At 42.4% G+C, this 60,948-nt stretch overlaps 5 protein-coding genes and 1 non-coding gene across 6 annotated transcripts in view; 3 read left to right on the top strand and 3 right to left on the bottom strand.

The window, feature by feature from the left end:
* Positions 1–1,412: 1,412 nt before the first annotated feature.
* Positions 1,413–20,197, bottom strand: nwd1 (NACHT and WD repeat domain containing 1). Its single transcript, XM_070447711.1, has 20 exons — positions 20,089–20,197; positions 14,663–14,748; positions 14,411–14,527; positions 13,652–14,000; positions 13,016–13,393; positions 12,065–12,949; positions 11,375–11,594; positions 10,970–11,129; positions 9,973–10,090; positions 9,633–9,797; positions 9,108–9,305; positions 8,795–8,917; positions 8,450–8,655; positions 7,760–7,877; positions 6,052–6,200; positions 5,255–5,534; positions 4,613–4,989; positions 4,314–4,490; positions 4,104–4,209; positions 1,413–3,939 (listed from the first exon to the last, which is right to left on the bottom strand). The coding sequence occupies exons 1-20, from the start codon at positions 20,195–20,197 to the stop codon at positions 3,632–3,634; spliced, it is 4,629 nt and encodes a 1,542-aa protein (XP_070303812.1). The 3' UTR covers positions 1,413–3,631.
* A 2,842-nt stretch (positions 20,198–23,039) lies between these two features.
* On the bottom strand, positions 23,040–45,618 carry thop1 (thimet oligopeptidase 1). The gene is made up of 14 exons (XM_024004622.2): positions 45,459–45,618; positions 38,905–39,111; positions 38,103–38,251; positions 37,644–37,751; positions 35,164–35,266; positions 34,423–34,580; positions 34,013–34,148; positions 29,170–29,312; positions 25,233–25,459; positions 24,757–24,958; positions 24,149–24,335; positions 23,842–23,970; positions 23,550–23,686; positions 23,040–23,302 (listed from the first exon to the last, which is right to left on the bottom strand). The coding sequence occupies exons 1-14, from the start codon at positions 45,469–45,471 to the stop codon at positions 23,141–23,143; spliced, it is 2,061 nt and encodes a 686-aa protein (XP_023860390.1). The 5' UTR covers positions 45,472–45,618; the 3' UTR covers positions 23,040–23,140.
* On the bottom strand, positions 34,749–34,884 carry LOC111976183 (small nucleolar RNA SNORA16B/SNORA16A family). The gene has a single exon (XR_002878899.1). It is a non-coding gene; the product is annotated as a small nucleolar RNA SNORA16B/SNORA16A family (small nucleolar RNA).
* Positions 45,579–50,254, top strand: LOC111975951 (small glutamine-rich tetratricopeptide repeat-containing protein alpha-like). The gene is given in 12 exon segments (XM_024004624.2): positions 45,579–45,700; positions 46,313–46,461; positions 46,587–46,690; positions 46,772–46,862; positions 47,000–47,099; positions 47,276–47,380; positions 47,491–47,626; positions 47,729–47,791; positions 48,703–48,740; positions 48,892–49,077; positions 49,308–49,430; positions 49,553–50,254. Coding segments are annotated over 10 exon segments (1,035 nt in total). The 5' UTR covers positions 45,579–45,700; positions 46,313–46,361; the 3' UTR covers positions 49,420–49,430; positions 49,553–50,254.
* Positions 50,255–51,548: 1,294 nt separating this feature from the next.
* Positions 51,549–52,977, top strand: LOC111975952 (zinc transporter ZIP3). The gene is made up of 2 exons (XM_024004625.2): positions 51,549–51,888; positions 52,103–52,977. The coding sequence occupies exons 1-2, from the start codon at positions 51,679–51,681 to the stop codon at positions 52,844–52,846; spliced, it is 954 nt and encodes a 317-aa protein (XP_023860393.1). The 5' UTR covers positions 51,549–51,678; the 3' UTR covers positions 52,847–52,977.
* Positions 52,978–59,879: 6,902 nt separating this feature from the next.
* The window catches only part of LOC111975339 (excitatory amino acid transporter 5), a 15,961-nt gene continuing 14,892 nt past the window's right edge, over positions 59,880–60,948 (top strand). The window contains exon 1 of the mRNA XM_024003565.2: positions 59,880–60,137. Within this exon, the coding sequence (XP_023859333.2) occupies positions 59,880–60,137 (258 nt within the window). The remainder of the gene's footprint in view (positions 60,138–60,948) is intronic.

Raw genomic sequence — 60,948 nt, 5'->3', positions numbered from 1 at the left:
GGGCTTGGATTCCTATTCACTGACAAGGTAATGTTAGGACCCTGAAAGCCGGTATTTTGCTGAGAATTGCATCCCCTGCAAAGCCAAACGCAGAATTGAATTCTCTGCATGGCACCATTTTAGAATAAAAGTTTCACCAAAATMAAATGAATTTTCTTGTAGGTATCAGAGATCACTGAGATGTTTTCTGATGTTCTTTCAGGTTTTGGAGAGGACTGATGATTTGGACTTGAAACATGTTATTGACTTTGTTCTGAAACAGGTTAATCACTCTGGTTCAGTTGGTTGGAGCATGGTGCTGGCCGTACAAATAGAATTACTAGAATTGTGGATTTGATTTCGTTATGGGCGTCATATACAGAGTATTTGTGTATTGGTGTGTTCGGATAAAAGAGTCTGCTAAATGAAAATATTACTATATTATAACATGATCATTAATGGGGAGAGGGGCATCACATTAATCATGAATAATGTACTAATTACTAAATAATTACAGTATATAAATGACCTTTGGGAACAACCTTTGCTATGATAATGAAATTGGAAGAAATAGACCACAACACTACGCACTGCATACTGACAGAACAATGGACAYCGGACTGCTGAAATACTTCCTGTATTAGCAGAATCCAAGAGCAATTTAGCACAACCTACTATCATAGAACAGAATGACGGAACTGCAGTGAAGCAACTCAATCTAAACCTGGAAATGTTTAAATCAAGTTTATTCACTATAATTCATGAGTTGGCTTTGTATCCGAATCAGGGGTTTTAGAGCAAGGCCGGAACAAAATCCTGCACACCCAACAGTCACGCTTACGAATGTTATATCCACTGTATTTTCACAGTGTTCAACACCATGTGTGGCTATGAGGCCCAGAGTATGGAGCGGAGTTCGGCAGGGGCGAGCGTGTACACCGCTGGCTGCCTGGATAAGGTTGTGTGGTGGGGGAGACAGAACCTCTTCCTAATGGAGGGATTACCGTGGGTCTGCTCTGCTTAGAGGTAAGACATGGCTCAGTAGTTCACATTTGAATTTGATTGGGAAAAACATGTTTAGTTTGCTTGGCTAGATATTCCAAACATAGTCGATCCCGGAGAAGTGCAGATCAGACAAGTGCAAATCCCTTTCGAGTGAAATACAATTTAGCAGTCCCAATTTAAATATATTTGTTTTTACTTGCTCTGGATGTCTTTATGCCCCAGTTAAGGCAACAAATGTCAATTTCAAGTCATTAGGAATCAACTGTATGTAGGACCAGTAAGAAGATGGCATGTACAAATATACAATGTATACAATTATATCATGTACATTTTTTGTGAATTGTCAGCTGCAGAGGGGCCATAAAAAACACAATTAGATTAGCTCTCCAATAATATATTTAATCACATTTCAAGATATACAGTATAAGTTCAGTTGAGAACAAGCAGAAACACATAGGAAGCTACACAAGTCACAGAGAACAGGAAGGCAATGCTTTACATTGGAAAAGCTCTAATGAGCTAGTGTTCACGGAGTGGATGAACATGTTGATTAAGACATTGCATGAAATCGTGTTAGCAAAGAGGCTGGAGAAAAATAATACAGACTCCAAAAAGACATGGGAACGAGTCTTGTGTTTCTTTAAGGACACTTAAAATAATCATGACCATGAAAAAGCATATCATTTAAATATGTATTTGTGTTTTGCATGTGTGTTTTTCGTGTAATATGTTGGTTATGTTAAAGATGATTTTTTGGGGTAAATTGTCGATACAAAAAAAGAAAGGCAATGCTTTCTAAATAAACAGAAAGACGGTGCTTTCAAAAGGTCTTGAAAATATGAGTGATTATAGGCATGTTTGTAGATTGACCAACCTTATTTCTCATCATGTACCAAGTTTTTGTGTCTTTTTCTTGCAAGCCGTGTATGATCACTTTGGCATCTTGCCAGGTGTCTCGCATGAAGAAGGCCCAACAGAGGGGAAAACAAGATGGTGGAAGAGAGCCTTCCTTCACTAGAGAAAGACTAGAGAGACTAATGTTTGGTACCCTGTTCCTGGGACTTCAATAACAAATGAGAGGGCCCTCCTCTTGGTCCATTGGAGTTGTTTAGCAACAACTTTGAACAGAAGTAGTCTGTACACACTGTGCATCTCTTTACTTTAATGTCAAAAGGTTGTTCAAGAGAGCACTGTGTGGTACACCTTGATTTTTGTATGTTATTGAAACTTTGATTTTAATTGTCGCTGGGTTTTTCATTGCAAGCCGGAAGGCAAAGACATAAATTATTAAATATATGATTTCCAACAACAGGAAATGTCAGATTATTTTATTTTAGCATTCTACAATATATGAACCTTTCTACACAGAGTATACAAAACATTAGGAACACCTTCCTAATATTGAGCCACACCCCCTTTTGCCCTCAGAACAGCCTCAATTTGTCGGGGAATGGACTCTACAAGGTGTCGAAAGCATTCCACAGGGATGCTGGCCCATGATGACGCCAATGCTTCCCACAGTTGTGTCAAGTTAGCTGGATGTCCTTTGGGTGGTGGACCATTCTCGATACACACAGGAAACTGTTGAGCATGAAAAAAACAGCAATTTTGCCGTTCTTGACACCCTCACACCAGTGAGCTTGGCACCTACTACCATACCCCGTTCAAAGGCAAGACAATCTTCTGTCTTGCCCATTCACCCTCAATGGCACACATACACAATCCATGTCTCAAGGCTTAAAAATCCTTATATAACCTCTCTCCTCCCCTTCATTCACACTGATTTAAGTGTGTGAAGGAACATTTTATGGTTTGTGCTTTTCTAAGAACCAATTTGACTGATTGATCGTGCCTGGGAAGAATCCTCACAATCAGTATAAGCAATCTGGCTGTATGCCCAGAACATTGCTTTGAGAACCGAAAGGGGTATCTCAGTTTCAAGGTCTTAGCTTGGCGAGAAGAAGCCTTGTGAGGTATTGGTCGGTCACATGCATGAACCAAACGTTAATGATTAATTAATTATGAATAAGCTAAATCATGCAAATATAACTATAAGAGAACTAACGGGACTGCCACGGCAGAGCTCCCGACCGACATGTACTATGGTGCATTAAGTTGGTTGGAACCTCTCCAGCTTGCTGATAATAAAGAAGGAGTAATTTAATGTTTGACTGAGTCCCTGGTGGTAATTTCCATGAGAAGTGGATTTAGCAAGTGACATCAATAAGGAATCATAGCTTTCACCTGGATTAACCTGGTCAGTCTATATCATTGAAGGAGCAGGTGTTCCTAATGTTTTGTACACTCAGTGTATATGTGTGCTTTGTACAGCAACTAGCCCTTAAATGTTCTATATATTGATGCTTTTACACATAATCACGGCATATATTTGTCATCTCTACGTGCAATGTGATGAACATGTGCTAATACAAATCCCTACATTTCACAGAATGTTTTCTAATAAGTAATGTGCATAGCTGATTTAAAGCAAGTGAATTGAGCTGACATACATAGCCCCTATTTTCATATAATTCAGTGTGGGAAACTGAACTCAACTTACTGTATACAGTAGGAGCACACCTTAGAACCTTATATGACGCTAGATCTCTACAATTGACACTATGTCTGTTATGTTATGTCAGTTTCCTTACAACAGTTGGCATGAGTGAGAGGGTTTGCTCTTGAGCATCAGGGCCATGAAGTTAAACTGAGCAGGATTGTACTCAGGGATCTTTGTGATGACGCTGTGAGGGCTGTCTGCACTCTTCTGCCGGGACGTGACCCTGTAGTGTGCGTTGACGTTCCGGAGTGGGTTGTATTCCGGACAGACGTCATCCGGACAGCGGAATCCTTCCTTGATGACGTAGCCCAGCTGGGAGATTGCCACGAAGCCATTCCTGTAGGTCAACATTTTGGTGACAGGAGCGTAGACATACTGGACAAATAACAGACTCCCTGGGACAAAAAAAGGATACACAATATTTAGTGTTCATTTGTGTATACCAATATGGGTTTGAGATATGGTTTGAAATAGTAGCGAGCAACATTTATTCCTAATAGCAGTAAACAATGTAAAATTCTCAAAAGAACTCAAATAGAGAAATGTAGTGCGCACATACCACTAGCAACATCCCAGACTTTAATAGTTCTATCCTGTGATCCAGTGAAGACGTGCTTGTCACTCTCAGAGAACGCTGCACAGAGAACCCCTTCAAACAAGAACCCCTGTATTTCAAAAGGTACAAACACATTTATGTCAATGAGTCAATCTGAGGTGTGTCTGAAAAATAGATTCTCCCTGACTAGACCGTTGACCTTTAACCTCTGACCTTGTACTCCATGGTGTGATCCAGTACCAGGGGGGTCAGCCCCCACAGCCTCTGCACGGCGTCCTCTGAGCCCACCAGGGCGTGCGTCCCCCAGTTGCTGGTCGTCACGCAGTTGACCCTGCTGCGGTGGCCATCCAGGGTGGCGGTTGAGGTGGACTTGAAGTCGTACATGGTGACCTTATATTAATAAGGAGACAGAACACAATGTTAGCTTCAGCAACATCTTTACTAAGTTAAAACCAAATATCTTGTAGGCCTACAGAGCATTATGGGTAACGTAGGCCAATCATGCTACAGACCTCCCCGCAGGCCGTCCCGTACAGCAGCCTACAGTCTGGGAGCAGGGCCATGGAGGAGACGGGCGAGTGGAGCAGGGAGAGGGCAAACCTCGCGGCGGGCCCCTCCACGCTGGGGAAACTGTCCCTGGCCGTAATCTCGAACAGACACACTGAGTCCTCGTAGGCCACGGCCATGTGCTTCTCCTGGCCGCCGATGGCCATGCAGCGCACCGTGGGCAGGGTCTCAGGAGGTGGGATGCACAGGGTCTCTTTGGGGAAGGCTAGGGGGTAGATGAGGACCGTGCCAGTCGTGAGGCCACAGAAGAGGAGTTTCTTGTGCTGGGCCAGCTCTAGGCAGCACACCTCAGCAGAGACGGCCATGGTGTCACTGGAAGAGCCTGAGACAAACAGGAGAGAGATTCTCTTTAACAGAACCCCCATTGTCAAATGCAAGCAATTATTCTCCGTGTTGCATGTGGATATTGAAAACATACAATGAGACATGTCCGTTAGCCCCTCTAGGTTCACATTATACACTCCCATTTGTAACATTATTTCTTATTCTTTCTCTATGATAAATATATCCCTATGAACTTTTGCTTGACAATTTTCACGTAGTTCATACTTTTCACCCAAACATAAGGTGCACATATGTATTTTTACCTGTGTGACAATTCCATGTAATCACTTCTTTCTGGCCTACGTTTCTAACATAGTACACCGTGTCGCCATCTTTAGTGAGGGCAACCTGAGGGCATCCGGCTGGAATACAGCCTTTGGGTCTCTGCTGAGGGTCGTTGGGTGAGGGCAGATGCCACAGCTTCAGGTAGTAGGCTGAGGAGGAGGCGGAGACGACAGTGCCCTCATACAGAGCCAGAGTGGTGACAGGGGCATCCATGCCAAGGAAAGAGTCAAGGAGGTTTCCCGTGGTTATAGACCACACCTGTAAAAAGCAGAGCGGATCAATGTTAGCCTGGTCCCAGATCTGTTTGTGCCGTCTTGCCAACTAGTAGGTGCAAGGCGCACCGGTTTGTGTCAAGAACTGCAACGCTGCTGTGTTTTTCACGCTCAACAGTTTCCCGTGTGTATCAAGAATGATCCACCACCCAAAGGACATCCAGCCAACTTGAAACAACTGTGGGAAGCGTTGGCGATGCAACTCAATACACTCAGTGTATATTTGGGGCACAATTTAGAAACGTAGGATTTCACAAGGCCACATTATCTAGGGATGTTTCATCAACGTTGCAGCTATACCAATGACCATAGAAGTTGGCAAAAACGCACAAACAGATCTGGGATCAAGATATTTGGGTCAAAGTTCGTCATTGGGAACAAGTGACTTCTTTGAATAAGCCCAGTATGTGACTTGCCATCTATATGAATAAGTACATTACAGTCTAGAAACAAGTTGTATACAAGTGCATCATTTTCATGTGTACCAATAAACCAGTACTGACCCGTATTGTCTGGTCCTCAGAGCCCGAGACGACCACTCTGCTGTCGCTCGACACACAGGCACACAACACCGTGTCCTCATGGTGCAGATCCAGGAAGCTCTGGACACAGTCGGACTCTCTATGGAAAAGGACCAGTGTCCTCTCACAGCCTGTAATGATATAAATATTACTGTACATAATAGTCATTTGCCAGACACGTTTACAGTTAAACACATTCAGTATATGTGGCCTAGCCTGGTCCCAYATCTGTTTGTGCTGTCTTGCTAATTCCCATAGTCAAAAAGTCAGCAAGACAGCATGAACTGATCTAGGACCAGGCTATACAGTGCATTCGGAAAGTATTCAGACCCCTTGACTTTTTCCACATTTTGTTACGTTACAACCTTATTCTAAAATGGATTCCTTATGTTTTTTTTCTCATCAATCTACACACAATATACCATAATGGCAAAGCGAAAATAGGTTTAGACATTTTTGCTAATTTATATTTAAAAAAAAAAGAAATACCTTATTTACATAAGTATTCAGACCCTTTGCTATGAGACTCAAAATTGAGCTCAGGTGCATCCTGTTTCATCTTTGAGACGTTTCTACAACTTGATTGGAGTCCACCTGTGGTAAATTCAATTGATTTGACATGACTTGGAAAGGCACACACCTATCTATATAAAGTCCCACAGCTGACAGTGCATGTCAGAGCAGAAACCAAGCCATGAGGTCGAAGGAATTGTCCGTAGAGCTCAGAGACAGGATTGTGTCAAGGCGCAGATCTTGGGAAGGGTACACAAATATTTCTGTAGCATTGAAGGTCCCCAAGAACAAAATGGCATCCATCATTCTTAAATGGAAGAAGCTTGGAACCACCAAGACTCTTCCTAGAGCTGGCCGCCCGGCCAAACTGAGCAATCGGGGGAGAAAGGCCTTGGTCAGTGAGATGACCAAGAACCCGTCACTCTGAAAGAGCTCCTGAGTTCCTCTGTGGAGATGGCAGAACCTTCCAGAAGGACAACCATCTCTGCAGCACTCTACCAATCTTTATGGTAAAGTGGCCAGACGGAAGCCACTCCTCAGTAAAAGGCACGTTTGCCAAAAAGCACCTAAAGGACACTGACCATGAGAAACAAGATTCTCTGGTGTGATGAAACCAAGATTGAACTTTTCGGCCTGAATGCCCAGTGTCATTTCTGGAGGAAACCTGCCACCATCCCTACAGTGAAGCATGGTGGTGGAAGCATCATGCTGTGGGGATGTTTTTCAGCAGAACGGACCGGGAGACTTGTCAGGATCAAGGGAAAGATGAATGGAGCAAAGTACAGAGAGATCCTTGATYAAAACCAGCGCCAGAGTGTTTAGGATCTCAGACTGGGGTGAAGGTTCACCTTCCAACAGGACAACGACCCTAAGCACACAGCCACACACTTGCAAACATTTCAAAAAAACTGTTTTTGTTTTGTCATTATGGTGTATTGTGTGTAGATCGATGAGGGAAAAAACGATTTAAATCCATTTTAGAATAAGGCTGTATTGTATCAAAATGTGGAAAAAGTAAAGGGGTCTGAATACTTACCGAATGCACTGTATGTGGCCCATATGGGAATGAAACTCTACTCCAACCCACTGAACCATAGAGACACAGAGGTAGGCTACATAGGAGGAACCCCATGAATGGCATTGACACTAACGTCCTCCTGTACTGTAGAACTGCTACCTGCCAAAAGTATCCTTTCGTCATCTGAGGCGGAGAGGAAGGTTGCACAGACTGGAAGCTCTGTGACTGTCTGTCTCAGAGTCCACTGTGACTGTCTGCCCTGTTCAGTGCTGGAAACCTACAAATGACAGATGGTCGAACAGAATGCGATGAGAAACCAATTATGCCATTAAAATCAGAAATACAGTCTATCTATAGGAAATTGAATCATCCTCCTACAGGACATGTTTCGACAATTTGTACCTGATATAGGAAGCCCTCCTTTGATGCTATAAGTAGTCGGCCATGTTTTTGCAGTGTAAGGGTTGCCGTCAGGGTCAACCTATGTAAAGATTTTTCCAAATGTATCTGCGCTGTCTTGTCCTCGGCGGAGGGGTGGGAAAATGTGACAAGTCCTCCGTCTGAGAGGGAGACGACCATTCCGTTCAAAAATCCAAGAATAATGGAGACACCGGTATCTTTGACTTGGAAGAGTAGTTCTGTTGTGTTAAGATGCCATACTTTCACCTGCAGGTAAAGCAGAAGCGTTACTTTGGTTAAAGGGCAGATGATAATATTTTTGGGGAGTACATACTGTAAATATAAAAAAGGTTGGAAACAGAATGATTGAAAAGATGCATTTGAAGGAAAATTCCTCAAAGAAAATGTATTTGATAGAAGACAATTAACCCCTTCACATGTATGTCATACTTGGCCTCCAGAGTGGGTGAAGACAAGCCCCCTCTCCTCAGACACATGGATGTGTGTGGTGGAAGGTAAGGAGTTAATGGACACCGCCTCCTGGGTACAGTACAGCTGCCTGCCACTCAGCAGGCTCCACTTCCTCAGACTCCCGTCAGCAGCCAATGAGAGACAGTGAGCGCCGCTGTCAATCACTCTCACGGATAGCACCTTAGCTGAAGAGCATAAATAAGTAGACACACAGAGAAAGATTTTGCAAGAATAAGCAGAATGTGGATATGCTTGACAGTGATTAATTACAAACTCAAATACCTTTCCTTAGAAATACATGCACACACACACCCTCGCCCTCACCTGTGTGTCCCACTAAGGTTTGGATGACCTCTAGATCATTGAGGTCCCAGGCAATCACCTTCCCGTCCTCTGAGCCTGCCAGCAGGATCCCTCTCTCTGGGCAAATATCCAGAGCTGTGACCCCTTCAGACAGACAGACAAGAAGCTGTCCTTAAGCACAGATGTAAGATCAGCTTACCCATGCCATATCCTAACTTTAACCATTGGAGATATGAAATACAGACTGACCTTAGATCAGCATCTGGTGGCTACTTCATCCTACTACCGGGCTCAATTGCAATGAACAGGCGAATCCTACACTACGTGTACAAACCTTTCTGGAAACCAGCGAGCGTTGTCTTTAGCGCTCCCCCTGGAGGCTGGAGGAAGGCGCACTTGGGGACAAGGATGGGGTCGGGACAGCACGAGAGCCAGTCGTGACACTGGCAGCAGAGTCGTCCTATCAGTGAAGGGTACATCTCAGCGAAGGAGTGGAGCCTGGCCAAGACCTCTGTGTAGAAGAGGGAGGGGTCTTTGGAGAGGAAACAGTATTAGAACGGAGTGAGATGGTTGGTGAGGCAGTGTGAAGAGAAGGCTCTCCTGATACAGTATCACCCAACCAAGTATAATGTCAATGTTTTTGGTTCCAAGCCAGAGGGACTAGAATCATCAATAACCTACCCTACAGTTAGCACTCATTCTCTTTTGATCTATGAATTATTTTTTTGTTGCATCGCTCATAAATATGTGAAATAGGGATCCAGCTACTTTATCTGAAACCGGACAGATTTAAACCCAACAGAACATGCATTAATTGACCATGTAACACTCGACTACGATAAACCATGACTCATCTGACCCATCTGTCCATCTAGAAAGTCCAGGGTGGGCTTGAGGAGAATGAAWGTGTCTCGGATCAGTTGAGTCTCGGGGCAGTCCATGAGCTCGGTGCAGAGGGTCAGGTCCTCAATGACACTGGCCACGCCACAGGTCAGAGTCTTACAGTACAGCCACTCACTACTGCCTGTGGGGCAAAGAGTCACAGCTTAAAGGTAGACTTCGTAATATGACATCATCATACACAGTAAGACAACTTCCTGACATCAACAATAAGAGAATTCAAATCAGCKAAGTCTGTCTGCCAGTATTGGCTCTTCCCACCATTGACTTTTGCACTCCCTTGGGGCATGTGGCCTTACCAATGACCTCCTGGCGCAGCTCCTCCCAGAGGCCTGCGTGGAGGAGGTGGTAGGGCAGCTCCTGCAGCTTTTTGACATTTGCCACTCCTTCAGCGAACCACAGGGGCTGAGGGGGCACCTTGGCAACATGCCAGGGGAGAGAGTAGACAGGTGTACGTTAATGATTCAACACGACACAACTAACCCGCGGAAACATTTTCACTATGGAAACACATCCGGTTAGCTTCAAGGCAGTATCAAAAGCGTCCATTTGATTAAGTGGAAAACATGTCCTCTTGTGCATTTCTATCAATTTTTCTTCCTTAGTTTCAGTTCTTATTTACTGTGATATTTTAATTTGTATTGTGCTCCCTCTAAAAAGGCCCTGAGGGTCAGAGACCTTTATCCAGCTCAAATGGACCACACACACACACCGCACCGAATGTTGATCTACCATTCATCTGCCGTTTGTTRGGGGAAGTCTGTTTTAGTTGACCACCCTGGTGGACGTCTGACTGCAGACATTTTCGCGCGATTCTACCTGTAAAATCAGTTTGCACTTGGTTTGCAAATCATGGCCTGCACTCTGTTGAGGTGTTACGGCCTTGTTCGCATGGCGCTACAGAGGGTGGTGCGGACAGCCCAGTACATCACTGGGGCCGAGCTCCCTGCCATCCTGGACCTCTATATCAGGCAGTGTAAAAGGAAGGCCAGGGAAATTGTTAATGATTCCAGCCACCCAAGCCATAGACTGTTCTCTCTGCTTCCGCACGGCAAGCGGTACCGGTGCATCAAGTCTGACACCAACAGGCTCCTGAACAGCTTCTATCCCCCAAGCAATAAGGCTGCTAAATAGCTAACAAAATGGCTTCAAGGACTATCTGAGTTGACCCTTGTATTTTACACTGTAATGACTAGAGGAGTACACCAATTGTTATTGAAAACACATCTAAGGGTTCTTTGAGGTGCCATTCTATGTCATCATAGGAACTGAACTGAAATCCCATCATTCTGTTACCTTGCGGTCAGCGTCCAATGTGGTCGTCAGTGGAGGTAGGAGGACAGCTTTGAACCGGCCTTGGCTCCATCTACCCAAGAAGTACTCAGCAAGGACCCTGTGTCTGTCAGCCTGCTGCTCTGACCTCTGGTACCTCTCTCGCACAGTTTCAGTCAACAGCCTATTACCATATTAAATTGCACAGACAAAGTACAGGATTGGAAGTTCTGCCATAAGCAGATCAATACAAGAAGTATTGTCCGGTTTCCCGGACATGGATTAGGCCTACTACTGAACTGGAAGCATGCTCAATGGAAAATCTACATGATTAAAATAGATTTTCAGCAAAAAGAAATTGGCTTAATCTGGGTTTGGAACACCAGCCCCTAAACCTGTTTGGCTAAGATATATAGAGAGGATCTTTACTTGTGGTGGAAGTCGAGCACCGTGACACCATTGGCCTGTCCCTCCACGAGGAGTTCTCCCAAGTCGTGCCTGAGGCGCACCCACAGTAGAGGGGGGAGGCGGATGAGGGAGTGGTTGGGGGGAAGCCAGTACTGGTAGACTTCAGCCAGGACATTGTTATCAAGGGACAAGATATCACGCAGCTCTGCCTCTGATAGACTACCCCTGGAGAACAGAATGAGTAATAATCATTTGAAAAAGAAATCATTATAAATAGAAGGATGGATTTTAATTTCTAAAAATTTCTAATTTCTAACAATGTATGAGCGTGTTATAAGGGGGGAAAATACGTCAGCTTTTGATCTGGGAATTTGTCATATGGATTGTCTGCAGGTTAAAGTATGACTCTGACTTGATATTCCAGTGGTCTATTGATTGAAATATCAATGTTGTATTGTCGGTTAATGCACCAGGTGTGTGTGGGCATGTGTATGTGCGTCACAGGTGGCTGGTGGCACATTAATTGTGGAGGACATGCTCATAATAATGGCTGGAATGGAAATAAATGGAATCAAACACATCAAAAATATGTGTTTGATACCATTCCATTCACTCCATTCCAGCTATTATGAGCCGTCCTCCCCTCACAAGCCTCCTGTGGACTGTGCATCTGTGTGTGTACACGAACACCTCACCTAGCAGAAACGATATATCCCAAAGCTGCGCCAACCAGTTGCTTCCCATGCCTCTCCTCAAGGGCCCGGAGTAGCTGTGACATCACTTCCTGTGCARTACTGCTCAGGGCCAGGTCAGTCACGGGGGTATAGGACGCCCATCGCCTGGCCATGTCCAGCAGTAGCTTCAGATGCAGAGGATTTCCACTCAGCTGAAAGCTACACAGTACCACTTCACACTGTTCTGGAGTCAGGCTTCGTTGCGCTTCCCTCATGTAGGCATCCATGATCTCTCTACCCTGGTCACATGATAGGGGTTCTACTTCAAAGAAATTTCCCGGCACCTCGACTGTTCTCCGAAGGTTAGCCAAAACTGGAGAGCCTGTATCTGCGGTGGACACCACCAAATGGACATTGGGGGGGATGTCTTTGGGTAGCCAGTGGAGTTTCTGGCCCTGGGTGGCCGAGGACAATTGGTCCAGGGAGTCTAGTATGAGAAGAAGTGTGTCTCCTCGCTCCGACACCTCAGCTAGAAGGCCATGGAAAAACCTCACCAGGTCCTCACGCGTGTGTGCTGTTATTGGGGTGGGAGGCGACAAACTGAACACAGAGCAGATCTGGAAACAGACACTCTGGAGGACACGGCCCAGGTCGGAGCTCTCTGCCGACGTCCCCAGCAACCTGACCACCACCACAGCCCTGGGGTCCAGGAGGCCTCGCATCTCCTGTGCCAGCTTGCAGAGCAGCGTTGTCTTGCCCACACCCGGTGGCCCATGCACCACCAGGGGCGCGTGGCGGGTGTTGGTGTGTTCCCACATGGCCAGGCAGATCTTCCCAAGGAGCCCCTCCCTGCCGCGAAACACGCTCGAACACTTCCCGGCACTCAAAGCCATGTGGTGAKTAAGCTCCTGGAGCAGCCAGCCTCTGTCCTCTTCCCCCTTCCTCTGACTTGCATCTCCTCCTCTTGCCCCATTCGTCATCACTGCACCAGCCTCCACTGATGAACCAGCACCAACCCTCCTGGCAATGCAGGCCTTCGTCTGGGACACAAGCTGCTCGCAGAGGCTCTCCAGGTACTGGGCATGCTCCTTGCAGCTGGGCTCGATGGCTCCCTTGCACAACTCCACACTGTGCAGGTTGACGATGCCCGGCGAGGCAGCGAAGAGACGCGACTTGAGGCCTGAGAGGAGGTCCTGAGCCTCGGTATCCAGCAGGCCATCAGCCGTCACATCCATGTACTGGGCCAGCCGCTTCGGGCCGTCCTTCTTACGCAAGTGAGGTAGCTCCCGCACGAAGAGGATGGCGGAGGGCTCGCTCTCGTCCCCATCTGGCATTCGCAGACCCTCCTCTATCTCATGCTCCGCCACTATGGAGGAGGGAGAACACCAGAAAATGGGTTGATTGGTTCTACAAAATGTGGATTTTCTACAATAAGATACAACTAATGAGCAAATAAGCTACCAAGTCATTGCGAATAAATAGTAGTTTAAGTGGAAATGTAACTAGAAAGCCACCATGACTGAATCTAGCAACACTTGTCTACACATCACAAGGCAGAACATAACAGGTTTTTAGCTCGCTCCTATTCTAACATGACTGGTCCAAGACATTGGCAAGCTCTGACCAGATTTGAAGAACTGGTGTTTTTGTTCAACAGTTATATCCCCGTCTTCTTCAGCCTGCACGGCCGCAGTGCGTAGGAGGTGCAATAATCGAGCCTCTGTGTAGCGCCAGGAAATGACACTGTCATCCTGCAGTGGCCTTTTCTCAGGCTGAAGGTCATTGTAGTGGGGCAACAGAGTTGTGATTGGCTGAAGAARGTAGACGGGCGGAACAGCATTGTTGTCTTTCCTGAACCATTGGTGGAGAAGCCCCACTTGGTCCTGTGGTAGCTTGGACAGCAGCACCTCAAATTGTTTTCCTGGGAGGACACGGGGGATAGGGCGGTGGCCATACCGGTTCCCCAGCAGAGCCTTGAGAACAAGGAGACATATCGAATCAAATCAAAACGCATAACACCCTGCTGGAATTATATATTTCAAGAACCATTGAATTCAAGGAAAAGAAGAGCCAATTAACATTTGTGCAGGGTTCTCCAACTCCTGTCCTGGCGAGCTAGTAGGTGTGCAGGTTTTTGATCCAGCACAGCAGACAGCACTTACATCCCACTGGGTACACTGGTTGAATCAACATTGTTTGCGCATCATCTCAATGGAATTACATTGAACCAACGTGGAACAAACGTTGGGATATTGGTTTCAAATGATCAGTCTTCAGTCTGGGCCACAGTTTTTTTATGTCATGGGTTATAAGAAAAGCCTGTAGCTCTCCAGGATCGGAGTTGGACCCCTGTGCTAGAGGAACAGTATTGAACAACACTTACAATGAAACTTGGTCCTACGGATACTTTCTTGCAAGCCTCGATTTCCTGAAGACACAGTTCTGTGGTCATGTGGTCCACATCAATTGCATCCTGGAGACCCCATCTCATATCCACAACCTTCAGGGATAAAGAACTAAATACAAAAGTTCCTCCAACAACACTAACATCACCGAATAATGATCTCTGAATTCATATGAAATTAGAATTAATTGACATGTGTCTGATGGCGGCCCGTAATGTACTGCTACTCACCTCAAACACTAAGCCCTGACTCTGACAAAAAGCTTGAAGTTCAGGATAGGTTTTGTCCAATAAGGCATTCCTTTCACTGCTCATATCTGCCAACGGTCACATCAGGTCAGAAAACACACTAGGTTTGCAGTGTTACCCAAAACTAAACACAAGGCTATTCACTGAAAGATGACAAATTAGCAGGGGCGCAACTGTCACTGGGGACAGGACCCCACATTCTGAAATGTCATTTTTGTCCCCCCCAGTTTACTTGGAATGTGATACAAAACGAGGCAACGGTGTGCTTCAGGACCATGCGGACACCTCTGAGCGGTCGGGTAGGTTGTTATGTCCCTCCCAACTTCTAAATCCAAAGTTGCGCCCCTACAAATTAGGGATATGATTCTTTCAAAACAGATACAATGGCTGGGCCGTTGTAGCGATGATGTAGCATCTGCTAAATAAGGAATAATCACATCTCTGATAAATTCAGTTGCGGGCAAATATATTGGCACCCTTGCACTTTTCTTAAATTATTCCCTATTTCTTTTAAAATAAGTTGCCATTGAAAAAAACGGTCTCCACATCTTGTTATTGGATTTTCAACATTGCAGAACCAATTGTATTTTTGTAAACTTAAGTTCTAATTTAGAAAATAAATGCATGGGCAAAGTTATTGGCACTCCGGAGCTTGTATTTGGTTGCACAGTCTTTGGGCTAGATAACTGCCAACCAAATGCTTTTTGGAGCTACCAATGAGTTTGCTGCACCTTTCTACTGGCATATTTGCCCACTTTCAGCAGCAAAGTGCTTTAATTCTTCAATGTTTGAGGGATACCCTTCAACTGCTGTTTTCAGCTCTCACCATAAGTTATGGATGTGATAAGTCTTCGAAATATGGGTGTGGCTATGATCCGTAAATTGAAAGCAGACCGCTACCTGAAATCTACTTCAGATAATTTAAAAAATCCATCCAAATTTTGGCAAGTAGTGAATGGTTTGGAGTGCAAAAAAGATACACAGCTTCCCAWACAATTGTTGGTAGACACACAGATTGTAATTGAGAGAACCTCCACTCTGACAGCCTTACATCAGCATTTTCTAGATGCAGGCAGTTTATTTGAGAAGGTCAAAAGGTATAATTGAGCCTCTTATGAAATTACCTGACACCCCTGTGCTCTCCGTTGCCAGGTTCTCTTTTCATCCTTCTCTGTTTCAGAAGTGCGTAAAMCCCTGAAAGATATAGAAGAAAAAATCCCCTGGCCCTGATGATCCCAGTTTCCTACACKTAGCTGTAGACATCATTGCTCCCCCTTAACATGTATTTTTAACCTCACATTTGATGTTAAGGAAATCCCCAAGTTATGGAAATCTGCTTTTGTACTGCCTCTCCTGAAAGGTGGAGATCCCTCGCTACTTGACAACTATCGACCCATATCAACATTGTCTGTACTGTCAAAGGTACTGGAGTCCTTAGTAGGCAGCTGAAGGCCTACCTCCAAGAAAACAACATCTTAAATGGAATGCAATCAAGCTTAGGTCTGGCCACAGCACTGTTTCAGCAACATTAAATGTTTTTAATGATATCCACTGTGTTCTTGACAAGAAGTTACATTGCGTGTCTTTATTAATTTGTCGAAGGCATTTGACACCGTGGACCCTGCTGTGTTAGTGCAAAGGTTAAAATGTTTTGGAATTTCTGGTCATGGTCTAGATTGGTTTATAAATTCCCTATCAAATCTTACACAATGTGTAATGGCGGATGGTTGTAAATCTGAGTCCATAGAGTTGCGTTCAGGTGTTCTGCAAGGTTCTATTTTTGGCCCACTGTTGTTCATTTTGTATATCAACAACATTGGGGATCTTATTGAAACAGCAGATGTTCATTTATATATTTTCTTTATTCAAGTGGTAGTAGTTTATCTTTAGCTTTTGAAAATGCCCAAAGAYCATTTAACATCATACAACAGAATCTGTATGATTTAAAGCTGGTTCTGAATTCAGGTAAAACAAAATGCATGTTACTAATCATGTCATTGCTACATTGGCTGGACATACTATAGAGCAAGTCAAAGTGTACAAATATTTGGGTGTGTGGGTTGATGACAATCTGAGCTTCACTGTTCATGTGGAGAACTTGATAAGGAAGCTCAAGCTAAGAATAGGTTTTTATTACCGGCATAAGGGTTGTTTTTCTCTGGAGGCCAGGAAGGAGCTGCTACTATGTACATTACTGGCGGTTTGAGATTTTAGTGATGTTATATATATATATARACAGTGGGGCAAAAAAGTATTTAGTCAGCCACCAATTGTGCAAGTTCTCCCACTTAAAAAGATGAGAGAGGCCTGTAATTTTCATCATAGGTACACTTCAACTATGACAGACAAAATGAGAAAACAAAATCCAGAAAATCACATTGTAGGATTTTTTATGAATTTATTTGCAAATTATGGTGGAAAATAAGTATTTGGTCACCTACAAACAAGCAAGATTTCTGGCTCTCACAGACCTGTAACTTCTTCTTTAAGAGGCTCCTCTGTCCTCCACTCGTTACCTGTATTAATGGCACCTGTTTGAACTTGTTATCAGTATAAAAGACACCTGTCCACAACCTCAAACAGTCACACTCCAAACTCCACTATGGCCAAGACCAAAGAGCTGTCAAAGGACACCAGAAACAAAATTGTAGACCTGCACCAGGCTGGGAAGACTGAATCTGCAATAGGTAAGCAGCTTGGTTTGAAGAAATCAACTGTGGGAGCAATTATTAGGAAATGGAAGACATACAAGACCACTGATAATCTCCCTCGATCCACGCAAGATCTCACCCCGTGGGGTCAAAATTATCACAAGAACGGTGAGCAAAAATCCCAGAACCACACGGGGGACCTAGTGAATGACCTGCAGAGAGCTGGGACCAAAGTAACAAAGCCTACCATCAGTAACACACTACGCCGCCAGGGACTCAAATCCTGCAGTGCCAGACGTGTCCCCCTGCTTAAGCCAGTACATGTCCAGGCTCGTCTGAAGTTTGCTAGAGAGCATTTGGATGATCCAGAAGAAGATTGGGAGAATGTCATATGGTCAGATGAAACCAAAATATAACTTTTTGGTAAAAACTCAACTCGTCATGTTTGGAGGACAAAGAATGCTGAGTTGCATCCAAAGAACACCATACCTACTGTGAAGCATGGGGGTGGAAACATCATGCTTTGGGGCTGTTTTTCTGCAAAGGGACCAGGACAACTGATCCGTGTAAAGGAAAGAATGAATGGGGCCATGTATCGTGAGATTTTGAGTGAAAACCTCCTTCCATCAGCAAGGGCATTGAAGATGAAACGTGGCTGGGTCTTTCAGCATGACAATGATCCCAAACACACCGCCCGGGCAACGAAGGAGTGGCTTAGTAAGAAGCATTTCAAGGTCCTGGAGTGGCCTAGCCAGTCTCCAGATCTCAACCCCATAGAAAATCTTTGGAGGGAGTTMAAAGTCCGTGTTGCCCAGCAACAGCCCCAAAACATCACTGCTCTAGAGGAGATCTGCATGGAGGAATGGGCCAAAATACCAGCAACAGTGTGTGAAAACCTTGTGAAGACTTACAGAAAACATTTGACCTCTGTCATTGCCAACAAAGGATATATAACAAAGTATTGAGATAAACTTTTGTTATTGACCAAATACTTATTTTCCACCATAATTTACAAATAAATTCATWAAAAATCCTACAATGTGATTTTCWGGATTTRTTTTCCTCATTTTGTCTGTCATAGTTGAAGTGTACCTATGATGAAAATTACAGGCCTCTCTCATCTTTTTAAGTGGGAGAACTTGCACAATTGGTGGCTGACTAAATACTTTTTTGCCCCACTGTATATATATATATATATATGCAGGCCTCAACCACTACCCTGAGAGCACTTGATTCAGTATATCATGCGGCCCTCAGGTTCATTACAAATCAAAAACGTCTTACAAATCATTGTGATCTCTACAGTACTGATGGCTCGTCGTCATTGGCCTTACGTAGGCTTAAACACTGGTATACACTGATTTATAAGGCCATATTGAGTAAAATACAATTTTCTCTGTTCTTTTTTGATCAGGTCGGTAAATAAATATAAATTACGGTCCCATTGTCATTTGCTTTTAACAGGACCAAGAATTAGAACAGGTTTTGGTAGAAATTGTTTTAGTTACTCAGGTCCTGGAACTCTCTCCTGAACATTTAAAAATTTGATGATCTAGTGTTGTTGGTGAAGATTAAACACTTGATCGATGTAAATATCATAGAAGAGTGTAATTGTCTTTAGGACAACTGTTTTTTAGTCAAGACATTTGTTTTTTAACGTAATATGTAATTGTTGTACTGTATGTGTGTGTGTATAGTTTTGTTTCATGTTGTGTTAGTGTATGTAAGTTGTTTTGTCTGAAGCTTTGTTCCCCCTGCTGCTATTGGACCAGGTCTCTCTTGAAAAAGAGATGTTATCTCAAAGAGGAAAAACCTGTATAAATAAAAGGTTAAAAAAATATATWATAATAATCTGATCCGGACTCTTCGATGGCCACTCCAGAGCAGTCCCGTGTTTCATAATGAACCATCTCCAGGAAGCACACATCAAAAAGGGTTCAATAAGAGATGCTGGACTGTTCTGGTGTGGCCAGATCTGAATCCCATCCATAAATTATAGCAAGAGCTGAAAATGGCCAGCTAGCCTCCCTACCACTGAGGAAGTACAGTTCCCGCTCAGCCCAGTCAAAACTGTTCGCTGCTCTGGCCCCCCAATGGTGGAACAAACTCCCTCACGACGCCAGGACAGCGGAGTCAATCACCACCTTCCGGAGACACCTGAAACCCCACCTCTTTAAGGAATACCTAGGATAGGATAAAGTAATCCTTCTCACCCCCCCCCTTAAAAGATTTAGATGCACTATTGTAAAGTGGCCGTTCCACTGGATGTCATAAGGTGAATGCACCAATTTGTAAGTCGCTCTGGATAAGAGCGTCTGCTAAATGACTTAAATGTAAATGTAATGTACCCCTCAAATATTTGAAAAATCAGTGGAAAGGTGCCACAAGCTCATTGATGGCTACAAGAAGTTTGTCTGAAGTTATCTTGGCCAAAGGCTGTGCAACCAAATACTAGCTCCGGMGTGCCAATCATTTTGTCAATGCCATTTGTCTTCTTTTTCTATTTTAAGTTTACAAAAATAAAATTGGTTATGCAATGTTGAAAATCCAATAAGGTGTGGAGACCAAAGGTTTTCTTCAATTTCAACTTATTTTAGAAGAAATAGGAAATTATTTATGTGCAAGGGTGCCAATAWATTTGGCCGCAACTGTATATGCCTTGTTTTAAAGCGAGGCTGAGCCCGTATTACAATGAAAATACTGAACCCATACCATTATGAAAATACTGAGCCCATGCCGTCATGAAAATACACCCACCTGTAAATGTGGAGCTGACAAAGACTCGGACCACGTTGGACCTGAGCTTCAGTCCTTCAGTTGACTGGCCTCTGAGCACCTCCATGAGTGCTCCTCTTGGCGATGCCATGGTCCTCCTCACCTAGCACTGTCCCAGGCTAAAACCTCCCTCTCATCTCACAATGACCCACAATAATTGCTCAGCTTCCAAAAGTAATCAGAGAAGCATGTGAGCAGACTTATCTATTCTGACTGTAAGCATGTACTTGTTAGTTTTTAGATAATTATTTAAGCATCCAATCCAATTGCCCCTTGTTCCTTGTGCTTCATGTTGCAAAGTGAAATTAGATGGAGATACACAGCTGAACGTTTTTTCCCCTCTCCCGTTGAATCCTATTTGTCATATCCTTGGAGATCAAGCTCTCCAAGACAACCTTAGGCCCTGTTCAAATACTTTCAAATTGCACCCTTCGTTCCTCTTTTCCTTGAGGTAATCACTGGTGTAACACCAGTGGGTAGGTAAAAGCCAAGGTTTTTCTAAATAGCTCTCCCCCACCCAGTCTGATCAGTGATTGCATTGAGGGGAGGAAGGTAGGATGCCCTTTCAAAGTATTGGAGCAGGGCCTTTGTTTACGAATGGTGCCTTCCTGGGACTGGAGGTCCCTTAGGGTAAGGAAAGGAGAAGAGGGAGTTGGCTGTTGCCTTGCAGCTGAGGCTCACCTTTAATGACATGGGGGAGAAGGGGCGAGACTAATAGAGTGTTTTAATATATACAGTCATTGGTTTCAACTTATCAGACTGTAGCATTCACCAAGCACTTTTAGGAGCTGATGGGCTTGATGCCACTAAACAAATCAATTATCATATACCTCCACAACTGAGCTTTTATTTTATCGTGGGACACTTAAGAATATTCTGCAACAAGGGTAGCTTTGGATTATACTTATGCATAACATTTATTTAATGCTTTATGAAGCTTCTCTGTAATATCCCATTATTTATACTTTATAGAAATAAGATATTTCAGAAAAGCTTTATACAGAAGTATAACCTGGTTATAGTTGCTTGCCTCTCAAACAAGTTAGAGATATTGTATTAATGTACTTAATTTTCAGAATGACTAGGCATTCCAGCTCATTACCCTGACCATACATCATGATGTTTGTTCCCCAGTACTGTACTACCCTTAAGCTGTTTTGACACTGGCTCCATTTTGCCAAGCGGAATCCTCAGAACACGACAGGAATATCCCTGGAGTTCATTTGATCATCAGGGTATTTAACTACAGAGCTTATAAAGTGAGTCAAGCCTGAGTTTGCCTCTGGCTAGGACTGGCAACAACTAGCAACAACATCTGCGACAATATTCCTGGTAGTGCAAGATAAAACACCTAACAAAATCTTTGTAATACGGGGTAATACTTAATTTGGAATGTACTACTGCTATAGAACCATGAGGACTGCCGTTGTAACAGCTTTATGGCAGCGAGTGTACTTCAATGCCTGCACCCGCACGCCCGACTAGCATCACCACCCTGGACGGTTCCGACCTAGAATATGTGGACATCTATAAGTACCTAGGTGTCTGGCTAGACTGCAAACTCTCCTTCCAGACTCATATCAAACATCTCCAATCCAAAATCAAATCAAGAATCGGCTTTCTATTCCGCAACAAAGCCTCCTTCACTCACGCCGCCAAACTTACCCTAGTAAAACTGACTATCCTACCGATCCTCGACTTCGGCGATGTCATCTACAAAATAGCTTCCAATACTCTACTCAGCAAACTGGATGCAGTTTATCACAGTGCCATTCGTTTTGTTACTAAAGCACCTTATACGACCCACCACTGCGACCTGTATGCCCTAGTCGGCTGGCCCTCGCTACATGTTCGTCGTCAGACCCACTGGCTCCAGGTCATCTACAAGGCTATGCTAGGTAAAGTGCCGCCTTATCTCAGTTCACTGGTCACGATGGCTACACCCACCCGCAGCACGCGCTCCAGCAGGTGTATCTCACTTCTCTTCCATAAATCCAAAACCTCATTTGAAAACCTCAAAACCTCATTTCCTTCCAGTTCTCTGCTGCCTGCGACTGGAACGAATTGCAAAAATCTCTGAAGTTGGAGACTTTTATCTCCCTCAACAACTTTAAAAATCTGCTATCCGAGCAGCTAACCGATCGCTGCAGCTGTACATAGTCCATCTGTAAACTACCCACCCAATTTACCTACCTCACCCCCCATACTGCTTTTATTTATTTACTTTTCTGCTCTTCTGCACACCAGTATCTCTTCTTGCACATGATCATCTGATGATTTATCACTCCAGTGTTAATCTGCTAAATTGTAATTATTCGATTTATTGCCTACCTCATGCCTTTTGCACACATTGTATATAGATTCTCTTTTTTTCTACCATGTTATTGACTTGTTTATTGTTTACTCCATGTGTAACTCTGTGTTGTCTGTTCACACTGCTATGCTTTATCTTGGCCAGGTCGCAGTTGCAAATGAGAACTTGTTCTCAACTAGCCTACCTGGTTAAATAAAGGTGAAATAAAAWAAWAATAAWWAAAAAAATGCTACAGACTCATTCTCAAGGGAGTTAGTATTATGTAATACTAATGAGACACAGTATTATGCCTTGTTTCACCAGAAAGGATACTGAATCTATATGAGATACTGGCTGCATGCCTCTATATCAGGGCCTCAAACATGCGGCCTAAGAGCCAAATGCGGCCAGCGAGCTGTTTTAATGCGGCCTGTGAACGTCTTCGTATATAATTAACAAAATAAGTTTGAAACCCCTTAAGAGCTACTTATTTTGAGAAAACTGACAGAAGGCGACAAATGGGTCAAGTCAATTCTTTGTTAATGTATTTTGTTCAAACTTACTTGCATACAATAGTTTAAAACATCTCCAAACTAAAAAAAACACAGCACAAAAGGGTGAAATTGCATGCATCAATTCTTGTTTTCATAGTTTTTTCTAAAACATGTATGTCCCTTGTGCCCGTGTCCTAAGTGTATGATTGGTTGGGGAGGGCGTTTACACTGAGCTGGTTGTGATTGGTCAACAGGCACATGGAGTGTCTGCCTCCAGCTCTACCGTTAATCCTTTGCTCAGGAGGAAAGCGTCTTGCTTTGGCTCCCTCCCTAGGAAGTTCTTGAGCATAATTTCAGCGTCCTCCGAGCCTCCGGGCTTTAGGATACAGTTTCTGTAGCCCAGCCCCACCTAGAAGAGATGGAAATGTACTTCATCAGCATCAAGCAGATGACCATTGAAGCTGACAACAATGACATTTCCGTCATGGTGAAATCATTTGGAGTTCAAAAAGGCCAGTCAGACTACATGACTCCAGTTCAGGCGGTCACTGCTCACTAGCATCAATAACCAATGACGCCTGATACCAACTACTCGATAAGAGCGGATGGTCAAGTGTAAAAACAGCATTGTAAATAACTAGCTCAACTGTGCCAACCTTGGGGTTCATGATGCCCTCCTGCTTGAAGCGGGCGTAGAACATGTCCATGGAGTAGACCTCGCTCCAGAGGTAACCGTAGTACTGGGCATCGTAACCACCTGCCAGGTGGCCAAATGTGGCTGGCATGTTGGTTCCTATGGGCACAATGGCGAAGAAAAAAAGGATTTGTTTAAAAAAAAACAGACAATGACTAAAGGAGTTGGCAAGACTGCACAAACAGATCTGGGAACAGGCTACCAAACTATAGCTGTGATAGTGCTATGGCCCATTGGTTGAGGTTGTCTCTGACCTGAGGATGCAGGCACGCCCAGGATCTCCTGGCTCAGCCGGGCGTACTCCTCGGCCGGGTCCAGCCCATTCTTGGTGTGTAAGGCCTGGTCCACTTTGYCCAGGACGATCTGACGCAGGTTAAACAGACCTGCATGGGAGGGAGAGGGTTAACACATTAACACACTGAAGCATTTAAACCCAGTAGCTCTTCAGGAGTCGTGTTGGTGACCACTGCCCAATAACCTAAACACCAGCACTGGTGTAAAAGGTGTTATTAAGCTGGGTGTTCTATGAAAGAGCTAGGATGTTGTTTCATGGTGACCCACCCGTGTTGGCCAAGCGGGACTTCATGAGTTTGTCCAGCAGGTCGTCAGGGATTGGGACGCCCGTCTTGTAGTGTTTGGACATGCYCTGCAGGGGCTCCTTCTCCCACACCCAGTTCTCCAGCATCTGGGACGGCGCCTCCACAAAGTCCCGCTCCACGTGTGTCCCGCTGAACATGGCAAAGTCCGCCTGGGAGCAGCAGAGGAGGAGAGAGACATGCATCTGTTAATCCCCGCATCCTGTGGTATAACTACTGTTAGWCATCAAACTGGACAGTAAAGGGGAGGGATATATTATTTTGGTGTTCATATAAGTTTGATGACATTTTCTATACCATATCAAATATAGATTTTATACTGAATGAGGAATTGAGGAAGGAGTACACTGCCCTCTCAGGTACTAAACCTGGCAAAAAGTCACTGCTTACAAACGTGTTTTAGGTTGATTTTACAGGTATTAAATAGCCAATGACGTATTGAGAGCAGGAAATATTAACCATCACACTAAAAATGCCTTTACTCAGTCAAACATTCATTTCAGTGCTTAGGAATTAAACAACAATGTATACTCTATAGTAGCAATGACACCACATACACGTATACATACACACCTGAGCGCAGAGCTGGTGCATGACGTGGCCAAACTCGTGGAAGTAGGTCTCCACCTCGTCGTGCTGCAGCAGGGAGGGGGCGTCAGCCGTGGGCTTGCTGAAGTTGGCCACCATGGCCGCCACCGCCATCTGTCGGGTCCCGTCCGACAGCAGACAGCCGGGCTGCAGGCCAAAGCAGGCCGCGTGGCCGTACTTGCCCTCTCTGGGAAGAGTTACACACAATCACCATGACTGGCTAAACATCTTTATTTTATTGTCTCCCCCATAATGTGGAGGAGAAAAGGTGGGCTCTTCTCTGTTTCAATTGCTGGAGACAAATTCAGAGCAATGAAATAAAGACTTTCCCCCAAAAACTATAAAATCCCTCATAAAAAAAGATGGTTAAATCAAAACAATCATCATACATAACTAATTGTATGCGGCCATCTTTAAAATCCTCTGCCCTTTTCAATCTCTTCAGTTTTCCTCCGACTCACCGTGGGAAGAGGTCCAGGTAGAACTGGCCCACCACCGTGCCCGTGGTGCGGTTCTTGACGGAGTAGAGGGTGACGTCGTCGTGCCACACGGGGGCGCCCCCCTCCACCAGGTCAAAGGTGAGGTTCAGCAACTCCTGGTAGATGTCCAGCAGGCCCCGGGTCACAACCTCCATGGGGAAGTACTCCTTCAGCTGGTTCTGGTCCACCGCGTATTGGGTCTCCTCCACCTACAGGGGGGAAGAGCAAAGGACAGATTCAATTCATCACTTCAAAACATTATCCCTTCAGGGGCAAATATAGACCACACAGCCCACAGGGTCATCTCTAACACCGCAGTGAAAAATACAGAACTAAGATTTTTTTTTAAAGTATGTTATATATTTTGAGTAGGGATTGATTGATGCTCAATGTTAAATTTCAATCTTCCTACCATCATATCTAAGCTAATATGACACCAATGTCGATGAAACTTTGCAAATAAACTTGAAAGTACACAACACACTCTTGACATGATCCGTTCAGCCGTTACTGAGAAACACAAATCGGATTTTTCACAAAGCTCAAATTTCACATAGCTCAAATTCTAGACGTCGGATTAAAACAAGACTACAGCATCCATAAAATGACCATCAGACTTGGTTTTATTTGGGCGGAATAAGTTGAGATGCAACAGCTTGTACAACGTACAATTTATCACTCTCACGTGCCCAATAAGAACCAACGATGTGACACCTTTTTGAAGCATGTCCAACAGACACTGGGAGACAAATTCACCTTTCAGCAGCACAATAACCTAAAATACAAGGCCAAATATACACTGCCGAGATGCTTACCAAGACGACATTGAATGGTCCTGAGTGGTCTAGTTACAGTTTTGACTTAAATTGACTTGTAAATCTATGGTAAGACTTGAAAATGGCTGTCTAACAATGATCACCAACCAAAGCGACAGCGCTTGAAGAATTTCTAAAAGAATGTGCAAATATTGTACAATCCAGGTGTGCAAAGCGACTTACCCAGGAGGACTCAAAGCTGTAAATCGCTGCCAAAAGGTGATTCTAACATGTATTGACTCAGGGGTGTGAATGCTTATGTAAATTAGATATTTCTGTATTTCATTTCCAAAAAATCTGCTAAAATAAATGTCATCCATTTTGAATTCAGGCTGCAACACAACAAAATGGTGTATGGGTATGAATACTTTCTGAAGGCACTGTAAGTATCATGGCTGTTTTTTTGTTTAGATATAGGCATATTGTAAATTTGTTTTATTGTAGCGTGACCATCAAAAAAATAAACATAATATTAAGCTGCATATTAAATTTGACAAGAGGTAATGAACTGGCCATTGATCAGAACAGCAAATGATAAAACAGGACCATATTTGCAAAACAAGTGGTTCTGAGCTTATGTCAACATTGCACAGATTAGATATGGTCACAGAAATCAGGAAGGCAGAAAGGCTCTAAAGACCTCTATATCTATATGAATGACTCTGTCCAACACAACCTGTTGTTATGTTAAGCACCTACGGACAAAAAAATTATCGGATTCCCCCCCCCCCCCCTCAATGACATACAGTGCATTCCGAAAGTATTCAGACCCCTTGACTTTTTCCACATTTTGTTACGTTACAGCCTTATTCAAAACTGATTAAATAGTGTTTTGCCCCTCATCAACCTACACACCATACCCCATAATGACAAAGCAAAAAAATTGTTTTTAGAAATGTTTAGAAATGTATTAAAACATAAAAAACAGAAATGTCTTATTTACATACCGTAAGTATTCAGACCCTTTGCTAAGAGACTCAAAATTGAGCTCAGGTGCATCCAGTTTCCCTTGATTATCCTTGAGATGTTTCTACAACTTGATTAGAGTACACCTGTGGTGAAGTCAATTGATTGGACATAATTTAGAAAGGCACACACGCCAGTCTATATAAGGTCCCACTGCTGACAGTGAATGTCAGAACAAAAACCAAGCCATGAGGTCGAAGGAATTGTCCAGAGAGCTCTGAGACAGGATTGTGTCGAGGCACAAATCWGGGGAAAGGTACCCAAAAAATTCTGCAGCATTGAAGGTCCCCAAYAACACAGTGGCCTCAATCATTCTTAAATGGAAGAAGTTTGGAACCACCAAGACTCTTCCTAGAGCTGGCCGTCCGGCAAAACTGAGCAATCATGGGAGAAGGGCCTTGGTCAGGGAGGTGMCCACGAAGACGATGGTCACTCTGACAGAGCTCCAGTTCCTCTGTGGAGATGGGAGAACCTTCCAGAAGGACAACCATCTCTGCAGCACTTCACTAGTCAGGCCTTTATGGTAGAGTGGATAGTCGGAAGCCACTCCTCAGTAAAAGGCACATGACAGCCCGCTTGGAGTTTGCCAAAAGGCWACTAAAGGACTCTCAGACCATGAGAAACAAGATTCTCTGGTCTGATGAAACCAAGATCGAATGCCAAGAATCACATCTMGAGGAAATCTGGCACCATCCCTACAGTGAAGCATGGTGGTGGCAGCATCATGCTGTGGGGATGTTTTTCAGCATCAGGGACTGGGAGACTAGTCAGGATCGATGGAAACATGAACGGAGCAAAGTACAGAGAGATCCTTTATTATATGTGTTATTGTTTTTAACCATTGAGGACCACTTTGGAAACAAGTGTTTTAATTAATACTTTCAAGTGATATCCTCTGCGTCCACATTGTACATTTTGTTGTACATGTCTGTTACCCAAAATAAATTCAATTCAATCCTTGATGAAATCCTGCTCCAGACTGCTCAGGACCTCAGACTGGGGCGAAGGTTCACCTTCCAACAGGACAATGACCCTAAGCACACAGCCAAGACTACTCTGAATGACCTTGAGTGGCCCAGCCAGAGCCCGGACTTGAACCCGATCAAACATCTGAAAACAGCTGTGCAGCGATGCTCCCCATCCAACCTGACAGAGATTGAGAGGATATGCAGAGAAGAATGGGAGAAACACACCAAATACTGGTGTGCCAAGCTTGCAGCGTCATACCCAAGAAGACTCGAGGCTGTAATCGCTGCCAAAGGGGCTTATACAAAGTACTGAATAAAGTGTCTGAATACATATATAAACATTAAACCAGTTTTACATTTTTTTTATAAATCTGCAAAAATGTCTAAAAACTTGGTTTTGGCTTTGTTATTATGGGGTTATTGTGTGTAGATTGATGAGGGAAAAAACAAATGTAATCCTTTTTAGAATAATATATATATATTTTTTTTAAGTCAAGGGGTCTGAATACTTTCCGAAAACATTTTATATTGCTAAAATAAAGCTTTAAAACAAAATACAGGCAAGCACCACATACATTACGACAAGACAAAAAAGCTCACGTGATCAAGCCTAATGGTCTTTTTAAGTATAAAAGCAAAGCTTACTTAAATATAATTTTTTWAAAGCAGCTTGAAAAGGGTAGTGGAATGGGATAATGRCTTAGTGTGGGTTGGGAAGAACGCAATACATGATCTTGCATGCGGTACAAACCACATTATTGTGGGAGCCCCTCTATGAGTATAAATTAGGCTGTTTGAGAASGTTTTCAACCCTAAGTAACCTGCCTACACATTGTTTGAAGTACAACAGACCAACATACATATAGTTAATGTAGTAGGTGTCAAAGCTGTGTGATGGAAAACKTTGGTAGTGCATGGGTGGAGTAGGCATTGTGGTGCTTGTCAACTTCCTTTCTTTTTTGGCCTTCAGACTGCTTCTCACATAAAACTGTTTTTTGTTGTTAATAAATATAGGCTTTGCACATACTGGTATAGCAATTATGTAATACAACAGCAGAATAACCTTTGCATTCTGCAATCCTCCCATGCCAATGTATTTATGGGTGTTAAAAAAAATGACTGTTGGGTCCCCAGAAAAACAGAGCTGCAGACATTTGTCGTTTGGCCTACCTGGGTCATGAAGTAACGTGTGTCCCAGGCGTATAACTCGCCCTTGAAGGGCAGGCCCCTCTTCTGGCACTCCTCCTTCTTCAGCGCGAGCATGACCTGGCGCTCCTCCTCCCCCAAGGGCTTCAGCTTACGGGCCAGCTCCTCTGGAGAAAAGGAACATTACCTTATTGTCAAATGTACCCAAAGGAAATGTGTCTTCTGCTTTATCCCTCCCAAACACAGAGAGACACACACATTGGAGCAGAGACGTGAGGGGTGGAAACCGTGTGTGTAAGGTTTTTTGTCTGGATCAAAAATGGACTTTGGGTGGCGTGACGGGGGCATAGCAGTGTGTGGTCAATGGCAGTCGCCGACTGAACATTTTAGAGGCCCTCTTGGCCGCAGAGACAAAATGTTGCTGTTTTAAAGGAATACTTCGAGATTTTGGCAATGAGGCGCTTTATCTATTTCCCCAGAGTCAGATGAACACGTGGACACCATTTTTATGTCTCTGCATGCAGTTTGTGGCATTGATATGAGTCAAACATTTATTCTAGTGTCAAAATTGACTACAAACTGTAAGTAGGATAACTGGTCATAAAGTCTCGTCCAAAACAAAGTTTTGTAAGTGCGTTCGTCACAACTTACTTGAGGGTTGGGTATGAATTACTTACATGCCCACTTTTGCCAATGATGCCCAATTGCCCAGAGACAATGCGTTGTGGTCAGCCCCCAGCTGCCATGTGGAGTTAGTGGACAATTTTGTCAAGTCTTTATATGGGTGCAACGCACGCACATTTCGCTCAACAAATAGGAGTGAAAATGGGCTTCCATAAAGTTGGTGCAAACTTTCAATGCATTTCAACAATATTGCCAGATGGCCAGGAATGGATTATATCTGTTGTAGAGTTTGCTAGCTAAGTACAAGATAGCGGGTACTACCTAGCTAGTAGCTACCTTTGGCTATACAACATAATGCTAGCGAGCCAGTGTTAATTTGCTAAATTGTAATTACTTCGCTACTATGGCCTATTTATTGCCTTTCCTCCTCACGCCATTTGCYCACACTGTATATAGACTTTTCTATTGTGTTATTGACTGTACGTTTGTTTATTCCATGTGTAACTCTTTTGTTGTTGTTTGTGTCGCACTGCTTTGCTTTATCTTGGCCAGGTCGCAGTTGTAAATGAGAACTTGTTCTCAACTGGCCTACCTGGTTAAATAAAGGTGAAATACATGTTTTTTTTCAAGGCTAGCTATGATACCACAGATGAAAGGATACTGTAGCTTGCTAAATACACCAAGCTAACATGTAATATGATGTAGCATGTCACGTTAGCTAGCTACCTTGCTAACAATAGCTAACTTAATTTCCATTTAGGGTCAATGCAGGGCAGGCATTGGATACTAGCTTTCTAGCTAATCATATGATGTAGCCAGCTTGCTTTCAATAATGTTGACTCGAACTGGCTCACTAACTAGCCAATTAATTTATACTCGGACAAAGATATTGATAGTGCCTTCAGAAAGTATTGCCTTGTCTTATTTCACATTTTGTTGCGCTACAGCCCAAATTATTTTCTCACCCATCTACACACAACACCCCATAATGACAAAGCAAAAACATGTTTAGATTTTTTTTGAAAATGTATTGAAAATGAAATACAAAAGTCTGCATAATTTTTTTCCCCCCCTCATCAATCTACACACCATACCCCATAATGACAAAGCAAAAAAAATACATAAATAATTCACAATCCTGAGTCAATACTTTTGTAGAAGCACCTTTGGTAGAGATTACAGCTGTGAGTCTTTCTAGGTAAGAGCTTTAGACACCTGGATTGTGCAACATTTGCCCATTCTTTTTTTAAGCTCTGTCAAATTGGTTTTTGATCATTGCTAGCCAACCATTTTCAGGTCTTGCCATAGATTTTGCAAGTAGATTTAAGTCAAAACTGTAACTTGGCCACTCCGGAACATTCACTGTCTTCTTGGTAAGCAACTCCAGTGTAGATATGGCCTTGTGTTTTAGGTTATTGTCCTGCTGAAAAGGTGAATTAATCTCCAAGTGTCTGATGGAAAGCAGACAACCAGGTTTTCCTCTAGGATGTTGCCTGTACTTAGCTCCATTGCGTTTATTTTTTATCTTGAAAAACTCCCCAGTCCTTAATGATTACAAGCATACCCATAACATGAGTTATACTCCACACACAATGTATTTGTATTTGCTAGGTACACTATATATAAATACACAAAAGTATGTGGACACCCCTTCAAATTAGACGATTCGGCTATTTCAGCTACACCTGATGCTGCCAGGTGTGTAAAATTGAGCACACAACCATGCGATCTCCATAGACAAACATTGGCAGAAGAATGGCCTTACTGAAGAGCTGAGTGACTTGCAACATAGCAGTGTCATAGGATGCCACCTTTCCAACAAGTACATTCATCAAATTTCTGCCCTGCTAGAGCTGCCCAAGGTCAACTAAGTGCTGTTATTGTGAAGTGGAAATGTCTAGGAGCAACAACGGCTCAGCTGCTAAGTGGTYGGCCACACAAACTAAAAGAACGGGACCACAGAGTGCTGAAGCGTGTAAAAATAGTCTCTCCTCGATTGCAACACTCACTACAGAGTTCCAAACAACGTCAACACTAACTGTTCGTCGGAAGCTTCATGAAATGGGTTTCCATGGCCGAGCAGCCGCTGAAGGCACACAAGCCTAAGATCAACATGCGCAATGCCAATCGCCGGCTGAAGTGGTGTAAAGCTTGCCGCCATTGGACTCTGGAGCAGTGGAAACGCGTTCTCTGGAGTGATGAATCATACTTCACCATCGGACAGTCCGACAGTCTAATATGAGTTTGACGGATGCCAGGAGAACTCTACCTGCCCCAATACATAGTACCAACTGTAAAGTTTGGTAGAGAAGAAATAATGGTCTGGGGCTGTTTTTTATGGTTCAGGCTAGGCCCCTTAGTGCCAATGAAGGGAAATCTTAAAGCTACGTCTTACAATAACATTCTAGACTATACTGTGCTCCCAAAACTGTTGCCACAAAGTTGGAAAGGCCCTTTCCTGTTTCAGCATGACAATGCCCATGTGCACAAAGTGAGCTCTATACAAAAATGGTTGTTCGAGATCGGTCCGAAAGAACTTGACTTGCCTGCACAGAGCCCTGACCTCAACCCCATTGGGATGAATTGGAACGCCGACTGCGAGCCAGGTCTAATTGCCCAACATCAGTGCCCGACCTCACTAATGCTCTTATGGCTGAATGGAAGCAAGTCACCGCAGCAATGTTACATCTAGTGGAAAGCCATCCCAGAAGAGTGGTGGCTGTTATAGCAGCAAAGGGAGGACCAACTCCATATTAATGCCCATGATTTTGGAATGAGATGTTCGACGAGCAGGTGTCCACATACTTTGGCCGTGTATGTGTAGGCATACCGTCTTTATAAGTTACATCAATATGATATTCACAGCATAAAAAGTTGTGTCTTTAACACAAACATAAAAAATAAAAATAAATGTATATACACTCAAGCTGGGCGATGTTTCCACYTGTCCACACATGTAGCCTAGGGATATTAGTCATTCTGGGAATTGTRCCCCGGGAAAGATCTAACAGTGGACATAAGGAGAATAGAGGCGAGACAAAACTAGKCAGTTATAGAATATTGTGTTGTAGGACAGCTGAGCTGACTCCGGACCGGTCATTCAACTCGCAGTTGATACTATTTCCATGGTAACACGTCTTTACATGACGCGATGAAACTTTGAAACTAAGTTGCAAGCTACTTTTGTTGCAAGGTGTTGTAGAACTAGTGCCTTATGAAACACATTCCGGGCACTGGCTCTTGCTATCAACGCAATAACTGATTTGACAGAGAAATCAGCTAGATAGCTGCAGCTGGCWAGCATATCCCTAAGCTATGCTAGCCAGCTGCTGTCAGCTTGGCTAAACACAAGGTCAGTGAAGGCTTTAGCCAACACATAGAACTGAATTAGCAGACCATCTTGAGATGGCGAGTCAGTCAGGAGGAGAGAAGTCCTCATCTTCAAATGAAATGAAATGGCGAAGACATGAAACACACACATCAAACCACGCCCCCAATGCAACTCTTGATTGGCTTCAGTCATGGCCGCTAAGCATTTCTTAACGACCAAGCTCCAAAACGAGGCCAAATCAGGAAGCTCAGTTGCTCTTTAAAGCTAATTTCCTGCAATTCTACACTTTTTGCCATGACTTAGGCTGTGTTCTTATGCTATCGGAGTGACTCAAACATAACAAAAACAATGGGGGCCCCATGCCATGACAAAAATACCCCTGAATGCACCATTTTGCTGATTGTTAGTTCTCAAAGATGATCTTATTTAAAAAAAAATAATAATAATAATAATAATAGGTCCATTATCTTTTCTACATACTTTATACATGGTTTACACTGAAAACGTTTTTCCATCCTGAAAATTATGAAACATTTAAATAAAAGAAAACACTTAGGATGGCTGGCCCAATATTTTTCTATGCAGAAAAAAACGTGTGTGTGAACTGCTGTCATTCCATTTTTGCAATGTGAACCATTTTGTGTTGTAGCAGTTGTGTTTGTTAATGCATCGTTGAGTGTGAGCAATGCCCTTAACAAATACAATATGACAACAATACTTTTACTAAAATGAAACAGGGTGGTTACGGCCAGGGGTGTGAGGGCAGTATAGTGAAGCACCTGAAGCACTACATTGTTTCTGATACAACTGACAGCAGCCTCTGCAGCTAAGAATAGTTAAATATACACTGGTCAGTTGGAAATGGAACAACCTTTCAGATAGTTGTACCCCATCTTGATTAGTAACACCCACCTAGGAAGCCAGCCACCTTCTTGCCAGACTTGGCCATGTTCATCTCCAGGACAAAGTCAGCGTGGGTAGTGAAGCCCAGCAGGGAGCTCTTTTGGGCTCTCAACTGCACTAGCTCCTTCAGGATGACAGAGTTCTTCTACACCAGGGGAAAAGACAGAGGGTGAGAGCTGAAATTCATTCCGGGGGACCATTTAAAAGTAACTTTAACAGGTTATCCTTGGTCCTTGGTGCTCAGAGGGAAAAAAAACTGTCTTTGTTGTCTATTATCAATTTTGGCAGACGTAAACGTTCATTTCGGGCAGCAGTTAAACTTTCTTCGAGTTTCTCAGGGGCTCAGCGATTTTCTCTGGTCAACGCTCTCCCAGTACAGGATAGTATCTCGGTCTCACACAAAACAGACAACGGCTCACCTCTTTGCACCGAGAGTTGAAGGCCTCCTCCAGCTTCTTGCGGGTCTCGGGGATGAAGCACTTCTTCATGGTGGGGAAGTAGTGGGGGTACTTGAGGGTGATTTTCAGTTTGTCCCCATCCTTCTCCAGCGAGCTCAGGAAGTCCTCAGGGAGACCGCCTAAAGTGCATTGTCAGACATGTCAGAAGTCCTACCTATGGATTTACTTACAATGTTAGTGAATTTTGATTCTTATTTTTTTAAGCAATCAAATTAGAAACCTGAAAACGCGCTAGATCTTTCATATAGCTAAGAATGAAACATTGAAATTCTACAACAGTTTCCATTAAGTGTCCTTCCCCTTAATGTTGCGGAATCAGTTAAGGTCGAACAACACAGCAACTGTGGTAGGAAGTTCGTTTTTTTGCATCCTTTTGATCGTGACTGCTACAAGAGAACAGGGACGGGTTCGATAGGTGCCTGGGAGCTTATAGTTTGTAAAGAGCCAGGTTGGGATGAATTTCACTTTGGTTACTTCAGTTCACTTTGACTCAATTCAGTAGATAGTATAATGAAATTCCAATTCAGAGGGCCATCTATTTTTAAATGAAGATATTTTAACAAATTGGAATTGATACCAATACTATTAAGTAATATTTAGTTACTATTAGTGGATAGTACACATTATTTCTGTGAGCAAAGGTCCAACAACAGAAATGGGGTCTCAGAACGGAACCGTTAGCCCGCGTGACCATGGTCTCACCTAGCTCCTCTCTGGTGAAAGCCAGACTAGTGGTGTCTTCGTTCAGGTGCTTGTTGAAGTCAATGCACAGGTTGCTCAGCTTCTTCTTGATCCTCTTGACTTCCTGTTTGGATTAGATAGGTAAAGTCAATAAGTTGACAACAATGAACCCACTGTAGATCAGAGTATGACACGAGTCATTCCACCTCAAAAAGAACAAGAAAGAAGATTSACACCCACCATCTCAGATTGTTCTCATTTGTTAGGAACAGATAAGATTAGCATTCCTGAAACATTATTTTGTTTTCAGATTATTTGAACTGTGAGAAATCAAGCTAAATCGACTYCACCCAAAATTGGCCATTTAAATTTATAGGATTCATAGACTATTCAATAAATATAGTATAGGAAACCTCTTAATGATTAAGACGTAATCCAAAACCCAGGGACCACCCCAAAGGCAAGTATACAGTATTAATTCTGTATGTTTGACAAGTAGTATGAAGCTGCGGCTTAGAGTATTCTTTATTCATTCTACGTAATGTATTCAGTGAATTTTCCCCCGCTGTTCAGAAAAATGAGCCATTGAAGTCACTTGCACCCCCCATAAAATAGTGAAAATACCAGATATTTCCCACTAGATGCCACTGTTCCTGCTGTTACTGCCACACTTTTATCCATGTTGCTGGTCTCTTGTGTTTCTTAAATGGATCACAAAAATGCTTGTGCATCTTTGGGTAGACAATCAATAGTTTTTGCTCATGATGAAAATAAATAGTGTGGTCATCCTCACAAACCAAGGCAGTCCTCAATGAAAGCAATTCAGTTTGTCTATTAGCAACCCACCTCCTCTCAAATAATCCAACAAATGGCAGCTCTCTGAGAGGGTTATCCCTATGGTGCAATTCTCATATGAAGACTTTTCCATCCAAAAATGTGATGGAGAAATGGGCTAGTTACTAAAATGTTGTGACATCCCTAATAAAATAATACAATTATAAACCATTACATAGCAGTCTTTTGTTTTTCAATAAAAATGGTTAGAAAACATTTCTATGTTGTTTGATTAGTGACATTTACCATTAAACCCAAATCAATACCATTACAAAACAATATACAGTGTGTATTTAGGACCTTTACCATTAGAGACCATAACATTGAAACCATAAAAACTGCTGTTAGTTTGCTTGTTCACCAGGAATGGTGAATCCAGACATTTTTGGAAGGGAATAAACTAAACATACATTGGCCGTTTCCTGGACACAGGTTAAGCCTAAGAGAAGGACAGTTTGTGTGCGTTTGAATTGCTTTCATTGAGGACTGGCTTGAATTGTATGGATGACCACACCTTTTATTTTCATCATTGGCAAAAGCTATTGGTTTTCTACCCAAATTTGCAAAACGGGCCCATTTAATAAACACAAGAAATCAGCTAAATGGATAAAAAGGTGTGGCAGTAACWGCAGGAACAGCTGCATCCATGGTCAAAAGTGGTACTTTCACATTCATTTATGTGGGAAAAATGCAAGACTTCAAAATGGCTAATTTCTCTGAACAGGGGGAAAAAAACATCACCAACTTCACTGAGAATACATTACATAGTAAGAATAAACAATACTCCAAGCCGCAGTTTCATACTACCTGTGTACTACCATACACCTTGGGGGGGGGNGGGGGGGGGGGGGGTTCCGTGGGTGGCTTTTGACCATTTATTTGGATTCCTCACGTCACTGTTAACCCCCTATGGTCGATGTCCACGCCCCAAGGTAATCTAAATAGCATAATACAAAAATCCCCATAAAAGTCTGTCAGTTTAAGAGATATCAGGTTGTTRTGCATCGGATGCGTCTCAATCCARAGAATCCGCCTATATCGCACTTCCGCATCTGTAGTGAAAGGTGACAGAGCTAGAGCAGTGTTTGTCAGACCATGAGACATCCCGAAAATCGGTCGTCACAAAATCGTCTGTAGTCTGAACGGTTTGGCCTGCAAACTATTATGACCCCTCTATGGAAAGATGACTCTCACAAACACAATGGTGTTCTCTGTTTTGCTCTATGACCTCCACAAGTCAGTACAGCCAATCTGCCTACTTCTGTCTGTAGGGTCCGAACACTCTAGGCCTCACAAGTCTTATCTGAAGGTCAGCCGGTACCAGTTGCAAAAAAATTATGGAAGTATATATGGAGACTGTTTAGGGCCAAAAATGAGTTAAACACATAAATAATTATTTTAAATATTTTTGTGGATACTTCAAGGAGTCTTAAAATTCTAAATCAAACAGCTAACTGACCCTTGGTATGACCTTAAAAAGTGGTGTTGTCCAAATTGGATGTTGGGTATTATATTTAATGAATATTATATGAATCCTATGAATTGAAAAGGCCAATTTGGGTTAATTTCTCAGAGATACCATTTGAAATGAAATGATCCACTTGGAATTGAGCGTGGCCGTGATWTCCATCAAGGTCACTTCCTTTGAAAACGGTAAAGTCTCTTACATCCTGTGTTTCTTTGGGCAGGTGGAGGCCATTCCTTTGACCCAGCTTGATCAGCCTCTCCATGTACCTCTTGGATTCCCGAGTAAGCGTGTCATCGTCAACCTTCCGCTGTGAGAGGTTAAAAGCAGAACTCAACCAATGASAATGATACTCCATGCAACCTTTACGTAGCCAAAGGATAATTCTGAAGACAACATGAGGCAATAGCATGTAAAAACATACAGGCTATAGAGATCTTCCTATGTACAGCTCAATAGCTCAAAGTGGATCACCTTTTCCTCTCCTTTATTAGTACTGCTATAATAAAGTGGGAAGATGAAAGCACATCCACTGCGTGCATTTTCAGATCAGTGTAGATGAGGAATAAGGAGATGAGGAGGAAGCAACTACAGACTATTGACATCTTTTATCTATGGACTATTGGGACCTTCCGTATTGATCTCKTATGGCCCMCCTCACCTCCAGTGCCACGATCCTCTGGTAGACGTCCTCRCTCATGCTCATCTCCACATCAAACTCCGACAGCTTCTTGTCGGCGTCGGTGCTGGCCGTGCGCACGTCCTTGGAGGAGGACACATGCTGGGGGAAGTCCAGCATGTTGCGCTCAACTGGAAAAACAGGTCAAAATGTAAAAGTGAGCAGGTATTATGAGTGTCATTTTCATTGTAAGTGATGCTATGTATCATGACTATCATATATCGTGCTTTTTCAGTGCTCAAAGTGCTTTCATACTGAAATATGGGGGGGGACTCAATCCATTACCAATGTGTAGCACGCACCCACAGTTTATAAAACCAGTCTAAACTGATTTTCACACCTGACCATTGTCAGCTTGAAACATATGTTTTGGAGATTGTGCGTAGTGATGAAACAGTCGTAACAAAAGGCCTAAAATTATGAAAAGCAGTAAAGCAATGATAAAAACAAGCTCTTTTGGATTAGATCATTTGCTGCCTTGAGTCTATAAAAGGCTACAACTGACTGATTTAKCATGTACAGTCCAGTGTCCACTGCCTATTGTAGGGAGCATAGGCTTGTCAGCTAGTTTTTATGTAAAAAGTGCTGATTTGTCTATACCATTGCATACCTCTTTCGTGCCAACTCAGACATTTTCCCAATCGCTTTCAAGGCCAGTGGATTAGATGCTAGTTGTGGTTGCTATGGATTGAACCGCTAGACATCATAACCTATGCATTTCAATCCACTGTGGTCATACAGGAAAGGGGTTGAAGAAATGATGCTATTTTGGAGTCACACCCACCTGTGTACTCCACCTCCACATCAGCGAGAGCCTTCAGGGTGTTCTCATAGGAAACACTGGCCAGGTCCAGGGCCCCGACACAGTCATATACCTTTTTGGTCTTAGCAATAACCTCATCTGAGAGCTGATTGATTTGCTCGGGGGTCAGGTCCCAGCGCAGGCGGTTGTCAGCACAGACTGGCGCACCATCACCAGATGCCAACTCTTCTGTTGGGTGAAAGAAAGGTTGGTCATGAGTTGGATGGTTCGTCTTGGAAAAGGCCTACTTCTAAAGTGTATGAGGAAAAGAGGTCGACCGATTAATCGGAATGGCCGATTAATTTGGGCCGATTTCAAGTTTTCATAACAATCGGAAATRMGTYTTTTTGGACACCGATTTGGCCGATTAGATTATRTTTTTACGCCTTTATTTAATCTTTATTTAACTAGGCAAGTCAGTTAAGAACACATTCTTATTTTCAATGACGGCCTAGGAACGGTGGGTTAACTGCCTTGTTCAGGGGCAGAACGACAGAMTTTTACCWTGTCAGCTRGGGGGATTCCATCTTGCAACCTTACAGTTAACTAGTCCAACGCTCTAACCACCTGATTACATTGCACTCCACGAGGAGCCTGCCTGTTACGCAAATGCAGTAGAAGCAACTTATCTTGGCTAGCTAGCATTAAACTTATCTTATTAAAAAAAATCAATCAATCAATCATAATCACTAGTTAACTACACATGGTTGATGATATTACTAGTTTATCTAGTGTGTCCTGTGTTGCATATAAATCGATGCGGTGCGAATCGTTGCTCCAATGTGTACCTAACCATAAACATAAACATAAATGCCTTTCTTAAAATCAATACACAAAAGTATATATTTTTAAACCTGCATATTAGCTAAAAGAAATCCAGGTTAGCAGGCAATATTAACCAGGTGAAATTGTGTCARTTCRRTTGCGTTCATTGCGCGCAGAGTCAGTGTATATGCAACAGTTTGGGCCGCCTAATTTGCCAGAATTTTACGTAATTATGACATAACATTGAAGGTTGTGCAATGTAACAGGAATATTTAGACTTATGGATGCCACCCGGTTCCGTATTTCACTGAAAGAATAAACGTTTTGTTTTCGAGATGAGAGTTTCCGGATTCGACCATATTAATGACCTAAGGCTCGTATTTCTGTGTGTTATTATGTTATAATTAAGTCTATGATTTGATAGAGCAGTCTGACTGAGCGATGGTAGGCACCAGCASGCTCGTAAGCATTKATTCAAATAGCAATTCCGTGCGTTTGCCAGCAGCTCTTCGCAATYCTTCAAGCATTGCGCTGTTTATGACTTCAAGCCTATCAACTCCCGAGATTAGGCTGGTGTAACCGGTGTGAAATGGCTAGCTAGTTAGCGGGGTGRGCGCTAATAGCGTTTCAAACGTCACTCGCTCTGAGACTTGGAGTAGTTGTTCCCCTTGCTRTGCATGGGTAACGCTGCTTCGAGGGTGGCTGTTGTCGTTGTGTTCCTGGTTCGAGCCCAGGTAGGAGCGAGGAGAGGGACGGAAGCTATACTGTTACACTGGCAATACTAAAGTGCCTATAAGAACATCCAATAGRCAAAYGTMWATGAAATACAAATSGTAMAGAGAGAAATAATCCTATAATTCCTATAATAACTACAACCTAAAACTTCTTGCCTGGGAATATTGAAGACTCATGTTAAAAGGAACCACCAGCTTTCATATGTTCTCATGTTCTGAGCAAGGAACTTAAACGTTAGCTTTCTTACATGGCACATATTGCACTTTGACTTTCTTCTCCAAAACTTAGTTTTTGCATTATTTAAACCAAATTGAACATGTTTTATTATTTATTTGAGGCTAAAAATGTATTTTATTGATGTATTATATTAAGTTAAAATAATTGTTCATTCAGTATTGTTGTAATTGTCATTATTACAAATAAGTTTTTTAAATTATTATTATAATTTTAAAAATCGGCCGATTAATCGGTATCGGCCTTTTTTGCCCTCCAATAACCGGTATCGGCGTTGAAAAATCATAAAATCGGTCAACCTCTATTGAGGAAATGTTTTGTTTCACTATGCAGGGGATGATTCATGGCATTCAATGGCATGAACTAAGTATAGTTTCAGTATTGTTCAAGTGAATCGAAGATACTATGGCAGGTGTACTATCAGATGTACAGTCGTGGCCAAAAGTTYAGAATGACACAAATATTAATTTTCACAAAGTTTGCTGCTTCAGTGTCAAAGGCTTTTATTGACAATTACATGAAGTTGATGCAAAGAGTCAATATTTGCAGTGTTGACCCTTCTTTTTCAGGACCTCTGCAATCCCTGGCATGCTGTCAATTAACTTCTGGGCCACATCCTGACTGATGGCAGCCCATTCGTGCATAATCAATGCTTGGAGTTTGTGGTTGTGTTTTGTCCACCCGCCTCTTGAGGATTGACACAAGTCTCAATGGGATTAAGTTCTGGGGAGTTTCCTGGCCATGGACCCAAAATATCGATGTTTTTTTCCCCGAGCCACTTGTTATCACTTTTGCCTTATGGCAAGGTGCTCCATCATGCTGGAAAAGGCATTGTTCGTCACCAAACTGTTCCTGGATGGTTGGGAGAAGTTGCTCTCAGAGGATGTGTTGTACCATTCTTTATTCATGGCTGTGTTCTTGGGCAAAATTGTGAGTGAGCCCACTCCCTTGGCTGAGAAGCAATCCACACATGAACGGTCTCAGGATGCTTACTGTTGGCATGACACAGGACTGATGGTAGCGCTCACCTGTCTTCTCCGACAAGATTTTTCCGATGCCCCAAACAATTGGAAAGAGGATTCATCAGAGAAAAGGACTTTACCCAGTCCTCAGCAGTCCAATCCTGTACCTTTTGCAGAATATCAGTCTGTCCCTGATGTTTTTCCTGGAGAGAAGTGGTTCTTTGCTGCCTTTCTTGACACCAGGCCATCCTCCAAAAGTCTTCGCCTCACTGTGCGTGCAGATGCACTCACCCTGCCTGCAGCCATTCCTGAGCAAGCTCTGTACTGGTGGTGCCCCGATCCCGCAGCTGAATCAACTGTAGGAGACGGTCTGGCACTTGCTGGACTTTCTTGGGCGCCTGAAGCCTTCTTCACAACAATTAACCGCTTCTCCTTGAAGTTCTTGATGATCCGATAAATGGTGATTTAGGTGCAATCTTACTGCACAATATCCTGACTGTGAAGCCTTTTTGTGCAAAGCAATGATGACGGCATGTTTCCTTGCAGTAACCATGGTTGACAGAGGAAGACATTGATTCAAGCACCACCCTCCTTTTGAAGCTTGCAGTCTGTTATTCGAACTCAATCAACATGACAGAGTGATCTCCAGCCTTGTCCTCGTCAACACTCACACCGTGTGTTAAGAGAGAATCACTGACATGATGTCAGCTGGTCCTTTTGTGGCAGGGCTGAAATGCAGTGGAAATGTTTTGGGGAACACATTTGCATGGCAAAGGGACTTTGTAATTAATTGCAATTCATCTGATCACTCTTCATAACATTCTGAGTATATGCAAATTGCCATCATACAAATGAGGCCAGCAGACTTTGTGAAAATTTAATATTTGCTGTAATTCTCAAAACTTTTGGCCACGACTGTACAGAGCCATTCCACTCGTGGTGCTGTTGCACCCAATTGAAACCTCATGTTGTAAGTTCTAGCTGTCAGTTGAAATTCTGTGTTACCTGTTGGCTAATTATATTATGTTGCATCCTGTGGTGGATTCAAGGACGTTCCAGGGACTCATCTGGACTAAGTTAAATGGTGAGTTCTCACTCTGTTGTTCGAACAACCTCTTTGGTACAGCCTCTCCTATAGGTCGTTTGGCGACCCGTTACGAAAACAGAAGAGAACGTTGGGTTATGGATGTAACCTTGGTTCTCTGAGTAGAGTAACAGGTCACCAAGCTTTCATGTCGTTCCTCCACGACTGAAGTAATGGACAGTGTGTCACACCACTCCTTTTATAGTAACAGGTCCCGTGGGTACAGTAAGGGTGTGGCGTGACTGTAAACATCTTTGATATTAAGCATCTCAAACACATCGCGTGAAGCGGAAGGAGTTCCCATAGGTCGTCAGGCGACCCGTTACTCTACTCAGAGAACCAAGGTTACATCCTTAACCCAAAGTTTTGTACCACTGATTTTGTCACAAGTGGCTGAGATGTGCAGGACTTAAAACGTAGAGTTAATGAAATGGCACAGGAAAATTTGAGGCAGTCTATAAAAGTTGCTGGCCACAACAATAAATGGATTTGACAGTCAAACTATCACTTAAAGATGCACTATGCAGAAATCTCTCTGCCATTTCCTGGTTGTTCAAATTCTAATAGTTCGCCTGATTTCAGATTGTGATAAAACAAGCTAGTGTAGAGAATGAATGTACCATCTAAACCACTGTAAAATATATTTTCAATAACCAAAAATTATCGTATTTTCAGCTGTTTGAAGCTGGTGAACAAAACCTTAAGTAAAAGAAGCAAAAACAAAACTTAAGGTAGGAATAGTGCACATAGAAACAGATCTACCTCTTCTTAGACTTGCTTTAAATGAGAATGACAGATCTAAACATARATTTCCATGTGAATTTGGTAGGGTCGCCCAAAAAGTTACATATTGCAGCTTCAAATAGCAGCCAACCATTGTCACTGTTGATATACTATGCCACGTCATGATTGGTTTAAGTTTACTAACAGAAAAAGTTATTCTTAGAGCTGGCCGCCCGGCCAAACTGAACAATCGGGGGAGAAAGGCCTTGGTCAGAGAGGTGACCAAGAACCCGATAGTCACTCTGACAGAGCTCCAGAGTTATTCGGTGGAGATGGTTGTCCTTCTGGAAGGTTCTCCCATCTCTGCAGCACTCCACCAATCAGGCCTTTATGGTAGAGTGGCCAGACGGAAGCCACTCCTCAGTAAAAAGGCACATGACAACCCGCTTGGAGTTTGCCAAAAGGCACCTGAAGACAATCAGACCATGAGAAACAAGATTCTCTGGTCTGATGAAACCAAGATTGAACCTTTTGGTCTGAATGCCAAGCGTCATGTCTGGAGGAAACCTGGCACCATCCCTACGGTGAAGCATGGTGGTGGCAGCATCATGCTGTGGGGATGTTTTTCAGCGGCAGGGACTGGGAGACCAGTCAGGATTGAGGGAAAGATGAACAGAGCAAAGTACAGAGAGATTCTTGATGAAAACCTGCTCAGGACCTCAGACTGGGGCGAAGGTTCATCTTCCAACAGGACAACGACCATAAGCACACAGCCAAGACAATGTAGGAGTGGCTTCGGGACAAGTTTTTGAATGTCCTTGAGTGGCCCAGCCAGAGTCTGACTTGAACCCGTTCAAACATCTCTGGAGAGACCTGAAAATAGCTGTGCAAATACGCTTCTCGTTCAACCAGACGGAGCTTGAGAGGATCTGCAGAGAAGGATGMGAGAAACTCCCCAAATGGTGTATTGTGTGTAGATTGAGGTTTAAAAAAAACGATTTAAATCAATTTTAGATCAAGGCTAAGGTAACAAAATGTGGAATAAGTCAAGGGGTCTGAATACTTTCTGAAGGCACTGTAAGTGATTCATTGCAAACTTGTCAAAACGAGTTTTTAGTGCTTGTGCCGATTATAAGGGTCTCGTCAAAAAATGTTTTTGACAAGTAATACTATTGTTGCACATGTATGAGTAGATAAACATAACATTTGCTATGTTTTCATTATAATCACGAACTGTTTCTGCATATTGGTTAGGACGCCGTTAACTGTGTTTTGACATTGGGCTATTTATCAAAATGTCTTGTCAACAGGAAGCAGCAACYGAATAATTTWGTTTCTTTCTTGTTTTAGTCATATAAAATTGAACTTTCAACATTAATTTCCAATGGTAACGGCAACTCCAAAACGGCAACTATTTTGATGATATACCAGAAATCACCAAAAAGGGTTTGCCCTGCCTTCTAATGGCACATATAATTAAACATAATTTTCAAACGTGAGTCGTTTGAAGACTCACGCAGTTCCTCGGGAGGTCAGTTCCTCTCTGCTAATCCCATGTCAAAATAAAAGTCCCCCACAGCACAAGTGCTTTCTTTTTTGTGCAGGTATAGCGCACGTTCAGGACTTTTATTTTGACAGTGAGCGGGAAAGGAAGTGTGTCTACAACAGACCCACGTTTGGAAAGTCTGATTTATGTTTTATTAGACGTTTATGTCAATRCCCCCGGCCCCGCATAAGAACCAACCCTATGGACAATCGGCAAAGTTGAACTTTACTTGTATTTGACGTCTGCCTTCTGGCGGACTATTCCGTTATTTTGTAAGCTAATTCCTAGTAAAACTAGTGTGTAACGTTTAATACTAGCTAACGTTGCTAAAAAGCAGGTAGCTAACGTTACTAGCTAGGTAGTATTCAGAAAACCAGAAAGCGTTAGAAAGCCAAGCACAGACGTATTAATATGCATAACTTTGAGTTTGTATTCATTTGGCAATGAAGTGTTAGGAAAGACTAACATCGATGCATTTCGTACTCACCTGTCGGTGCCATCTTTCAGAAAACCAAGTAGTAACGTTTTCAGAGCGCTTTGCAGTCTGTGTTTGCCGATAAAGCGACTGTAGTGCGGGCATGCTTCAGCTACGCAGTTATGACGTCTAACACTTGCGACGAAAGTCAACACCTTTTTTGCTATCATCACCAGACCCATCAGCAGAGATACATTTATAATATCTCTGGCACCACCAGCTACTGCAAGAAGCACCTGAAGCAAAGGCAACTGGTAAGGATCATTTTTGCTAACTAACATCTTTTGTGTGCCATAACGTATCGTTTTTTAAACCACACGTCAATGTCAACGAAAGTCGAGTAAATCGAGGTAAAGTGCTCAAAGCATATTTGTTATTGGCGTCATGTCAGTAAAGCTAATGTGCTAAGTAAGCTAGATAACTAACGTTATTTAGCTACAAGCAGCTAGATAGCCCAAGCTAAGATATCCACGTAGCTAAGCTTAATCAGTTCTCATGCACTTAAGCAAAACTAGACACCTAACGTTAACGAATACACGGTCAGAGTGTTTTCACATAGTAGGCCAACTGTTAGCTCTGTTAGCCMTATTAGCTAACAGCAGCCGACCGTAAGCAACTTGCTAGAACATTCTAGCTAGCTGGCGACGTCTTGTCAAGTTATCAAACTTACTAGCTAACAAGCTAGCTAGTTATTAGCCTAGGATTATGACGCTATCTAATCAGATGACATGGTAACATATAGGTTTATTTGTTATAATACCGGTATGTGTAAATGTTACTGTTATAGCTACCTACAATTTATCCCAATCCGTTTACAATGGAGATGTACCGACAACATAATCATATTCTCTTCTTTTCTTCTTCAGGGTCCCTCACAATACACATTRTACTAAGAGGTTTGGACCTCAATCCAAAATGACTGACACAAAGCGTCTTGCCTTCTCCATCATTCACTTTCTTCATGATCAACTGGGCTCTGGGAGTCTATCATCAGATGCTCAGGAAAGTTTAGAAGGTAAGTTTGAGTTGGGAAGCCAAGATTCAGTAAAAGGAGATGGGCTCTTAGCCCATGTTGGAAGATGGTCAGGGACTCAACTGTGTCCAGTCATTGCCATTTCTCAACATCTGATGCTTTCCCAGTTGCAGTCCAATGCCTGGAGACCGCCTTCAATGTCTCGACCGACGACCAGACCCTAGCTGTCACTCAAACGTTACCAGAGATTTTTGCCTCTGCGACACTGAAGGTAAATTTAAGACATCCGCTTTATATGAAGGTGAATATGTGGTCAATAGTTTGTCTCAAATGTGTTGACTGTCTGTTGCAGCATCCAAACACCCTCCACGTGAATATAAACACAGCCACAGATTCCCCCACTGAGGAGGAAGAGGCAGAGGCTGAGCYACTCAAAACTGATGGTAGGACCTTCCTTGTAAATAGTTTGTACATTACTCAGTCTTCAATATCAGCTCTCTTCAAATGGGTCTATGGTTAAGAGCTGTTGATAGGCCTATACATTCTTCTGGCAAATAATTGTATGTGTTTTTCACGGTAGGGAATGATCAAATGAGGGTTGAGAACTATGGGGCAGCTGTGGAATTCTACTCAAAGGCTATTGCCATGAACCCCCAGAATGGAGTTTACTACTGCAACAGGTATTGACCAACAAACTCCTGAACTTGGAGGATAATGTGACAATTATTTACACATTAGGTATATCCAAGTGTACATTATCGATTTTCAAGCATGTATGGAGTTTGTCAAGCAATGAAAAATTAATTCACATTTGTTTTTGTAAGGTACTGCTAATTGTATGGTTTGCTTGTGCTAGGGCTGCTGCATACAGCAAACTAGGCAACTARGCTGGAGCAGTGCAGGACTGTGAACTTGCCATTGGGATTGACCCAAACTACAGCAAAGCGTATGGAAGAATGGGGTATGTTAGACACTAGTGTTCAATATTACAGTGGACATGGGCRAGTGTGTTGCTGATTTGTTATTGACTGATGGTTGACTTACATTGACTTCAACGTCCCATGCTTCCAGTTTGGCTCTAGCCAGTTTAAACAAACACACAGAAGCTGTAAGTTATTACAAAAAAGCCCTGGAGTTGGACCCAGAGAACGACACCTACAAATCCAACCTGAAAATAGCAGAGCAGAAAATGGAGACTCCAAGCCCAGTAAGTTGATAACATCTCAGCCACTATGGGAAATGCATATCATCTGTACGCATGTAGAATGAATCATTGTTGATCATGTTGTTCTTAAATTATCTCCTTCAGACAGGGGGAGTGGGAGGAGTTGATCTGGCTGGTTTGCTCAGTAACCCTGGTTTCATGAACATGGTGAGTTCCAATTAACTAAAACTGGCCCTTTCAAATGAAAGATACTAGGAACAACCAGGCTGATCCAGTATACTACTATAATGCTGTGTGCATGACAAATGGGAAACTCTGAAAATACTACTTGTAAACTGTAAGCAWCAAGTTGTMTMCATTCAAGTGCTTTMAACTTGTAGAGAATMRCGATTTGGCTAGTGGCAAACAAGCTACGTCAATCATAAACAAAAATTACAGCTATCATACTAGTAAACAAATGTTGAATACACAAATAAATTGTGTTAAATGTCATTTGTTGTTGGAATTAACTGCTGAAAAGGCTGTTATCAAGTCTATTTCCTTAATTGGTGATGTCAGAGTTCAGCATGTGGGAGAAGTCTGAGTTTAGGGATGATAGACGTTTCTCAATAGGTGGGCTGGGCGACATGGCAAATAAATTATCACGATATCTATATATTTTCATTCGATAACTATCACGATAATTAATAAGTTGTAATTAACTGACTTGCCTAGTTAAGTAAAGGTTAAATTTTTTTAAATTGTGAGCTACACAAAATTATACTTTAAGGAAAATTGTACCATGTTTGCGGCCAGGGAGCACGTACCTGGGATCAATTAAATTGGTGACCTTRGTCGTTTATGGTAAAAAAATATATATGTACTGTCACCTTATGCATTTCTTCTCTTCAACATTTTTGCGGAAAGCTTAAGGAATCTCTGCAGGTGTTTTTGGTACTCTGCAAGAAGCCAAACTAACAAAAGTTTTAGTAATTACAAGTTGGAYGAGCATTCAAGTGCATTTTTCCCAGTCGTATGCTCATATTTACGAGATGTCATATACACCAGCATATGTAGAAAAGGTTTACCAAAGAGTAGAACTCGTATTTATATTAATTGTTACGGCTGCTTTATCCTAGGCATCTGGTTTGATGAATAACCCACAAGTACAGCAACTGTAAGTTATCCAATTATTTTCTATAAAATACACTCTCTTTTTAGATGTAGCACGAGGACTTTGTAAATGCACTCTGATATTCCATACTTGTGAACTAGCTTTGAGTTTAATGCATGTAGAATATACCACCTTTCTTGTCTGTGTTGTACAGGATGTCGGGGATGATGTCAGGGGCTTACGGGCCAATGGGACCTCCAGCAGCGTCTGGAATAGGGCCAGGGCCTGGCTTAGGTGCAGGACCAGGGCCTGTACCAGGGTTAGGGTTGGGAGCCGGACCGGCAGCAGGAGTTGGAGTAGGGGGAGCAGGTCCGGGAGACATCTCTGGTCTCATCCAAGCGTAAGTCGACTACTAGCGCTACTCAGTCTGTGCCAAATATGACTTGTGTATTGTATTATTTGTTATTACATTAGGCTATATTATTGTATGTTATACCAATGACATCCGTGATAGACATGAAAGCATTTGACATGTATGAGTATTAATAAAATCCATTAATGTATGACCTTTTTGTGACTTGTACTTGGTAAGTGCCATTCCATCACCTRGCTGTAACCATGTCCATTTAGGGGCCAACAATTTGCGCAGCAGATGCAACAGCAGAACCCAGAGCTAATTGAACAGCTGAGGAGTCAAATTCGCAGCCGGCCGTCTAGCGCTAGCAACGATGAGCAACCTTGACCCTCAGACGGGTAAGATTAACATTTTAAAATGACATTTGATGGGTTGGTCCATGTATCGTAGAGTTGTTTTTCTTTTGTACAAACTGCTCATGTAGCTAATCCTAAAACGGTCTGCTCTTTGTTTTTTACAGAGAAAGATTTGTGTGTGGAAAAGTGAAGACGGCTGTGTCCTTTTTTTTGTAATTTGTATTATTCTCGCAACTCCGGGGACAAAAAAGCTTTTCTTCACTGAGTAATTATTGCATGTGCAGCCCCTCCCTCCCCTCCAAGGAAACCAGTCAGTGAAACTTTGATCAAATTTGATAAGCCCACTGTCAACAGATATCTAGTCTGAAGTATATAGATTGAGTGGATCTGTTGTACTCCAATCTGCAATGTCATACCAGTATAGCACTTGGTTTAACTGTTAAATGTTACTAATCCTTGCCAGAGAACTGAATCACTACACCCCCAGTGGACTAAATGCAGTTGCATCACTTGAACTTTGTCATTTCAGGTACACAACAACAGATTATTATGTGATATAGTTCAGCAGCCACCTTAATTTGAGAAGCATCTATTTGTACAGAGATATACTGGTAGGCAGAGATGGCATGTAGAGTACTGTKAACATTATGGGAATTAAATGGACCATTTCAAATAGGACCTTTTATGGTTGTTGACTTGTCTAGTGTAATCCAGGAGGAGTTGTTTCAGCATTTTTCTTGAGTTGCACGATAACACCTACAGTCCACTTTGTTCTTATTTTGTCATGAGAAATGTGTTTTTTCTAACAACATGGGTGGCTGTCTGTTTTTGTTCCCAATCTTTGATTAAATCGTACTGGTAACTTAGCCTAACATGTTTACTTGATTGTAAACCTATTGTGTATTTCAACTCAGGAAGTGAATTGAAATTCAATTCATGAATATATTTTCTAAATGGAATTGGATTCATCAATTGAAGTTCAATTCTTTCTTTGAATTGACTGAAGATTGAATTGATGCCAAGTATCCTATGTGCACTGAAACATAAAAATAAAAAACTGCATTGCATGGTGAGATTGATACATTTAGGAAAGCTGGAGAACATATGCACYTCCAGGTKATTTCCACAAGTSCTGGAGTTGTAGGCAAACTCATGGAAAACAGAAAGGAAAACACTGCTCATGCTTCCGGTTGATATTTATAACAACATGTTGACCCTTAGGTCTTCATATCCCAGATGGGGGTGGAGGGTCCTATATATAGAGGCAGTACTCAGTAACATCACTTCCTGAATCCGGAGGGAAAAAATGTATCAAAATATATGATCATACACCAGGAATGTGATCAACATTTACAGTTATATACAATATTCAATTTGGATATTTTGAAACTATAAAAAAAAATGTTTGCCTCCTGGGAGCAGCAGGGTGCGGCTTTRTGTTTTCCATTGATATATTTAGCAAAAAAAAATATTTTCAGGAGCTTAGCATTCATTTACAGCTGAGAACTCTGTTTACAAAAGCTTTCAACGAAACGTCATCACATAATGATATGCTCTCCACCAATCAAACGTTTACGTCGTGTGAACACGAAGTGTCACCAGAACAAGGAATAAAGCTGTGAAGGAAAGGTGTACTACAGAGGTATTTCATATTTTTCATCAAAAGCTCGATAGAAACTAGCTATATTCATTGTATTATTATTTAGTCGTGTACAATTTAGCTGCTGACAAAGATTGCAATGTGATCCAAATTATGGACTATACCGACTGTAGCATCCACTTAGAAAGCTGTGTTTTATCAACGGGTTGCTCAGATAATTGACTAAGTTAACGTTGTGTTGCCATGAGTGCAATGTTAGCTAGATAAATTAGCAACAATCTCACATGTTGATTGTATCATGGTCACGTTACATGCCGTCGGATATGTACATATCTATACTTGTTGTGCAGTATTAAAGATTGTGCTTTGCATCATTCAAGATTGCACATCTAGCTAGTTATCGCAACTGTGATGAGATGTAAATCAATTCAAACCAGTCAAGGTGGTCATAGCTTAGCTTTCTGTTCTAGTTTGTAACGGACTGTCACTACAGATACATCTCACAGTTGACCTAGTTAGTTTGTTTGCACATATTTAACTGTTTATTTTATCATTTGTAGTTGATGTCACAGCCTCTCCGACCAGGACCAGCATGACAAGACAAATCTCTGTTTCTGACAGAAAATAGGAGAAGAGGCTTTGAGGGTTATGTGCCACTAATATTACTGAGCAATACCATATCTGGACATCATGGAGCTTGTAGTGGCCAAGGTCCTTTGCCTTCTGGGAGTGTTTGCCCTCATGTTGGCTGGGATTCTTGTCCCAGTGCGACTCATGATTCAGGTGGACTATGAAAAAGCACAAAGGTACAGGAAGGCTCTTGCACTCTGCAATTCTTTTGGAGGGGGTGTATTTCTGGCCACTTGCTTCAATGCTCTTTTGCCTGCCGTACGAGACAAGGTAAGTAGCTATGTCTTGAAAATATTAGATTTTGAAGAGGAAAAGGTTGATTGCTCCCATAATCATGTCCTCTCAGAAGTAGTGTGGAAGACCGAAGGTGTGTTGAGAAACCCCCCAAAATGTATTCTGACAATACGTGAAAGCCTCAACTTTTTGAGAGAATAGAAGCAAAATGTTTATGCTGATGTTCATTTACTGAGTGTCTCTGCCTTAGGTGGATGAGGTCCTTAAACTGGTGAATATCACCACAGACTACCCACTGGCAGAGACCATGATGATGCTGGGCTTCTTCCTCACAGTCTTTGTGGAGCAGGCAGTGCTCACCTTCAAGAAGGAGAAGCCATCTTTCATTGACCTGGAAACGTTCAACGCAAGGGGCTCAGAGGCTGGTAGCGACTCTGAGTACGAAGCTCCATTCATCTCCCCCACCCGGGGCTCCCCTGTGGGCCGCCACCACCACCATGGGCATCACCATGGACACCTCAGCCCCACCGAGCTGGCCAGAGCTGGGCCTCTACGGCTGGCCAGCCTGGTCCTGGCTCTCTCTGCCCATTCTGTGTTTGAGGGACTGGCGCTGGGCCTCCAGGAGGACGGGGCCAAGCTTGGAAGCCTCTTCCTGGGGGTGGGCATCCACGAGACCCTGGCTGCTGTGGCTCTGGGGGTGAGTGTTGCCAAAGCTGCTTTGCCCATGAGGGATGCCATCAAACTGGGTGTGACGGTCAGCCTCATGATCCCCATTGGCATCGGACTGGGCATGTGCATCAATAGTGCCCAGAACCTGGCAGGCAGTATTGCATCGGTGGTGCTCCAAGGCCTGGCTGCTGGTACTTTCCTCTTTGTCACCTTCTTTGAGATCCTGTCTCGGGAGCTGGAGGATAAACATGACAGACTGCTTAAGGTGCTCTTTCTCATACTGGGCTATGGTGTTCTAGCAGGCCTAATGTTCATCAAATGGTGATGGAAGGAAGAAGCATTTTAATGCAATGAGTTGTCTGATTATCACACTGACCACAATTTGTATTGTGTGCACATCAGCACTACCAAAGTAAATGTTTTATTTGGTAAAGGGGAACAGTAAATCAAGTATCATAGTTTGCTTACCAAGTCATATTTAGGAAATGTGCTACTTGCAATGATATGTTACTGATATTAACATATTGATGTTTGTGGTTGAAGGATATAATGGTGGTTAGTATGAAGTGGTTCATATGGTCCCCTGTCTGGTCTATGTACCTGCTGTTTCCATAATCAGTAAGCTATGTGTTAAAATATGTGCATATTTCAATGTACAATTTTCATATGAAAACATTTTGTTTTGTTTTTGTCTGTTGGGGTAAGTGTTTCCTAGAATGAATAGCCCAATACGGAGTTGAGAGAAAATGTGTGCAAGACTTTTGCGTTAAATCGTTCGTTGAATTCAAGTCAGAATACCTTCCTAATTGTGTAATTTTAGTTGGATACTTTAGCGTTTTAACAATTATTACCCTAACTCCCTAATCAAATAAGAGTCAATTCACTGGAAACCGTTTGTGTAACCTGGTGTATGGTCCTGATATTTGTCACATTGAGATTATATCCATGGTTTCCTTATCAAGATGCTATTTTTTTAGTTTTTAGGTTTATGTTAACAGGGAGTCATATTGAGACCCATGTCTCTCTTTATGAATTATGGGGTATAGAAATTATATCAGCAGTGGAGTCTGTCTATTTTTGTTATTTATTCGTCTTTGCCACAGTTAGCTTTGACAGATCATTTTACACAGCTTAGAGGAATTCCATTTTCACCTAAATATGTTTTTTATTTTTATTTTTTATTTGTGAAAAATGTTTTTCTCCTAATGTGAATGTGTAGTACGTAACATGTTTTGCAGAAGACACTTACTGGAGGAAGCCTACTGTAAAAGGTACATTTGTATTGTTCAACCCTTATTGTGCTCCCTAAAATCTACATAAGATCAGTTGTTCAAATGTATAGTAGGGCAGTTATATATTGAATGTGTCCATATCAATTTGTGCTTTTAGGGTCTTAAAACAAAAGGAAACTTTCATTATTGCGAAAATAGTTTTAATGCAATGATGTCTTATATTCAGTGGCAACCAGCTTTCCTTTATATAATGAACAGTGAAATGCAAATAAGTTATGACTTCTATTACAACATGGGGTAGGTGATGGTTAAATACTTTATTTATATGAAAACTGTTTGCAATGTTGTGACAAATGTTTCTCTTAAACTATTTTTATATATACTGTATATTACATGTTTTGGCGGTGAGGTTTTCCGTTTTAATTTGATTGAATTGAGCATTAAAGAAAACCTTACACGATGGCCAGACATCTTTGCCTTTTATCATATTTGGTTCATGTTTTAGAAACATGTTGCAATCAGATGAACAGTACCACAAACTATTTTGACCTTGGATGGCTTAGGTGTGATTTCTGAATTTTAGCTCTGTTTTCGTAAGGAAATGCCCATATACACTTAGTATACAAAACATAAAGAACACCTACCCCTCCCCCCTTTGCCTTCAGAGCCTCAATTCGTCAGGGCATAGAATCTACAAGGTGTTGAAAGCTTTCCGTAGGGATGCTGGTCATTGTGTCCCACAGTTGTGTCAAGTTTGCTTGATGTCCTACGGTGGTGGACCATTCTTGATACACACAAGAAACTGTTGAGTGTGAAAAACCCAGCAGCGGTGCAGTTCTTGACACTAACCAACTAGCAACTGGCAAACCATTGCGTCTAACCTGTAGTGCAACCTAACTCTCTTCCAAGTAAGGAGATGTCAGGACGTAGCCTGTGTATTTGGTATTTTATTAGGTTTCCCATTAGCTGTTGCGAAAGCAGCAGCTACTCTTCCTTGGGGGCCACATGAAACATGACATATTACAAAACTAGGCAAGAACAGCTCTGTGATAACTAGAATTGGCAGTTCTACAGTAGGATAATTTACAAAGATAGTTTGAGCCCTCCGTTAAATATGTCTACAGGGTCCAAGGTCTGGGTTTGAGACAACGCCCTGTTCAGCATGTCAAAAGTTAATCTTGGGTCTTACCGAAGGTTCTGAGTATTCCCCTAGGTAAATGGTTCCTAAGTAAACCATGGGAACAGTAAACAGTGATTCAAATCTACTACTGTAACAGATACAGTGGGGTCTGAAATTATTGACACCCTTGATAACGATGAGCAAAAATGACTATAAAATACATTATTCAAATACTGAGCTGTATTGTAAGCTCAAAAAAATGTGGAAATTAGATTGTCTTACACTAATACAATTGATCAGAGAAAGAGATTTCTCAAAGGCAGGGGTCAGAATTATTGACACCCCTGTTTTCAGAATTATTGACAACCCTGTTTTCAATACCTCACCTTGCGAGAATAACCGCACTGAGCATTTTTCAAAAATGTTTTATGGGTTGGAGAACACATTGGGAGGGATCTTAGACGATTCCTCCATACAGAATCCTTCCAGGTCCTTAGTCTGTGCTTATGGACTGCTCTCTTCAATTCAAACCACAGTATTTACATTTGTCATTTAGCAGACTCTTTTATCCAGAGCGACTTACAGGAGCAATTACGGCTAACTAAGTGCCTTGCTCAAGTGCACATTGGCAGCTTTTTCACTCATTCTGCTCGGGGATTCGAACCAGCAACCTTTCAGTTACTGGCCCAACGCTCTTAACCGCTAGGCTACCTGCCGCCCATTTTCAATAGATTTCAAGTCCGGAGACTGAGATGGCCAATTAACCATTTCTTTGTGGGTTTTGATGTGTGCTTGGGGTTATTGTCTTGCTGGAATATAACCTCGCGGCCAATTTTCAGCAACCTGTTTTTTTTTTTAGCTAAAATGTCCTGGTACAGGGTAAAGTTCATGATGCTGTTTGTTGACCTTTACGGGGGAATTCAACCAAATGACAAATTCACCTCACCATATTAATAATGCAAATCATCACCAGTCACTGATTCTCCAGGTCCATACATTCTATCCATGAGATATTGTTTTCTCCACTCCTCATAACTTAATGCAAATGTGGCTGTATAGCTCGGCAACAGGAAATATTACTGCTGTCCTGTGCTGGACCAAAGTATGCCAAAATGCTTGCATTTGACAATAAATACTGTCACTTAGTTGCACTCAGTTGAAGATAGAGCCCATGTAGACTACATTCTAGGTGTCCATGAGATTAGGTAAATGCATAGCTAAATTGGATAAAGCATCCCTTTTTAAACTTAATATTGCTTGATTCTGTCAGTATAGGGCAATGCCAACAGAATATGAAATGTATTAACATTAGGATGTTATAATATGTTAATAGAATGTTATAATACGTGAATTATTATGTCGCGTTTGTAGATAATAAAGACACAGTGCCTTGTGTAAGTCTACACTCCCCTTGCACAGTCTTCACATTTTCTGACTTAAAATTAAACCTAAAAAGGACTAAATTTTTTCCCGAATCGACACAACCTACTCCATATTTTTAAAGTGAAAGAAAATTATAGAACATTTTCATACACAAAAAATGAAGCTGTCTTGATTGAGTATGTCTTCATGCCCCAGAGTTATTACTTGGTGGAAACACCTTTGGAAGGCATTTCAGTTGTGAATCGTTTTGAAAAAGATTCTTCCAATTTTGTACAACTCTTAGGGCAACATTATTATATCCATTGTTTTTGGCTGTGCTCCTTTCATATTTCTTTTGATCTTGACAAACTCCCCAGTCCTTGCCGGTGACAAGCATACCCACAACATGATGATGGCACCGCAATACTTAAAATACAGAGGGTTTCACTCTGTATTGGATTTGACCCAAACCTATAGTTTTTAATTTAGGCAAAAAAGTTAATTTCTTTGCTGTGTTGTCTTGCAGTATTACTTAGCAGCCTTGTTGCAAACCGAATGGTTGATTTGGAGTGGATTTCATAAAACAGGCTTCCTTCTTTTCACTTTGTCATACAGGCCAGTAATGTGGAGTTTATGCAATGTTGTTGATCCTCTGTTTTTTCAAGTATTGTGATGGCAACATCATGTTATGGGAATGCTTGTCACCGGAAGGGACTGAGGAGTTTGTCAGGTTCAAAATAAACATAAAAGGAGCTAAGCCGGTTGTGTAGATCGGTAAAGGGAAAAAATTGAATGTAATCTCTTTTTAGATTTTGTCACACCCTGACCTTAGAGATCCTTTTTATGTCTCTATTTTGGTTGGTCAGGGCGTGAGTTGGGGTGGGCATTCTATGTTTTTGTTCTATGTTGTCTATTTCTATGTGTTTGGCCGGGTGTGGTTCTCAATCAGAGGCAGCTGTCTATCGTTGTCTCTGATTGAGAACCATACTTAGGTAGCCTTTTCCCACCTGTGTGTTGTGGGTAGTTGTTTTGTGTGAGTACCTGACTGAACTGTTGTGTTTTGTTCCACCTTTGTTTTTGTTTCAGTGTTCAGGTGATAATAAACATCATGAACACGTACCACGCTGCGCTTTGGTCTCCTCCTTCTTCCTCAGACGAACATCGTTACAGATTTAAAATGTAAGGCAGCAGAATGTGAAGACTGCTGGGGCTGTGTAGACGTTCACTAGCGACTGTAACTGTAAGTCCACAGACAACATTCAGGGGCACAGCCACCTTCCAGGCCTCTCAAACCTGTTTTCAGTTGCATTTACCTGTTGGCTGACCTTTTCTCCTATTGACCCACCAAATATATGTTCCTCACAGTAATTTCCGTTCCCTTCTCTCCCTCACCTTTGACAATTGGGCTCAATACTCAAATGCATCCAGCTTCGAATAGGATTTGACTGGATTGCAGCCGTGCATTTGTTTTGTTAACTAGAACAAAATTACAATCAAACCTTATGAGATTGACCTTAAAAAAAGATTATTCTACTGATCCTTAAAAGTTCGAGATGGGGCCAGTTCCATTGGGATCCATTTCATCTCAGTTGATACATTTGATTTTAATGACAATTTGGATCAAATATGGCCCTGGTACAGAATTGTTCAGTTTGGCAGTGTATGTGATAAGAGGCTACTACAATGACAACTTCGAATTGGAGCAAATTTGGGGTGAAGCTGGCAGGACTGGAACCTGTAGCAGGGGCGTCATGCACCCCAAATATCTGAGGGGGCACAAAGTATGTGAAGATGGCCCCAGAAACAGCTTTTTCCTGCAATCTAGAGCCATTAAGCCAATGTATTTTTCTGCATATCTAAGCTCTTGAGCTGTCTGTATCCTCCTGACTAATGCTTCTTTTCATACTTTTTTGTTGTATTTTACCCCCTTACCCGGACGACACTGGGCCAATTGTGCGCTGTCCTATGGCACTCCCGGCCACAGATGGTTGTGGCACAGCCCGGGAAATGAACCCGGGTCAGTAGTAACACCTCTAGCACTGCATGCGATGAGGTGCCTTACACCACTGCGCCACTCGGGTTCTTTTTTTAAAGAAACTAAATATGTTTCTCTGAATCTTTGCTCAAATCTGGGTAAAATATTGAAAGGAACTTGAATATTATTCAGTACATTTTTGCTTTTGCTTGCTTTTCTGAAGTCGACCAACCTTGCAATAAGGCATGCCAGCTAAGATAGTTCGACAAGTTAGCTACTCTAACCTGATTGATAGCCTTAAATGGCTTCTTGGTGTTAAAGGAATTTAATTCCTATATGTTTATCAACCAATTCAATTAAAACACTCTGCCCATACATAAGAAGATACTTATCAGCATTAAATGGACAGAGACCAGTCTCAAAATCAATCAATCAATAGCGTTTATTCTCGAGAGTACTGATCATATTACAATTTACATCAGGTTATATAATAAAGATGATGTCATAGGTTTTAATGTCCATCCTCCTCTCGGATACAATGGCAGTGCAGTTAGCTTTCTCATCACTGTCTGCCACCTGTTAAATAATCTCCCACCAACCCAAGGTCTTTCCCCTCCCTGGGTAGACACATCATTCAAGCCTGTCTGAAGATAAACCCATTCTTTCTAACAAGGAACACATTACATTCAGCATTATGATTATGATTATAATAAGATTAATAATAAGATTATTCATAAAAATCCCATAACACTTGGTAGTTAGTTATGAGGTTGGGAACCTATCTGGGCTAGCTAAAGCCAACTTCCTAAAATTGCTAGGTGGCTAGTAGTATTACATTTGACCAATGACAATAGAGGACATTGTATTGAAGTAAATCTAGCCATGACGACAATCAGGAGCCATTTGCAAACAATGGGAAATCTCATTAAGCTGTGAAGTTAGCGCGACATGGGAGCCTTCTGCATTCTAAGAATAGCAGGTTCATTAGAGAGACTGTTCAAACAGCAAAATAAAGAGGCCAGATGGTGGTGAAAGGGTTGTGAGAACCATGGACCAATCTCAGCTCTATGCTCTATACCAGGTAATGTTCTGGATAAGTTGGGACAGGCTTCATGTCATCCTTGAATCCTTTTACACTATTACTACATGAAATCCATGATTCATGGGATGTCAAATCTTTTCCCTCAGTAGCCTATAACTTGTCCAAGAAAGTTAAAGGTTTTGCGAAAAGCAAGGTTGTAGCAGTTGACCCGGAAGACTACCCAGAACAGCTAGAAGAGTATAAATCCTCGGTTCTTAGCCTAGTTTTCCCACTGTGCTTCTGCTTCCACCTCTGCTTGCTCTTTGAGGTCCAGGCTGTGTTACTGTAATAGCACTTTGTGACAACTGCTGATGTAAAAGGGGCTTTATAAATAAATGTGATTGATTGAGATGACAAGATATAAACAATGAAGTTCAAAAGCATGGCAGCCTGCTACCTAATAACAAATACTTGTTAAATGTTATTACACGCTTGTAAGCCTCTTAGTCCCACATTCTCCCTAACTGTGGGCTTTGACTGGCTGGCATTCACTCTGCACATGCCACGATGGCTTAATCCCCATGTAAGCTAAATTAATTGCCCCCTCCAGAAGAAGTTGACTGTCTTCCCAGTGAAGGACTTGGCACTATGGAGGAGCTACTACTGCCCACAGATGGCGAGGAAACACGGTACAACAATAGTTCGTATTCTCCAAGAGGAGACTCTGGGGGGAAACCCATGTACGATCGTGTCAAGACATTTTTACATGGGACTTTCGTCGTTGACTTGAAACAGTGGCTGAGGAGGTACCTGAAGCTCAACGGCTTGCTGACGCTCTCGGTTTTTGCCGTGTTGGCCGGCTGTCTCCTGGGGTTCATGTTGAGAGGGAGCCATCTCTCTACCCAGGTAGGTGGTTCTTTATCACAAAGTCAGATGCATGTGCAAATGCTGCTTGATTATTTGAAGTGCCAGCCTGCCAGGTCCATATGTCTCCCATGGCTTTGCATACATTTCTGTGTTTGACCATCTCTCACTCTTTTCGGATGAGGTGGATCCGTGAAAGTGTTCCACTTAAACGCACGATAGAGCTCCTGTTTGCATTGGAGAACATCAACCGGCAGACGTAATGGACCATTGAGAGAAGCTTCTAGTGCACGACGCCATCAGCAAATGATGGGACTGGAACCTGAAAAGTGGTGTGCGTTAATTGTTATAGCAACAGAGAGCCAGTGCACAGCTAGAAGAGCAGCCCTGGTAGCATGCATTCATCCCCTTGATTAAAAAAGAGGTTGTTGGGGAAGGAGTTAATGACCTCTACTCAGCAACGTGTTTCAGTTCCTGAGAGGAAAGTTCTGATGCAAATGTAGCAGTTTCAACGCATTTTGTGGCAGAATAAATTCTAATCTAGACCATTGATGGTGAACCGATTACTGGCTTCAGAAAAATAAATGCAGCATATTGTTGGAGAGCAACAGTAGACACCTAGTGAGTTATAGGCCATCTATGGTGCTCATAAGGTAAAGAAGGATAGGTATCGTATGCCCACATTATCACGCCCTTCCTGTCCACTTTTACATGAAGACAAAAGGAATGCGATGTTCAGAACAGTAGATAGTTGAGGTCAATCCAAGCTCAGTCCTGTCAGGAGAAGAGGGGATTATTTGATCTCAGACTTGGCTTGCCAAAGCAAACATGGCCTAAAGTATACTCGATAATC

This window comes from Salvelinus sp. IW2-2015, linkage group LG16, assembly GCF_002910315.2.
Source record: "Salvelinus sp. IW2-2015 linkage group LG16, ASM291031v2, whole genome shotgun sequence".
In the NCBI taxonomy this organism is placed as follows: Eukaryota; Metazoa; Chordata; class Actinopteri; order Salmoniformes; family Salmonidae; genus Salvelinus; species Salvelinus sp. IW2-2015.
This window is presented reverse-complemented; position numbering and strand designations above follow the sequence as displayed.

Excerpts from the sequence above, each read along its gene's own strand:
- LOC111975952 (XM_024004625.2), top strand. The coding sequence starts at position 51,679 with ATGGAGCTTGTAGTGGCCAAGGTCCTTTGCCTTCTGGGAGTGTTTGCC. Across the intron at positions 51,889-52,102 it reads TGCCTGCCGTACGAGACAAG|GTGGATGAGGTCCTTAAACT; the intron begins GTAAGTAGCTAT and ends TCTCTGCCTTAG.